Source organism: Glycine max, chromosome 4 (genome assembly GCF_000004515.6).
Source record: "Glycine max cultivar Williams 82 chromosome 4, Glycine_max_v4.0, whole genome shotgun sequence".
In the NCBI taxonomy this organism is placed as follows: Eukaryota; Viridiplantae; Streptophyta; class Magnoliopsida; order Fabales; family Fabaceae; genus Glycine; species Glycine max.
This window is the reverse complement of record NC_016091.4, coordinates 40,129,938-40,202,026: the sequence shown is the minus strand read 5'-3', so window position 1 is coordinate 40,202,026 and position 72,089 is coordinate 40,129,938. Positions and strand designations below refer to the sequence as shown.

Below are 72,089 nucleotides of genomic sequence, written 5' to 3'. Positions count from 1 at the left end.
GACCTGGCTATCGAAAAAACAATCGCCTTACCATTTGTGATTCATGAATACCATAAGGGAGAATCCCTTGAGGTGTAACTTGCTTGATCACATCCTTCAGTTCATCGATGTTACATCCCGATGGAATGTCAAATCTTTTTGAATTTTTTCCTGTGAATGAGTAACCCACAAAGTCGTGTTGGCGTGACATGTTTCACCTCCCGTTATAATATAGCAGGGCATCATGAGTAGGAGTCATAGTGGCTTGAAGTAAGTTTAATATACCATCCGGTGTTCTACCAATGATATATAATAACTCAATCGAGCCAACACACGAGTATTGATCATTACACATTAACATTGTGTTAACATCATCATCATTTTTCAATTGCACAGATTGAAAGCTAAATTGGTTACTTGCATCTGCGAATAACTACCGATAGTAAATTTCATCCAAATATTTATCGTCGGTTAGTTGAAGGGTATTGTGGATTTTGCTTTTTAGCATTTCAAAACTACAATCATTAGGTACTCAAATGGGTATCAGAGTGAAACTTTGGAAATAAACACTAGATTTGTTGTGAGTAATCGATCTATTCAGAAAAATAAAAGCTAATATGGAGTTGACAATGGTTTGACTGCTCATTTCTCCCAAAAATGTCATAGTTTCTTGTAAAATTTGGATTCTAAAATTAGATTGGGCAAGAATGTGTGATTTTTGAGAGTGTTGGTGTGATATATATAGATGTTGTTCATTGAGACTGCTTCTGTTGTCAAGTACAACAATGTTGTGTCATGCTTTAATTTTGCATCAGACATACATTGTTATTATCAAAACTAAAACAACTAAGTAGTCATTTCTATGTCAGTACGTACTTGTAGTATTCATTTTTTTAAACATACGTATGCAATTCACAATGTGTTGTCAAGTTTGAAAACGATTTATGATGCTTCAATGTTACAAAAAAATACATTCGTAATTTGTTATGGACGAATTAATTTATTTCTCAAATCAACATTAACGGCTAATTAACCATAAACGAATGACAAAAATTTGTATCGCATAATTAAAAACGTGTCTATAAGTAAGGCACCAAAATTATAAATTAACCAAATGTTACTGTCAATACATAAATGTACCAAATAAATAAATTATCGAAAAAATTAAAATGACATATATAAGGCAAAAAAAAAACAACTTCAATGATCGTCCGTATGCCGCCTACGCCTCGATCTGTGACCTACAGTTGGCTGACTAATGTAGCTTTTTGTGATGCCCAAACATTCTTCAGCAACAATATAGGCTTCTGTTCCTTTGGTCAGGATCCTCAGGTTCAGTAGCCTTTCCAACTTATTAGCAATTGCTACAAAACCATCCTAGCAAGTGAAAAAAAAACAAACATTGTTAGTAATAAAATACAAAAGAAAGCAACAAACACAAATACAAAAAAAAAAATATTACCACTGCATGTCGAATATGATGCACATCAACTTCTGACTCATTAGGTGCCGCTGTCGCCATCGGTTGCTGATACACATATGGTTTAACAAATGTGTCATATTGCTGAATCGACGAAACTCTAGGAGGATCCCCTGGTTGTGCCGGACTCATGAATGGGGGCAAATTCATGTAGAACCAATCCATGTAATCTGGCGAACAGTGGCCAGGAACTGCACATAATTGCCCTACAGGTGCAATGTACTCACTGAACTGCATCCATCTATCATCAATTTCTTCATCAGAGACCATAGACACAGTAGGATGTGGCAAAATAGTTTGGATGTAGCCAAACTGTTGTACAACCCTCTCTGGCCAGTCTATCCAGACGCTTGTGATACGTCGACATAGGCAGTACCTTGCCAGAGGTCCATTGGCATGCACACGGTCTCCTTTCGTCATAATCCTCGGCAGGAACAACTAAACCAACAGATGGAAAATGTTCCTAGATCCAACACTAAATATATTTTGCAAACATATTATTAAAATACACAACAATATATAATATTCAACTTCAATGAAAAAAAATTCGTAACATCTTAACTAACCTATAATAGAGTGACATATCTTGCAAGCTGCCTCGCCGTGCTCTTTGACGCATCATTTAAATTATCATACATGTGCACAAGTGCAGCAACGCCCCAAGCATAACCCCCACTCTATGTTAAGTCACATAGTGCATCCAATAATACCATGTGCACGTGTGTGACACTCTTGTTAGCAAAGAGTGTGCATCCAAGCAGAGGCAACAAATACGCTCGCGTTGCTACAATCCAGTCACATGCCTAGATCTTCATCTGATACACATCGTGCAGCCACGATAGTCGAACATAAGAGCCATGACACTGAATCTTCTCAACTCTCGCTTCTGCAACGCTGACCTCGAGTAATTCCACCAACATATCAACGACATCGTCGACATGAAGTAGCTCAAAGCTGTGGAGCACCCCTACAACAGGCAGATGTAGCAACAACGCGATGTCATCCAAGGTGATAGTCACCTCTTCGACGGGCAAATGGAAACGACTAGTTTCCTTATGCCAATATTTCACAAAAGTAGACATTAGTCTTCGATCGCCTGTATCTAGGGAACAGATGATCAAAGGACTTAGTCCACTGGCCACCACAAGGCCTTCAATCTCTGGAGTAGCCCTCCCGAACTTAGCCATCTTCCTTCCATGAGAAGATAGCTTCAGCTCAGGACATTCCTGCAAACAATAATATCAATCATGTAAAAAAATTATTAACTAGTAAACTACGTTCTTTATGTTTTTTAAAAATTACATACCTCTCCATTCCACACTCTCAAAACAATGTGATTTTTAAAATATCTAAGAACTGATGTGTCATGGGGTCTACCTAGAAAACCCTCAACATCAATAACAGCTTCTTCAACAAGTGCTTCTGGCTGCTCTTCGTTCAATTCCTTCGCGACTGTAGGAAAGTCCTCGACAACACGCTCTTGTTGTCGTTGTCTTCGGGCTGATGCAGTAGGTCTTCACCGCTGGGGGACATCATCATTGTCACTCACGTCTCTCCTCCCCGAGGCTTTTCCTATTGCTCGGCCTAAAGCCCAACCAAAACCTCTAATTCTAACCATTATATGCACAATAATTATCGTGTTTTTAATATTCAATCATTTTTTAACATGTTTAATTATTTTGAATATTTTGTTAATTCATTTTTTAATAACTAAAAATGTCATAATATTTTGAATTTTTCATTCAACCATTTTTCAGTTTTGGTTTGAACAATGTTACAATATTTTTTTGACTAACTTTTTATAATCTTTTACATTTTTATTTAAATCATTTTTACATGAAAAATATATTTTTAAATTTTGTTTTCAACAATTGTTTTAAACTTAATTTAAATTATTTTCAATGGTTGTTTAAAAAAATTTAAAAGTAATAAAATCAAATTTATTTCAATAATGTTTAAAGCAACTAACAAAATTAAAATTATTTTAAAAGTATTAAAAGTCAATTTTTTTAAGTAATAAAACTACCAAAATTAATATATTTTAATCTTTTGTATAATAATAATTAAAATATTTGTTTCAATGTTTTTGTATAATAATAATTATTTATAATTTTCAATTGAATTATTTTTATAACTAACAAATTTTAATAATTTAAATATAGTCTTATTTTAGAAATCTTATCTAATCTAATCTTAATCTTAATTTGGGAAATCTAATATAATCTTACTCTTAATATGGAAAATTAATCTAATCTAATCTAATGTAATCTTATATTATCATACATAATTAAATAAACAAAACTAGCCAAATTATATAAAAATGAAGACTAACATATAAATCAGAAAAATTATCAACAAGACTAACCAAATATATCCATACATAATACAATTTCAATACATGATTAAATTTCACAAATGATTACAATACACTAAAAAATAATTACACTAATTTTTTTTTAACAAAATCACTAAAAATAAAATAAATTTAAAAAATAACTACAATTTTTTTTACCAAACATAACACTATTTAGAAAAACTTAAAACAAATTTTTAAAAAAATCATACGGATCAGTCATCTGTATGGTTCTTACGAATTGACAATCCGTACGAACCATACGAATCACGAATCCGTATGGCCAAAACAATAATTAAATTTTAATAAAATACAATTTTTTTACCATACATAACAACATTTAATTTTTTTTAAAATAACTCACAAGAATTTTTTAAAAAATTGCAACAAAAAAAAATAATTTTAAACATAATTTCTAGATTATTATTTTTAATTAATAATTTTTTTTAAAAAAATCCCACACCATATGATTCATACGTCAATCCATATGAACCATACGGATCAGATCCGTATGGCAATACAAATTTTTAAAATAACTCACAAGAATTTTTTTAAAAAATTTAAACATAATTTCCAATTTATTATTTTTAATTTAAAAAAAATACCATACGGATTCACAATCCGTATGAATCGTACGGATCATTGATCCATATGAAAATTTTTTAAAAAAATTTCAGTTTTTTTATTTTGAATTAATAAAAAAAATTAAAAAAATACCATACGGATCAGTGTGGCCACAACACAAAATAAACTTTTAAAAAAACATTAACAAAAATTTACCAACAATAAAAACAATAATTATTTTTAATAATAACTAAATTTTAATTTACCAAAAATAAAAGGAAAAAAAATTTAAAATAATTTTAAAAAGTAAATAAAACCAACAGATTGGTAATCCGTATGAGTTTTTTTTAGCAACAGAACATTTTTTCCGGCAAAGCTTAAAAAAAACCAACATCAACACCAACAACAGCAAACACCAAAAACCAATTACATACAACAATACAATCATGCAACAACATCATAATAGCAAATAATCGTTCAACACTTCAACAAAAACAACTTGAGAGGGAAGAGACCACTTACCTCGAAGAAGATTACCCAACGAAGGAGAAGAAGAACTGCTACGAAAACCAACAAACACCAACAACAACAACCATGAGCATAGAGGAAGACAAAGGATAAGTGGAAGAGGAAGAACCACGAACATGAACGGTGACAGGAAGAAGAAGTGTCGTAGGAAGAGGAAAACGAACAAGAAGCATCGTAGGAAGAGAAAGAGGAAGACGAAGCGCCATAGGAAGAGGAACAGGAAGACGAAGCGCCGTAGGAAGAGGAAGAAGAATGATGCGCGCTATACATACGAAACTGTAGTTGTATTTATATTATTAGGGAGAAGGGCTTTTTTGCCATTTCACCCTAGGTGTTGCGTGCCCGAGCAAAAATGCTGGGTGCACCAAGTAACACTCCCTTGTTCATGAGTATGGATAAAGAAAAACATTTCATCTATACTATCTTTACATTTTCAAAAATTTAAACACTTACAGGTGAAAGATCTAAGCAGTGTCATACCTACAACCCCGAATTCAGTGGGAATAAATTATACAAATTGAAATTAGGGAGTTCAAATATATAAATAGAGAAGAAGTAAAATACAAAAATATAAAATTTTACTTAAAAAAAATTGTAAAGAAAAAATGTACTTGTGAATTGTTAAAATTGAGGGGGTAAGTGCACCCCTGACCTTAATGGAGTTCCGCCAATGGATCTTCGAAGACAAAATTTAAATACAAAATTTTACCTCAATAATTTATATTAATTTTAATGCAAATATTTATTACTTGAATTATTCAAGTAAAATTCTAATTTTGATTAGACAACTGCATTAAAAGTACTTAGAAAAGTATCTAAATTTTGTCCAATTCTTTTTTTCTTTTGGGGTGGGGTGGGGAGGATACTTGGAAGCTTATCACAACTTCCATATTCTATTTAACTAATTGAGTTAGGCCTTTTCTTAATTTTACATTGAGAATAACCCCTTCATCAAAGCATAAGTTTCGTGGTTGATAATTTCAAAGTGGCTCTAACATAAAATCTATAAACAATTGCTCCTTCAAAACAAAAATACACAAGATATTTTATTTTCCATTGCTCACTAAGAAGTTAATTCTTTGATCCTCATAGTTATGTTTGGCAAGTTAGACACTCCACTTGTGTGTCCAAGTCTTTTGGTTCCCCCCTTTGACGGGGTAAAGCAAAATATTCTTTTAGGCATAGATAGGCAGATTAATGGGCGGCATCATGCACAAGTATGAATGTGTGGTTTTCAACTTCCAGAAACGTGTGCTATTGAGAAGTGTTAAAATAAGACTAATACTCTCATCTAAGATTTCACTTTGCCACACATTGTTGTATAAAAGAGGAGCAACATCAACCTTAAAGTCAATATTTGTGTGTTGACATTTTGTATGTATGTGAAAAATGAAAATGTTTGTTTCCATCTCTTTTCAAAAGTCGTTTATTGGAAATTACGTAGCATTTGGTCTTCGACTTTGAAAAGAAAACAAAGGGAAAAAAAAAGAAAGTGAATACACACGTTTGATTGACATATTTTAAATCAGAACAAGGTGTTGGTGTCATAAGCGGATCTCATCTCATTTGCTAGGTCAAGGTAAAAAAAAAAATTATTAAATCATTGCTACTTAATGGTACAACAGTCTGGTGGGGCTAAGTGTTGAGTGTGATCCAATCGTGTGCATTATCGTATATAACAACTTATAATTGGATGACATATCAAACATTATTGATACTAGTGTATACACCATTTACTCTATAAATTATGGGAAACTTTAATAAGTATTTTTGAATCATTAATTAATAAATTTAGAATATATTTTTAATGAAAAAGTGTTAGTAACATAATTTAATTGTATCGTTTTAAGAATTTAATAAGAATGTATTAGTAGTATAATTTTTTATTTATTTTCAATTATGGATTGTTAAGAACGAAATAAGTAATTTTTTATTTTTGTAATAATTATTTTAAAATTTATATCTAGGATGATTTTTAATAGGTTTATAATAGTAATATATCAAAATTGAACTCAGTTTTTAATATGATCATATATTTTTATTACAAACATTTTATCGGTTGATTTCTTCTTTATTATTTTTTGAATATTTATTATAGTGTCCCTATTTCTCATTGCTTAACGAGTTGATTATTTTAAGATATGGTTGTTTAATTTATTTTTTTACCATTGAAAGAGATTTAAGTGTCATCTTGGGTTACTTAAAATTAAGTTATTTGGTTGTTTTTATAAGTAATGATTGCTTATGATTAAAAAATATTTTCTTGCCTCAATTAAAATAATTGAACTAAATTTTAATTGAAACAAAAGTAGGTGTAGATAAAAAAGTATAAAAGTGTGAGTCATTTAAGAGTTGCTTAAAATTATATTATTGAAGCAAAATATGTATGAAATGCTTAAATATGATGTACCATTGTGAAAGACAATTGATAGAAGATAATGAACTCAAAATGAGTTGCTAAAATTACATTCATTAGAGATGTTCTTATAACATCTTTATTATATTTTATTTTAACATTTATCAAAGTTATTATCATATAATTGTATACAATTAATTGAATAAATGTTTTAATAAACAATTAATGACATACACATACATATAATGGGGATAAGATTAATTGATATTAGGTATTTTTTGTACTTACATCATTTAACATTCATTAAATTAAAATTTCTTATGAAATAGATTAAGTTTATAAAATTTTATGCAAACAAAAACTAATTGCTACTTCATTACATCAATTCATTTTAATATACATTATGCTATTTTTTTGTGTGTATGATGGTAGTAATAGGGTTCAAATATAAGTCCTTCTGCAAACTATCCGAATTCCTACTAGTAAATCGACCCTAGTGCGTTAATATGTTATTTTAAATATAAGTAAATGTTGATTGCTAAATAACATATAGACAAATTTGATATGTTCAAGAACAAAAATAATATCAAATAGTTCAACGAATAGTTTGATTGAATTTGTATTCTACAAAAGATTAAGTGTCTTATTTGCCTTTCTAGGCTATTTTTTTTTTTTTAAAGAATGGTAAGTTGTGTTTTGAAAAGCATTTTTTTTAAATTTGGTGAACTAAAAAATATAAATTTTTATTTAGTGGGCGAAAAAAAAAACTTCCTAATTTAAGAATTAAAAATATAATTAAGTCAACATTAAAATATAAATGCATCTATAAGAATTCCGACATTAAAGTCAATATATGCACAATACTATTAAGTGCTTCGGATTCGTATTGTAATTTATCTACTGTTAGAACTTTGAAGGTTTTAAATGTGTTTTTATTTAAGACCCGATTGATTAGGTTCCGATCAGCTTGTTGACTTACTTTATCACACTAATCTCAAATCCTCTAAAATGGAGTTAAAAAGTAAATAAATAAAACTGCCTGTAATAATTGAGAACGTGCTGAATTTCTAAGCACGCGATTTCACTTATCCAGTTGATTAAATTCAACTTCATTTATTCACAAAAAAAAATAAAAATAAAAGTCCACTTCATTCCAGAAATCTGTTTGATATATAGAGAGGCTGCAGAGCTTCCGGTTTGGTAATAAAGTTTGGTATGGCACACAGCGGTTTAGAGATTTTTAATTGGGGATTTTTGGAGGTTTTTTAAATGAAAAAATTATTTATTGTCGTTTTTTCTCTATTGGAGCGTAGAGGAAGAATTTATTAAAAATAAGATTTATATTTTTTATAAGAAACTATTTCTTACCAATAAAAATAATATTTATCTAACTGTTTTTTCTTTAATGTGACTGTGTTTAATTATTTAATAATTTAAAAAATATAAAAGTATGAGTTTTTTGAAGTTTCTTAGAATTTAAGTAAAATTGTGTATATATTTGTTATAAATGACATGATACGGTGAGAATCATAAAAAATACTATAAAAATCATAAAAAAAAATAACTTAAGAAATCCATTTAAAAAATTCTCTTTCGAAATGCTCTTACATGCTTTGAGGTTAACCATTCAAATTTTACTTCCCTTAACCAATTGTAAACTTACCCTAGCTTATGTTGACGTAGGTAACTAACTTTTAGTTTTCTTGTTTTAAGAAAATAAAATAGAGGCAAAAGCTAATGTAAAAGGAGAACATATATAAAGTATTGACTATAGTGCATTAAGAGAACTAAATAATGAATAAAAAATAATTTTATATATATAAAATTTCAATATTGAATATTATTCATATATTTTACTGTGATTTTACCAAATTTTTTACCCAAATAATATAATCCAAAAATTATTTACACAAATGATACAAATTATTATTTATTAATATTTTTTATTTAGCGTCAACCAAGCTAATGCTAAATACATGTTTAATGATTAAATTCACTAGCACTGCAAAATATAAGAAAATTTGTAACCATTTCAATTATTGTTAAATCTTTCACGATATAATTGTATTTCATTGTAAATTTTGTAATTATAATATACTATTCATTTTTGTACTTATATTTTACAATCATAACAAAAAAATTGAAATAAAAATTAACAAAGTATTTATGAATGAAAAAAATACTTGTGATTTTAAAAGTATTTTTTAAATAAAATAAGCAGTTTTTTTCTTCTATAATCTAATGTAGTTATTTTGCGTCAACATAGCTTACGCTAAATTGGGTAATAATATGCTTGTGAATGTAGTCATTAAACATGCATTTAGTGTCAGCTTGGCTGATACTAAATAGAAAACGTAAAAAAATAAAAGGAAAGTGAAAAATCGGTTTGGGGGAACCAATTTCTCACCTTGAATAGTGATTTATATCATGTATGTAAATATTTTTTGGGTTGTATTATTTGAGTAATTTTTTATTTTATTTGTATTTTTTGGGTGAAAAATTCAACATATATAAAGTATTGATAATAGTACATTAAGAGAACTAAATAATGAATACAAAATATTTTTATATATAAAATTTCAATGTTGAATATTATTCATATGTTTTACTGTGATTTTTACCAAACTTTTTATTTATTAGTTTTTAATCAGTACTTTTAAAACTATTGTTAATTAATATAACACATGCAAAGTATAAGAGGTATGCAAAGTATAAGAGGTAGAACTTTACTCGTCATTATAGTACTATCCAATTTAAGTAGTATTATCTTTTTTTTAGTAGAAGATAATTGTGGTCTCAGAAGCAATGAAAAATACTTATAAAATATAAATAATTTGATTTGATAAACACTTAAGTTACATGCAACTCAGGTATGGAAAGAAGACAGTTTGTGCTAGACATCGAAGATTTCACAAACTTTATCACTCATATCAACAATTGAAAAAAGCTTTTAATGGGGAACAAGAGAATGAAATTGTACTAAACCCCTTAATTGAAAATGAAGTTTATGAGCGGGTGGAGAACATTCGTACTATCTTTGGGAAGACTCAAAAGAAAGATGCAAGTTAGAAAAACATATGGAAGAAGAGGTCGATATTCTTTAATCTTCTATATTGGTCGGTTCTAGATGTTAAACATTGTATAAACATAATGCATGTGAAGAATAATGTATGTGATAGTTTAATTGACATGCTTCTTAACATTAAAGGCAAGACAAAGGATGGTTTGAAGACTCTTCAAGATTTGGTTGAGATGGATATATGTTAGAAGATGCATCAAAGGTCAGATGGTCAGTGAACATATTTGCCCCCAACATATCATACATTTTCAAGAAATGGGAAACCAATTTTTTGTCAGTATCTGTAAAATGAGAAAGTGCTATAGGGATAATCTTCAAATATTAGGAGCCTCCTATTGGTGAAGGATCACAAATTAATTGGCTTGAAATCTCATGATTGTGATGTCTTGATGTAACAACTCTTGGTTGTGGCAATACGAGGCATCTTGCTTTATAAAGCAAGGGTTGTCATAACTCATCCATGCTTTTTCTTCAATTCTATATGTAGCAAAGCCATTGACCCTTACAAGTTAAGGAGATTAGATTGTGTGGCCCCATTTATTTATAGTGGATGTACCAAGTTAAATGATATATAAAGGTCTTAAAAGGATATACCAAGAATCAATATCATCTAGAAGCATCCATTGTTGAAAGGTATATTGTAGAAGAAACTATTGAGTTTTATTCAAAGTACATGGGAAAGACGAAACCTATTGGACTTCCTAAGTCTCATCATGAAGATAGATGCAGAGGTAAGGGTACAGAAGGTTTAGATGTTGTCATCATGGGTTGCGAGAAACTAAATCAAGCATATTTGTACATATTGCATAACACCCAAGAGGTTGTCCCATACATAGAAGAAGCTCACAATTTTTTTTGAAGATTAGTCACCCAAAAATGACCAAGAAACAAGTGTTGCAAGAACACAATAAGAGTTTCTTAAACTAGTTTAAAGATAAAATATTTGGTGAAGACAATGGTTCTAAAATATTGAGAAAGTTATCGCATTGGCCAAAACAAAATGTCCTCACTTGGAAGGGATATGATATAAACAAGTACTCCTTCTACATGAAGTCACATGATGACAAGAGTAAAATGCAAAATGGTGGGATTAGTCTTGACACTAATTTTGAACACTTTTGTAGTGCATTTGATAACATCCCCATTTTGACGTCCATGCCTTATTTTGGAGTCATTGAAAACATTTGGGAGCTTGATTATAGTTTGTTCATAGTGCTTGTTTTTAAGTGAAATGGGTTAATGAGAATACCGGTGTGGGAGTTGATGATATAGGATTTACTTTGATAGACCTTAATAGGATTGCTTATGTAGATGAGCCTTTCATCATGGCAAAACAGGAAAAACAAGCAAAACATGTGTTTTATTGTCCAAGATCCGTGTAGCTCAAGATGATTAGTGATTCTACAAGGAAGAGCAAGTAGTATTATTCATCAAAATGATGATTTGAAATTTGATATTTGTGAGACTTCTTTCTCTACACGCACACCTTCCATAATTTAATCATCACGATGAATGCTTATGAGAGAACATTCCTACCTAATTGTGTTATATATAAGTAATGTTTATGTTAATGTATAATGTAATCATTTTTTCAATATTTTAATTTCATATTTACAATTCAATAACTTTATAAACTTGTAATTGACGTTAACTTGTTTTTTTTTTGTTTTTGTTTGCACAACCAAATGGGTACACCACCAAGTGCCCTTTTTCTGAGTCATCAACTCCTTCAGGGTCTACATTAGGAGGACTAGACAATCCACACGTCTTAGAACCTGATTGCTAGACACTTGAATCAGCTAAGGCCAATGGCTAATGTGTGGTGTGATGGGCCAAGAGAATGTTGGTATTTTAGAAAATATAAAGAAAAATTCCTACCACTAAGAAAGCTCTGGGAAAATATAAAGAAAAATTCCACACCTGTGTGGGTATGATGGGCCAAGAGAAGGTTGGTATTTTGTATCCCAACTGGAAAGTCGTGTTGGATGATATAAATGATCTTATTTGGGAGGACATTATGGTATTCTACTATACCTTTTTGGCTAAGTTTTTAATTTGTTGTAGGATTCCATACAAGAGCAAATGGCACACGAAAGCTTTGTTCCCCATAGACGTCAAGACATACTAACTATTGTCATTGGATGATCAGAGCACCTAGGTCATGTTCATGCTACGGGAGTTAGTGTGACCAGTAGCCACTACTTTGGATATGGATCACGTGGCTGCAATTTTTTTTACATCAATCAACCCAATACAATTGACTGAATTGATAGGGAGCCTTAAAGAGAAGTGGAAGAGAGAAGCGATCGAGGAGAACAAACATAGAGAGGAAAGACTTCTAGAGAACATGGTGTGCTCATGTGAGCACAAAGGGGAATTGTGTTGGTATTGCAACTAATCCCTCAATGTAGGAGCCTAACACTGATATGATGAATTGGTGGGGTTGTACGCTGATGATAAGCATTCTACTCGCCTAGTGGCCTTCGAAAAGGTATATAAGGGAGTGTCAATCATACACCATGTACGTTTGACCAATGATTTAGTTAAGGTTGGTCTTGAAGAAGTTCAAGATGCCAATGCTGACATCCTTCTTCCCACTTCAAAGGTTCAGTTAGTGAGACAGGTTGTCGGTTTCTTCATTGCAAGGCTGAGACATCTTATGAACCCTGTTTTACATGAGGTATTTACTTAAGCTATGTGTATTTATATTAAGAAATTCTTATATTTAATAAATTGTTTACTAACATTAAGTTTTGTTTATTAACTACATATGATTCACTTAAATGTCCAAAGAAAATGGTTGAACCTATTCATAGGTCGAATCCCATTGATGATCTCTTAGTTGATTTGGTTAAGGTTTTATATGACCTTTACCTGAAGCCTGTTCAGGTGGAATGGTATGGAATTGCATTTGGGGTTCACAATGATGATTTCCTTTTTTTCATAGAGTTCAATGATGTAAATGAAATAATCTCTGACAATCAATTTTTGAACATCACCATTTTATAGCTATGAACCAAGTAAGTAAATTGTATTTCAAGGTTCATTAATTAATCACTTGTAATATGATTAAAATTTTATATTTGTGTAAACATAAATAGGTTTATGAATGAGTTGAGTATATAGACTTGGGCCATGGTTTTGTGTATGGATTCCTTGAGCTTCAATCCATATACAATGCAAAGAATAGGCGTGATGAATGCCAAATTTACATTGAGACATGGTTGAACCAATCAAAAAGAGAGATCTACTTAGGAGCTTACTTGAATTAGTAAGTAAAATTTAACAAATGCATTTAAATAATGTTTGCATTCTAACTAATTGTTCTCTCCAATGCAAACAACATTGGTAGCTTCTTGTTATCTGTCTTGTGAACATTGTTGTTGTATGGTTCTGTTCCTTGTGTAAGAAGCCCGACAATCACATCAAAGTCCAAGTTAACAAGTTAAGTTTCCATTTGTATAGAATTTATTGTATTCCTATTTTGGGTACATGAATCTTTTGTTCTTACAATATACATGCATATTTCTTTTAAGCAGTGCTTTGAAGAACTTGCATGACAATCCTTTGCAAAGTATATCAAATGAATTTGTACCTCACTAGATTGAAGTAAAGGTAAGTAGTTTAACCAATACACTTTAATCTAAATGATGAGATATTGCAATATTGTAATTATAGGATAGGACTAATGTTCATATTGAATATAGAGTCACATTCAAAGCAAAGGCTCTGAGTGCAGATATTACGTGATGCATTGGATGTGGAATATAGTCATAGGGAGTTTTAACAATGTCTGGATGAGAGCATACAAGTTAATTTACTTTAATAAATTTCATTTATTGGACTTTTAATTATTTAATGACGTTAGTTTGTGTTTAATAATATACTAGCATACTTTGACATGCTTTATTAGACTTTTTGATTATTTAGTGTGATTAACTTATGTTTATTGTTGTAGTGGTTTATTGATGGAACAAAATTGGAATACAAGAAGATTACAAATATTCGCAAGGAATAGGCAGGAAACTTTTTAAAAGTTAGAAATCAAGCATTGAACAAAATTTCATAATGTCTAGGATATAGAACTTATATTTAGGATAACTTTTAGGTGTGGTATATGTTGTAAACCTAACAATTATATGTTAAATTTCCTTGTTTGATTTACCTACTTTGATATTATGCATCATTTATTAGTATTTGTTGTTATTACTTAATTTTTTATTTTTTATTGTGTAATCATTTGAATATAAATATATATGTTAGAAAATGTCATGGTCTAGTTTAATGTTGCTTGAAATTGCAGGTTGAGTTTGTTATAAAACAAAATGGACATTATAAAAAAAATTGTAAACTACATCAATTCCTAAAACCGATGTTGAAAATGTGCTTTCTACAACGATTTTTACTGAAAATTGACGTGAAAAGTACATTTCAACATCAATTTTTAGGAAAGCAATGTGGATAACATGAGATGTAAGCATCTTGAACGTGTTGTCTACAACTGTTTAGTCTAAAACTGATTTATATGTCGAGATCCTACAACGGCTTGAAAATCATTGTTGAAAGCAGTGAACTTTCAACGACACTCGATTCAACAACAGTTGCAAATCATCGTTGAAAAGCTTACAAAATCGTCATTGAAAGCCTTTTTTGTAGCAGTAAATTTAACCAATGATTTCATGTTCGAGTTCTAGATATACAATTGCATTAAATATTTAGAGTCGAATTTGTCCAATGGAGCATTTTTAATTACTCTAAAAGATTTGTATGCTTTTATTCCCTCATTTATTTTGTTTATTCAAAATTACTCCTAAATATAAAATAAATGAGAGACTAAAAATGGAAAGACATGAATTAATTTTGAGCCATAAAAATAAATGAGGACTAAAAATAGATTAAAAAAATAGAAAGGACTAAAAATGTTGACAAAAAATTAATGGATGACTAAAAGTTGTCAAAAAAATTATTTAAGGACTAAAAATTATACTCTAAAAAAGTTGAGGGATTAAAAACTTTATTAACCCTATAAAAATGTTATCTTGTATTTTTTTTCCAAAAGTTTGAATAGGAAACAATAAAAATGACGAAGAGAATGAAAATAAAAAAATGTTTTATCAAATTTAATCAACGGACTCTCTCTAATCGCTTTTCCACCTAATTTTTGTTCTAGGATAACAAGCTAGTTAGGAATCCTTTATTTTTTTTCAACCTAATCGCTCTTTTGATTTTGGAAAAAATATCTTAATAGTCTTTAACTTCCTTTCATTACAAAAGAAATGCTAGGAACACACTACACACTCTTTTATTATTGTAAATTTATTGAAAAACATAAAAGCTTTCAAGTCTCACATTATATTTAATGTCCCTTTCTCTTAATTTTATACTTTTCAATAAATTTCAACCAATAAAAAAACCTATTAAAAAATGCTAGAAAATGTGTCCTTAGCCCTCTTATTTTAATAAAGTTAGTTTTCAAGAACTAATTACATAGTCCAAATAGAGGCGCTCAAACAAGAAGTTCAAATGTAGATTCAAAAAGGCAGTTGTGACAATTTGACGCAAAAGATCAAGCAAAGATAATTGGTGTCGTTAGATGTAAGAAGTTAAGTAAATGTTTTAAACATACCAAAATTATATAATTCGATCGTTAATATTAGAAGTCTATAAATCAGACCTTTGACAACCATTTTTCGTTGGGTTAAATCACTACCACTAAAATCATCAAACACCATTAACGTCGCACTCAAGAAAATGGTTATCAGTTCGAAGGTCACAATGTATGTATTCACACCATTCTTAATGAAATTTACTTTCGCTTACTTTTTTGCATTTCCCTAAATCCTAATTTTCTTTTCAATCTCCATTTCTTCTTTAAAGTATACTTTTTTCCAATCTCAGTCTCTTATTACTATAGAAATTATTATTAAATTTACTATCAAAATTTCTATTGAAATAATTCTTATAAAAACTATCAAAATGGATATTACTATTAAAATTATAATAACTATTTTTGTCAATAATTGTAACGCCTTAAAATTTCGATAACTGAAAATCGATGTTTAATGCATTTATTATGTTATTTGATTATTTGATTGATTTGGATGAATTGAGGTGTTGTGTGAATGAGTTATATGTGATTGCTTGATGTAGATGTTAGGTTATATGGATTTTGATTAACCTATGTTGAAATTATGAGATTTTAAGTTTTACCCAAACCTGTTTCGGTAAAACCACAGTCCCAGACTCGTTAACCGTTTGATCGCCTTCATACTTGAACTCTAGATACCCAGCTCAAGTCTGCACGTTTTAACCGTTGTGATTTTCCGAACAGTTCCCTTAGGGAGGCAAGCATGCTAAGTGCAATTCCCAACCCGAGAGGGAAATTCGCTTAGTGAGACCAGCGTCCTAAGCACAATTCTAACCCAAGGACATGACTCACTCAACGCGAGAGGTCGCGCTCAACGCCAAAAGTGAAGTTTTGCTTAGCAAGACGAGCCCACTAAGCGTTATCTGCAGATTATAAATACATTTTTCAGCGTGAAAAAACTGATTTTTTCTCGCTCTCTCTCAACCCACGCCCAAAATCCTAATACCTTGTCCTCCACGACCCACGACCATTGGTGGCCACCATGAGTTGTCGTTGCTTGCCGCCAGACCACCGCACTGAGAGGAACTCTTTAATCGGTGCGGCATCTTCAAAGGTAACAAAACTCTCAGCCCTTATTTTGTGGTTTCTTCGAGGTAACCATAATTCCTTTGTATTCTCCTAGTTGGATTGAGCTTCTTTTAGTATCTCTTGTGATTTAGGTGTCGTAATATGATGTTTTACGCTTCCTTTGAAAAACCCTTGAAAATGAGACATAAAAGTTACATTTTTATAAAATTGATGTTGTTTTCATAAGCTTCGCTGAACCTTGGTCACGTTGGTGTGATTGAAATTTCAATATGACATCTCTGTGATGTAGACCCCGAAACACCCTTAGCCCCTTTTAATTTGACAGGATATTTGACCCCGAATGTTAATATTAACCTTGTTTTTGAAATTTATAGTAAATTGTCTTCGATTTGGTATATAGAACTCTGCATTTGGAATGATGAACGTGAACGTGAGAGTCCTCCAAGCGATGTAGAGAGGAGATGATGGATGGATATCAATAGGTGAGGGGAGTTTATTATTTGGTTTACAACTTTTAATACCATAGTTGGGGTCAGGGAATCCAATTATGAGAATGTGTGTTTGCCCCTGTGCATACTGATTTAAAAGAAACTATGTTTTTGATTAATGAGATGCGATATATTTGTTATTGATGAATTATATTGTTGTTTTATTAGACTTATGTTGTCTGGAGACCTGGGGAATGTGAATCCCAGACATGAAATTACATGTATATATGTGGAATGAAATTATTGATGATGTAAATGTTTATGATAATATTGATATGAGGTGATGAGATGATGTTAATGTTGATGATAATATTGATATAAGATAATGTTGATGTTGATGATGATGTTAATGTTGATGATAATGTTCATACGAGATGATGTTGATGTTGACGAGGACATTGAGATGAGATGATGTTGATGTTGATAATGACATCAAGATAAGATGATGTTGTGTATGTACATGGGGGTGCAGTGACTATGACGGATATCCCTAGTGGGGGAAATAGAGTGGTTAAAGAGTTTTAAGTATCTTTGGTGGGAGATGACTTAAAATCTTTAATTATCTACGGTCAGTGCATTGATGGTGCCCATGTTTCATACTTCATATTACATGAAAATAGTATAACTTTGTCAATAATTACTTGTAGTTTTTCATAAGGGAAAATACTAGTACTTGGGGGCATGTCACTCGATTTGGAATTCCCTTGTTACCTAGGCTGATCACCATGGGGGGGGGGGGAGTTTCATGTGCATGACAGGGTGACCTCAATACTTGCTGTTTAATGAACCTTACGCAAATTACTATATATATTTTTTATCAGGCGCAAATTACAATATTTGTTTGTTTAACAGTGAGGAGATTCAAATACTAAATTAAATTAAAAATAACAATAAAACGAGGCCTAGCTATATCACTCGTACGCTTATATAATAGTAGTATCATAATTCATATCATCAGCGACAAATATTACTATACATTGATATCATTTTTTAGTAAAAATTTGGTTTTGGCATGTAGTTTTTGAGAGTTGCAAAGAGACCTGCCTCAATTTCTTAGAATTTGGATTTTTTTCATAACTCAATTTTATAAAATTAAATTGTTAGGCGGAGATTATCCTTTACTAATATACTTTATTTTGTTTATATCATTAATTAATATAAAATCTCTAACATATTACTTATGCTTTTTTTAGAATCGAGAATGTGTTAACACACCTCTTAATCTTTCTATTTTTTCTTAAAATTGAGTGGATGAGACCAGAGACAGAAAATGAATCCCCACTAGGTTGGTGCCCCAAAGCAAACAACAACCAACAACACCCCTCCACCAAAATAATAAAACCATAGCAAAAATGAGAAACATAACAAAGTTGGGGGAATTAGGTCAAAACCTAACAAGAGAATCAACGAAACTTATACTATTAGAAAGTAATCTTTTAACATTAGTTATTAAGGACTTTTAACATCGGTTATTAATCGATGTTAAAACTATCAATGTTAAAGATATCAACGTTAATATCGATTTTTCTAAAATTCAATGTTGTTTTTCATCACCAACATAGGGTTTTAGAAAAACCGATGTTGTAAGTAAACAAAAAAATTTCACAAATGTGTTCAGGATGTTCCAATTCCCACTAAATATATTACCAACACTTATAAACAAAAATTTATAGATCGATAATAGTATAGTATAATGTACTTTAATTATAAACAAATCAAAAATAAAACAAAGTTAGAAGTTACATCTGGAAACTTATTTGAGTTTCAACTTGCAAATTTTGTGATTGTGCAAAAGTTCTCCATCCATTTCCAATTTTTGTAGTCTTTCTCCAATGATTATAAACAATCCCACACTCCGTAATCCCTTCCAAATTTAGATGGGTGTATTCTACAGCTTTCATAAATGAGTACATGGTGTATATATATATGATTCTAAAATTTAGGATAAGCTTTTAAAATTTGATAGACAAAGGAGTGCTTAATTACTCACAAAACTACTACAAGTCACTTTGTACTCATTCTTTAGTGACTGAGTTAGGAACTTGGTGGTACAAGGAGTGTCATTTAGGATGAGCTTTTGGTTCAGAGATACTTTTAAAGATGGTGAGAAAGAAAACACTCTATCCAAAATGGGTCATGGTCACATGATAATTTCCAGTGAGTCCAAAGAAATGTCTGAGTTTTGTCCATCAAGCCAATAGAATTGGGTTCACCAGATCTTGATTGTATGTAACATAGTGCATGTTACCATTACTGTCTAACAAATGTCAAGTATGCTCTAGTTCATCCTTCCATCTTATAGAAAAGGACCTACTGACTTCACCATAAAACTACATTTAACAAGAAAACTAATATAAGCAAATGTGTTATATCATGTCAGGTTTATTTGAGAATAGTCTTGAAATTTCTAACATGATCCATAATATCATCTGTATTGAACATTTCCTCTGATTTTTTGTTAATCTTCATCATTGTCTTAGCTATTTCCTTCTAGTTTTGTTGATCTTCATTTATTGTTTCTAAACTCCATTTACAATATTAAAGTTACTATTAAAAATAAATATGCATGCCTACCTACAAGTAGTAAACCAAGACATATGAGTTTGGTCGAGTACATGCCACAGAGTTGAAAGACACAATAGTGCATATACCCATTTTTGAAAACCAAGAATGATATTTCTATTTTGAAAAAAAAATGGGGGCCTAAGGCTATGACAAAATTCTCACACCAGCACAAAGTCTCATTAACAAATATTTTCATGTTAGTAATACACATAAAGTCCCATTATCAGTATTTGTATATCTAGAAAATAACACATGTTTTCAGCAACATATACAAAAACAAACATTTTCATGTTAGTAATATGAATGTTAATAAGAAGCAATCACTACTAAAAAATACATTTTAACATCGTTAAATTTAAGTCGATCCATAAAAAACGAGGTAGAAAAACAAGCGGTGGTCTTTTTGAAATTAAATCCAACTTTTTAAAAGCAGTTATGTAGAAAACATCGTTGATAAAAGATATTTGCAGTTATAAAGACGTTTTTTTAATGATGACCGTCTTTGATTTCAAATTAAATAATAAATTAAATATTTATTTTCCGGGCCTCCCTCCGTCCATTGCGCTTCTCGTTTTAGGGAAAACCAAAAGTTCCAAACCCTCTGCCCCTCTGTCTCCTCCGTCCATTCACTTCTCGCTTTTTCGGGCCTCCCTCCCTCCATTGCTCTTCACTCTCACTCCAACCCTCCATGGAAGACCCCTCAGATTCCCACCACCCCCACCACCACCATCACCACAAACACCCCTAAACTAAGCGCCACCTCAATCTCCTACACCAAATCCACCACCAAACCCTCATTTATTTCTCTCTTCTTCACCCCATGCACCACCACCCCACCAACCTGCATCCTCAAAGACATCTCCCTCACTGCCCTCTCCTCCCAAATCTTGGTCGTGGTGGGCCCCAGTGGCGCTAGAAAATCCACCCTCCTTGACATCCTCGCCACCCGCACCCTCCCCTACCACGACACTTTCCTCCTCAACTTCGCTCCCCTCCCACGAAAGGGTTAGGTTTCGGGAGAAAAAACAATCCACTCAGAGGTAACTCTTCTCTTCTTTCTGTTCCCCTTTCAATTTCGCCTCTTTTTTAATTCGATTTGTATCTGCAGTTTTCAGTTTTTGATTTTCTAGTTTCAATAAAGGAGCGTTTTAATTATTCATTGAGTTTAAGTTTAAAATTGATCCTAAAGGTTGAAATTGGACCTAGCGTCATGTATTCCGATTTCTTATTTGTTTCATTCATAGAGAAGGGATCTCTGGGTTACCTTTTTCTTAGTTAAATATGCAATTTGAGTTGTTGTTGATTTTGCAGAGCTAGAAGAATTCAACGATGCCTCGCTATGATGATAAATACGACAATACCCGCCTCTATGTGGGGCACTTATCTTCGAGGACTCATTCCCGGGATCTGGAGCGTGCCTTCAGCAGATATGGAAGGTAATTCCCCCTTTTGTTATCATTCCATCGAAGAGCATGGTCTTAGTTATTTGCTATGTGCAATTACAACATTTTCTAAAAGTTTTAATTTGCATGCAACTCCTAATTGTTTATTCTTTTTTGTATCTTTTCGTTGTATGTTCTATTATATGTTTAGTGAATGATTTTTTTACTACTTTGATATATTGATATGGATTTTCTGCTTTGGTTTCTTGGAGTAAAACTTGACTGCGTGTTTGGTGAGGACTTGGATTTGGATGAAATAACATTTCTATTAGAGGTATATATAATTTTGTGCAATTCTCATTCTGTACATTTCTATTAGAAAAGTAAAACTTGACTCTGAATTTTATGTTGGATAGGATACATTCACAAGGTGCTTCAAGTCAAATCCTCCAGAACCTTGGAACTGGAATGTTTAATTACCTTTGAGGTTCCTGACCCTACCTCAATCCTCACTGTTTTGTCTACCACCCAACCTGTATCTACTACTAATGTCACTAGCCATACTAAGTCTTCACCATCCACTTCTCCAGATTTGTCCAACCCGCAACCAACCACTTCATCCACTATTCCTGATACTCAGTCTCTCACTACCAATATTGACCAGCTTCAAACTACTGTGTTGTAGTAGTCATTCCTCTCTGCACAAAGATTCATTATGCAGCTCATACAAACATGTAAGTTTTATTCTGCTTAATGGTTGAAACCATGTGTCCTTGTTCCCACCAAAAGTTTGCAACTAACCAGAATGTTAAATGTTTGCATCTCTTTGTTGAAACTATGTGATTCTCCTGGCATGACCATAAACAGTTTTGCTTGAAAAGGTAAACATTCTTCCTCAGCTAATTTTTTTGCATCATATATCCCAAAAGCTTAAACATTAATTAATTTGTAGAAACTTTTTTATATATATTTTTTAAAATGAAACAATATCTATAAATTACTTAATGAAAAATTCATTTTAACTTATAATTGTTTTTTCTTATTTTTAATTTTTTAGATGTACTTATAGAAAAGCTTATCCAAAGAAATATCACTCGTGTTTATACAGAAAATAAATTCTTGTTTATTTCTAAGATATTTATTCAAGTGTTTTAAAAGGTAACGAATCTAAATCACGTCACGAGACTTTATTATTGTGTTAACTTTAAGAAAAATTGCATAGCTACAATAGTTTAACATTTTCATCATGATTTAAAGGATATTAAGATATTGATAATGACAATTGGCGAGCATGTATTTGTTACCAAAAAGTAAACTTGTTTAGCATTTGTCTTGTCTAAATTGCTAAGAGCACCCTATCTATAACTTAAAAAATAAAATTGACATATATAGGAAATTTTTTCTCATGAGACATATATATAAAGTTACACCTTGATTATATTTTTCAAAAAATAATGTTTTAACTTATTAAAATATTTTTAAAGAAAAATAAGTTGATATATATTAACACATAATTATTGTGTTACCAATTGGATTTCAAGTTTTTTTAGATTAAAGCTGGATTAGTATTGATGATGAAAATTTAAATAAGATACATTATTGGCTATGATTTGGTCCAGCTGAAACGGGACCTCCTCAATCCAGCAAACATCTTGAAAAGTAAAAACTAAAGATGCTAGATAGTATTTGCAATGCTTGCTGCAGTGTTATGGTTAGGAAACATATCATTTACTGTGATTGATAATGAAAAGCATGTGTTCTTGATGTAGAAGATAAGGGTAAGTAATTTCCAGAGCCTCTACTGATGTGTGCACATGGTCTAGTTGTTCTTAGGTGTTAAGTGGACTGATACATGATAGAAATTTAGAATTTAAAGAACTGTGAAATTCTCTATGTCTTGACTATGATTGTGTACTTATGTTGGCTTAATAAGTTGATATTTCACAAGTGATATATAGTTTTTTGAGTCTACCGTGATAGGACAAAATCTGGGTTGTAGCTCAGCTTACTCCATACTCCTAACATGATGTGTGTCTGTGGACTTTAATTGTTTTATATTTTATATCAACTTGTTTCATTGAAATATAAAGTATCGATGGGTCAGCACATTAGACTTTATAATGGTACATACAGAGTGCAGTTGACAAATATTTAGTCATTTTCAGTTTCTATTAGAATATCATGTTATGTGCGATCTATTACTTGTCCTCAAAAGCTATTGTTTGTAATAATTGATCTTGTCTTAATGTCCCTTTTCCTGATTGACAGGATCATATTTGTTCAATTTTGACTAATTTTTACAGAAAGGGATTGATGAAAATTGGGCTGCTGCATTAGAACATAATCCTGAAGCTTTTGCTAGAGTGGTATGTATAATTTTGACTAATTTCATTATGATGTCCAAGTTCTTATGGAATGTTTCAGGTCATGTATGTTGATATGGAGGTTAATGGCGTCCCATTAAAGGTTAGTGCTTTCTCACGATAAGTGCATTTTTTTTAGTTTAGGTTCTAAGTATAAAGAATATAACTTGCTTTCTTTTAGCTTTGTTGCTTCCATCTATGACTGGTTATGAAATGGAACATGCACAAATTCCATTCTCACTTTTTTTCAGGCTTTTGTTGATAGTGGAGCTCAGTCTACCGTTATATCAAAAAGTTGTGCTGAGCGTCTTGGGTATGATAAATTTGTTAGACTGGAATTGGCTTTCAAGACATTTATAATACCATATAACGATTAAATTTATTAGGTGGCTCATTTGCTCGCCTATGAATTTACTCGTACATGTCCAGATAGATATGCGGTTGAGGAAGTAAAATGCATCTTAATAGCTTGTTTATCAATGTTATGATCTTTATGTAAATTATACACATTTGAATCAGATGAATATTTTCCACTGATATTCATAGGTATTTGTACATTGCTTAAGTAAAGCCTATGTAAAAAATTCAATTAATTCAGATTTATTTCCTTCTTTCAACTTTTTCTTTCAACATACATAAACCAGGTAGTTCAGGTAAAGGAATGAAAATAAAAAAAGAGTGCAGGAATGTAAGGAATACTATATATAATCATATATGTGTCTACACACTGCATGCATAAGAGCCTGAAGTATGATTTTGGACTTTGGGGAAGACTAGTGTTGCTAAAATATAGCAGAGACAAATTAAAATTTTTCTATGAGCCATATGGTTTTATGCATTTTTAGTCTTAACAGAGGGCTGCATCTTCTTGTACAAAGCTTGGCTTTCATATTTTCTTATCTAAATTTTTTAGTTCCTATCAAATTCCTTCCTTTTAGAAGCCACATGACTTCATTTTGAAAATCTTGTCAAGAGATATGGAAATCCAAATATTATATTGAACTTGATAAAGGTAGGCATTTCCACATATGTAAGGAACCATCGAACAAGCTTGGTTTCTTTGTCTTGTATATATACTAAAATATTTTCTACTTATATATATTTTTTTGTTTCTTTAAGACATGTGAGAAGCTATCCTCGAGAAACTATTCTGCTTATGCGGTGAAGCTGACTGACATCTTCTATTGTCCAGTGACATCAAATTAATGTGAGGCTAGATGGATTTTCGCATTATTCTGACACCGAGAGTAAGTAGCATAACACATTTTGCCTCAATGTTATTTATTTATTTTTTTGTCATGGACTTTTACTCAAAAGCTTATATGTGATGATACTGTTACATACCATTGATCATGTTATGCTTTCAAACTAAGGATTTTACTTGCTTTTATTCCCACTCATATAATGTTCTAAAAAATTTTCTACCTACTTATAGAGCTTGCATTTCCCAACTGCACAAGAAGAACCCTCTCAGCTAGGTACATACGTTTTGAACATGTTTTAGAATTTAGACACCTTGTGTTTCAAGTTATTCTGCAATACCTTATTTAAAAATGATTTTTTTTTGGCTTCTTATAGGTTTGTTCCATGTATCCAAATTGATTGGTTGTGACATCGAAGATCTCAAGTTGATACTATCAACTCGCAAAATGAAAGTTGGTAATGATTATATTGTCTAAAAGTTGACGCTATCACAGGTAAAATGACCTCTTTGTTAAGTTTACATTGGTCTGAAATCATGGATGGAAAAATTTTAACTTTCTAGTTACTAGAAATATTGGGACAATGAAGGTGTATTGCATTCCTCCGTGTGCATATGCCAATTTGTTATTTGATGAAAAGGAAATGAAAAGAAGATTGTTGACGATGAACATCATCTTTAGTTTATGGTTTGTCATCAGAGTTTCATTATTTGTTCTAATATGCTGTTTGGTTTTCTAACATAATTGGATTTAATTATTTTTTTTTACTAATTTAATTATGTTCAACTTATGTTCCTCTGAAAGCTAAATATCTGCCTATGCACGTGGTTGATTTTAGGAATATATTCAAGATGGCATTGACTGGGCTAAAGTTGAATTTGAAGACAACAAAGTGATACACTATGCTAAACAAAGAAGAAGATTCGAACAAAATGGAAATAGTGAAGATAAGTTTTGTGATGCCTTGTTATTTCCTTTGTAGCTATATTTATAGTTTTCCTCACGTCAATGAGTTTGTGATAAAAGAATTCTAATAGTAACTAATCTGGTAATGCCTAACAGATTTGTGGATAGTGCTATCAAAAAGATAAGCAGAATCTAGAAGCTGTCTGTTGCCACAATTCTTCAGATGAATTCCTTGAGGTAAGTGGGCCTGTTAATGGTTCCTTTAGGCCTGTTAGTGATATTGCTAGTTGTTGTGTTATTATCTGTAAAAGTACTATCACGTGGTTCCCCCTGGCTCCTTTTCTGTATAATCTCTAGTGTGCTTGTTAATTGAATGATTTCAATGGGAAAATGTTAGTTACTCAGTTAAGCCCTGGTAGGATATGCAGTGCTTATATACTCAATGAAATTTTTGTCATGTCTTCTAGGTAGATATTATGTTGTGCAAAAGAATCACAAGTTTGGATTTTCAAAGGGAAATATATGATTACTTTTCATACATTGGTTTTAATAAGCATTATTTATTTTGAAGCTTGATTGAAAATTCCTGTAAGTCTAATTGATGACTTTTTGGTAAACTTGTGACGAATGGGTAATGTAGCTGTTAGATGTAGCATATGTCATACATGCATGCATCACATGTTTATATTAGATTTAGCACATGTAGAATTAGTCTTTCAGTATTTTATGTTTTTGATTAATTACCTTTATAACTGCATAATTAGATTTAGCACATGCAGCTTATAAGCACCGAAAAAATATGTAGAAATACTGATGGAATTCAATGTAGGTTACTCAACATTTAACATCGGTGTTGAGGTAAGCACCGATGTAGAAATATGCAATTTCTAAGACGATGCTTACCTCAGCACCGTCTTAGAAAGTACATATTTCTACGTCGGTCCTTACCTCAGCACTGATGTTAAAACATACATTTTCTACATCGTTTATGAAGGAAAGAATGACTTAGAAGATGTAATTTCTACATCGGTGGTCTGGATAGCACTGATTTAAAAAATGCGACCTTCCACAACGGGCGTGACGTTTGCAACGATGTAGATAACACACTTTCTAAGTCATTTATGACGTCAGCAACGTCTTCAATAAATATTTTTCAAAGATGGTGCTTGGTTTAGGACCGATGTAGAAAAATTTGTATTTCTACATTGGTCGATATTGGACTGGTGTCAAAATGTTACACTTACAACGACATCATATTCTACATTGGTTGACCACCGATGTAGAATGCCACTTTCGACCGATGTAAAAAGCGCACTTTGTAGTAGTGAATACACACATTAACAATAATTTTCATGTTAGTAATGCACCGTACATTTAGATAATAGAAGGAACCAGTCCTAGCTTCTTGCCTACCATCACCATCAAAACCAAACATAGAAACAAGCATTTATAGAAGACTAACCTTTCTTGACCTAAAACAAGAATGAGAGTGAGTAGAGCTATGAGTGAGAGCAAGAACGAGAGCGCGAGAGTGCAACGCGACAGGCATGCAGTGATGCAGTGAGCAACACAATGGTGGCATAGTGGTCACGTCGCACCGCGAGGAGTTGAGTGACAGTGAAAGAGCGAGAGTGAGAGTCACAGAGGGAGAATGGGAGTTGTAGTGCAGTGAGGAGGAGAGTGAAAGTCAGAGAATGCGAGAATGAGACAAAAAATGTTTCGGCGCCAGAACCCTTTTTTTATAAAAAAAATCTAACAACATCGATTTTTTTAAAAATTGATGTTAACAAACTCATGTTATTTACGAATAGATCATCGCATTTTTGTTAACATCAATTTTTAAAAAAACTGATGTTAACGTAGCGATGTTAAAACTATTTTTTCTAGTAGTGCTATAGTTAGGAAGATTTTTTCTATTTATAAGGAACTTCTCCTTGGCAAAAGAGGGGATGAAGTTCGACCAAAAACTAGTATTCCTAGATGAAATACTAAAATTAGCAAGTTTGTCTACACAAGAATTAGCTCTAAAAATATAGGAGCAAAAGAAAACTGTATCTTTACAAAAAAACAAACAATTTTCCCATCTACATCTAACCTGCCAAAGGACAACAAAAGAATTATTGAAAGCATGAAACATCAAGGTAGAGTCACACTCAAGCCAAATGTGATTCCACCCTTCTCCTTAGCCATTTCAAGAGCATTAATAACCGCAAAAATGTCAGCAAAAAAAGCTAGTTGAATCCCAACATGAGAAAAGAAGTCAACATGCCACTGAGATGATCACGAAAAATACCTCTAGCAATAGCGTGACCAGGTGAGCTCCCTGCCAAGCCATCAGAGTTGCATTTTATAATGCCAAATACGGGAGGAATCTAAGTCACTTGCTTCATAATTTGACTCTTTGAATGGAGAACATCAATAGCAAAATATTTTAGAATAGCAAACTCTTGGATAGAGTGAGCAAATCCGTCCTTGGTATGCGAATCAATAAGGAAAGTTTACATATCAGAATATTTGCTGGTGATTCAATAACGATCTAATAACTGATGGTTTAACAAGTCTAATAACAATTGTTAAAATAAATTGATATTATGTTAGAATTTGGGTATGACCAAACCTAAATTTTAATATAGATAACATATTTATTTATTTCTTGTTTTCTAGACAATTTTTCTTACAAATATAATGTTGTTTAAGACATGGTTTGACATTAAATATAAACATTTCTTCTTACAAAAATTCAAATCTTAGTTCCTAAAGTTATAAAAGATTAATCCATTTTATTAAAGTCAGTATTCCGCAGTCCGCACTGATTTCAATATTTGTATATCTTATAATTAACAATTGCTGTAAAGTCGATCCAAGAATATTACGGCAGGCTAGCACGTGTGTGTCGTTCTTGTGACCCAGCAACCATTGATGGGTCTTTGTTCAACCCGTGTTTTGTTGGCAAATTTGAATTTCCTTAACTAACCTCTTTGAAAAGGGATAATGACAGTGACAAATTCACTTATAAAAAGCAACTGGTTATTGGTCTTGGACCACATCTTCTTATGGGAGAAGATCAAAGATTCCCTAGCCATGTTGGAAAGAAAACAATGTGTAACTTGAAGCTTAGAGATACTTCAACTTTAGTTGTTATTTTGGAATTTGAGTCCTTTAAAGTGGAATTTACTTAAAAACGAAAAGTGAGAAATTTTAATATTTAGTTAAATTATTTTTTTGGTGAATAGTTAAATTAATATTATAATAAATTATATATAATTTTAAATATTGATTTAAAGACAGTTTTAATTAGTTTAACTATAAATTTGTCTAAGAAGTTGTTAAAATATGAATAGGATCAGCTTTTAAAAAGATGGCCAATTTTTCACAACAAAATTTAGATTTAATTAACTTGTAAACTTTTCATTTATGTCAGTTTCAGTTCAGGTTATATACGGTCCGATGTTGTATACAATTAAAAATAAAAAGTGAAAAACAAATGAAAATGAAAATATATTTGCTGAATTGATTGCTCCTTTCAATCGTTTTTTTATCACAAATTTTTAATTTGTTAATAATTTATAAAAAATAATATAAATTAGTACCCTGAATTGAGGGACGCAACCAGAAATTCGGTTTGAAGAAGGTAAAAAAATTAATAAAAAATATTTAAAATTTTCACATACATAAAATATACAAAAAAAGTTATATATATAAATTTATATTATTTATGAAATATATATATATATATATATAAAGAGACCTATGAGAAAATTAAATATAAACTGTATTAATAAAATATTTTGCATTATTATTTATGAACATCTTAACATCACAAACAATATACTAATATTTATGATTTTTCTTTATTTATTTTCTTTTTATTATATTATGTTACTTTCAGGATCAACGAATGCAGAAATATAGATATCATTTTTTTTAATAATTTTTAAAATTTTAGGATTCAAAAAATCATTTTTAAAGTAATTCAAATACACTTAAAAATAAATGGAGGACCATGATCCCTCTAGGTCCCCCTCCCTCTCTCTTAAGTTATATTTCATCCTTTAAAATTGATAAAATTGTGTTTATTAGAAACACTGAATTCAAATTTTAACTTAATTTCACAAAATTGATTTTTACAAAAAAAGAATCTCTAAATTTTATAAATTCTATTTAACTCATATCTTTAGAATTGAGGTGGGGTTATTTCCACTAATTCGCTCGTACCTATCACAATAAAAATAGAGAAGATTGCAATATATATATATATATATATATATATATATATGAGATTGCAAATTAAGGTAAGTTAAGGGTCAGTTAAACTTAACAGCTAGAGTTTCATTTTATTTTATTTCAAAATTATGTGTTACTCACTTTCTTACATTTCCTTTTTCCACCTCTTTTTTCCCCATTACTTTATATTTCCTTTTTCTAACTTTCTTTATTACTTTACATTTCCTCTTTTCACCATTATGTTATCTTCTTCTCAGCACTTTCCTTTGGGGACAGATAAAAACTTAAAAAGGGGATAAAAGTAGATCTCCAAACCCCACCTCCAACAAATATTTTGTTTCGAAAAAACTACATAAAACTTTATTTCTTATATAAACAAAAATAACTTATTAATTTAACTTATATATATATATATATATATATTAAATTTGAGTCCTCAAACTCTTAGACGTCTAGGATATTTTTTTTTAGTTTACTCTCATTCTTATTGTGACACATGACTTCTTTTATATTAAGTATATCATTTTTAATTTTCTTTCTTATGAAAAAATATGTGATATATTTTATACCATCATTCAATCACAATCCATTGTTATAAACAAGGTTTATTGACTTTCACAATAACTAAATTTTTAAAATACTAATTCAAGTAATATTTTTTCAAATATTAGCTTCTATTTTTTTCCCTTAACTACTTATTAGATCCTACTTAATCTTTTCTATATAAATTAAGATTTTATTATATTTTTTTCTCTTCTTCCACTAAAGTAGTATTTTTTAATACTTTTTTTATACATAAAATAGGTTTCTCTTTTCTTTATATAAGATATTGATAATGATATATAATGAGTTTATTTTTTTATTTAAATATTTTCTTATTATACACTATTTATTTAACCATTATGCTATTTACAATATTTATTTTATTATTCTAGCTTATACTTCAAGATATTGATATTGTTAGATGATAAGTTTATTTTATTTGTTATTATTTTTTAATATTTCAATATTAAAATATTTATTTTAACCATTATACTAATCAACTTAATGAAAGTGTGATTCCTAGCTATTTAAAAGTATGTTATTTTACTTATTGTAAATTTGATGAAATATTTTAGGATATAGCATAAAATAGTAAAAAGCACCATAAGTAAAAAATATAATGATTGAAAGTAAAAAATATAATTAAAATAATTTTTCTTTAAATAAAAAGTTGCAACGGTTCAAAATTAATTAAAAACTAAAATTATAAATCATCCCAGATATATTTTTATCAATAAAATAAAATAAAAATTTATATAAAAATATTACATATGTGAATTATGTCCTTTATATTTTCCAGCTACTTTAACAAATAATTTATCTAACACTTATGACTCAATAAGTTAATTTTATAGCTTTCAACTTTCAAGTGATTTTGTCAAACACACCCTAATCACACCCTAATCAGAAGAGTTATATCTTTTTAATTTTAATATTTCCAATTCTTTTAGCATTTTAACTATTGGTTTCTATTTTATTTATTTAAAATGTTTAAGAGTAAAATTGATAAGATTATGTTGTTGAAGATTCTATTCTTTTTTTAAAAGCAAAGGTAACAGACACACTAGCACGTAGTGAACATGATCCTAACTATATTGGCACCACCAACAATAATATGATTAGGAGCTACACACCGAAGAGATTCATTAACCAGAAAAGAGAAAAGATTATACAAAACTATGGGCGGCCAAAAACCAAACCCATAAGCAAGACAACTATTTGAACTTATAGTTAGAGAGACAATTTCTATTCCTATATAACTCAGTTGCAACAAAATGTTGAGGAGAATCCCACCACCAAACTTCTGTAATAAAGTGAGAATGAGAACAGTCATCGGGGGTTGATTTTTTTTTTTTTAGTTTAATTATTTAAATATTCAACTTCAAATAAATAAATAATGATTTTTATAAAATTATTTATTAGTTTTACACATAAAATTAAAATTAATTTTTATTTCAAATGATAAAGAAAGAAGCACTTGTATTTATAACTAGTATTTTTTTTTTTTATTTCTAAGTTTTGGAAGACTTTTTGATTTTACAAGCACATTAACAATTAAGCAGGACTCATAACAACAATCTCTCAATAAAAAAAGAAACGAACTTATTAAATATAATAATAACTAAAAAACATCAAATTTTATAAAACTATATATAATTGATGAAAAATTATAGCTAGAGATATCATTCTTATCATATCTGTTAATTATTAGTATATATATATTATTAATTAGTATATTGTTTTTATTAAAAATATTTTAAATAAAAATGTTAATTATTATATAACGTCTACCCACAAATCCATCATTCAAGCCAACAAAATCCCACCACCAAATCTATATGGGTGTATATGTGTATATTAAGTTGGAGGGTAATTTTTACCTTTTCGTTAACTTTTGAAATTAATTAGAACCAAATTTAAATTTTAATATAGTATCATAATCTACTATAGTGATTATTGTTGACATATTGGACCATTCATTATCATATTATTTACAAATATCTAGCTTACAAATTTTATGTTCCAGATATTCAAATTTAAATGTTGAAAATCTATGAAAACTAATGGTAAAATCAAAATAATATACATAAGTGGAGACAATTTATCTTTTAGACTAAGTTTTGAAGCTGAATAAAATGAAAACCAACACTTCTAAGATTGGCTAGGAATTATTTATACACATTTGTCAAGATATTTTAACTAATTTTAAATTTTTTTATTAATTAAAAAATTAGTTTGAAATAACATTTTTTAAAATACTAACTAGTTTCTATCTTCTAAATTTTTATATTTATTTTCTTTTTGTGTTTGAACATCTATTAGATTTTCTTTTTAATCTTTTCAATTTAAGGTAAAATTTTATTACTTTTACTTCTTTTTTTTACATATGATAAGATTTTTTTCATTTTTTTTATTTTTATTATATTTTTATATCAAGACCTTTTTATTATATGATATTGATAGTGATATATACTAAATTTTATGTAGTTTTTATCTGGATATTTTATAAATAAAATGCTACAAGTGTTTAAAATCAACCTAAAACTAAAATTATAAATACTATAAAATATATTTTTATCATGAAAATCAAATTAAAATTTTGTATAAAAGCATTATATAAATATGTTTATTTATGTAATTTTATATTCTTTAGTTATTTCAACAAATAATTTTATTAAATACTTTTGATTTAATATGATAATTTTTCAGTTTTATTGTAAGGGAAACCCTGGTCTTGCTGGTTATGGTGGCTTCTTTGTTGATTGTGATTTAAAGTTTACAAAATGCTTTTGTTGCAGAAGTCATGGCAGCAATTTTTGCTATAGAGAAAGCTGTGGAAAACTCTTGGAGACATCTTTGGCTGGAAACATGCTCCTTCTTCAAGCTTTTAAGTCCCCGAACATGGTTCCCTGATCCTTGAATTTTATTGTATATACTTTTTTCATTTTTAAAATTACTCACATTTACCGCAAAGGGAATGCTCGCGCGGATAGAATAGCCTCTTTTAATTAGCACCTATTGTTTTGGTTGTTTTTGGTCGGACTCTTCACCTGATTTTCTTTTGTCAGAGTAGCTCTATAGGTCAATAAAATACCGATACTGACACAGACACCGAACACGATATGAACATAAACACGTGAACACCTGTAATGTCCAAAATATAAAACCTAGTACGGGTATCGTATCGATGTCAGACATTGACATAGACGCGTGTCGGACACCAAACACACTACTAAAAAAACAGCTTTCTACATCGCCCAATTAACATCGGTTATAGCTAAAACTGATGTTAACGAAAGCGCGGTGACATTTTTGTAAATAAGTAGACTTAGTTAACATCGATTTTGGAAAAACCGATGTTAGTATGCCGTTGTTAACATCGGTTTTGTAAAAATCGATGTTATCGAGTCGATGTTAACATCGGTTTTATTATAACCGATGTTACGTAGTTGATGTTAACATCGGTTATTTTTAAAAAACCGATGTTGTTATCATTATAAATTAAACTTCTGCTTGATAAAATGACTGAAAAAGGCTTTAAATACACTCTCAGTATAATGTCTTTTGAGAGTCAATGTATCACCATGAAGTGAGAGTCATATTGTTGATAAAAGGCTTTAAATACACTGTGGCTAATTTCTGTATGGTTTTTTTAGGGCTATCATTTACTACTGCTAATTGGCGTTGCTGTGGAAGCACTTTGATTATATCTTTGAAGCCTCAAAGTCAGGTATTTATATCTTTGATTCGAAAACTAATTTGAAATTGTTGTTGTATGCATTACTGGTATATTTGTAACTTATGTTATGCCTGTCTACATGACCTTTCTTTCATTGGACTGATATCTTTGAAGTATTTACTGTGATTTAAACTCTCGAACTTGTTCATTGTTTGTGTTGAATGTTTTTGTAATTTTATCTGTGCCCTTCTCTATATATATGTTGTGACTGCCACTGCCCTTCTCTCTCTCTTGTATTATCTTTTTTTTATCAGCAAAATTATAATTTGTATTAATAACTGTGAGTACCAGAGGTACTAAATATACAAGGTAGAAACCAGCAGACTAGCAAAACCATAGGTCCTACGAATCAGGTGCCAATCTAAATAGAATACAATAACCCTGCACTGCTACCCTAATCAAAAAATGATGTTGATAAATTACTAGACCAATAGTTGTAGGGCTGGGCAAAGCCTTTCTCCAGCTGTCTTGTCCGCAAATTCCCTTTTTTTTTGCTTAGCAAAATTAGATATTATATATATTGAAAACTACCAGTGGTACTAAGATTGCATTGGTAGATATAAATGTGCATTTGGTTGTTGTTTTATAACAGAACCACTTACAACAAGCTAATTGATACATAGATTCTGAATCCTCTACAACCTATTTACTAAACACTTCCTTTAGGTTGGAGGACCACTAATTAAAATGTGTTCCAAAGTCTGTCTCCATATTTCTAAATGGGCAGCCTCCTCCTCTACATCTCCACAAAATGGGCACTGTACCTCATTTATCACAACTTGCCGCCTTCTAAGATTCATCCTAATTGGAAGTCTGTCCCTAATTAGCCTCCAAGCAAAAACCAGTGATTTACTTGGTATTTTGAGCTTCGAAATGTCCACAAAGTCCAAACTCTGATTAGCTCCCATATCAAGTCATATCCGCTTTTTGTTGAGTAGTATCCAGTTTGATCATGCTTCCAGCTCCATCTATCCTCCCTATTTGGCTGAATCTGCTGCTGTGATAGGTCTCCAAGGAAATTATCTGCCATTTGAATTTCACTATCAAAAAGAGTCCTTCTCCAAGATAGCTTTCACTCCCATCCGCCGTTGGTGTTATTCCCCATATTCATAATGATTTGTTTCTGTTGATCAGAAATTCGGTACAGCCTTGGATATTTGTCCATTAATGGTATAACATTATGTGTCCAAGGGTCCTCCCAAAATCTTAACTTCTCCCCACCTCCCACCTTCCAATTTCTTTCCGTTTTGACTACCTGGTTCTGCTGTTGCTGCTGACTTGATAGTAGATCCCTCCACCAAATAGAGTCTTGGCTTCCTCTAATGCCTTCCTCCAATGCCCTCCAGCCTCCATACTTTGATATGAGTATTTTTGCCCAAGGTTCCTCTTGCTTGTGAAATAAGTCCCAGCACCATTTGGCCAGCAAAGTTGACTTAAAGGTCTTAAGGTCTTTAATACCGAGACCCCCTTTATCTTTTGGTTGGCATACTTCCTTCCAGCTCACCCAAGCAATTTTCCTCTACTCCATACCTCCTCCCCATAAGAATTGTCTCCTCCGCAAATTCCCTTTAGTTGGGATTGTATCTTTGTATCTTTACTGAGACTATGAACTCTGCAGATTATTAACCCCTTCCATTCGCTGCAAGAGTTCCAATATGCTTCCAGCTTTTATCTTAGCTCTATCAGTTCCATTTTCTGACAACTCCTGCAGTGCTGCTTCTGCACCATGTTCTTTCGCTAGTTTTAATTGCAGTGGATCTCCGGTGCATAGTGACCACAAGACAGCAGCATCATTCTCTCAATTGCGTGGAGAGCCGGTTCGTATAACCTCAACAAGAATATGAATTGGCTTGGTTCTTCAACACAAGTGTCTGTTGTCCTGTATGCACAAGACAGCAGCAGCAGCATCCTGTATGCACAAGTGTCTGCTGTGTCTTGGGGCATGTTCTTCAACACACACACACATACACACACAGACACACACAGAAACACACACACACACACACACCCACACACACCACACACACACACACAGAAACAACACACACAGACCCTCATTAGCCATGTCAGTCCTTCAGCCACTAAGTCAAAGAGTAATGGAGCCAAAGGGTCTCCTTGTCTCAACCCTCATGATACACAAGACCTCATATACACACCACACCATTACCCATAAAAGAACCCTTAACCAGATTTGAAATTAGTTACATAAACAACTGTTGATGTCTATATTTGTCTGTAATTGAATTTACCTTTTGTATGTTCTTGTATGTGATCAGTGTAATTTGCTATATAAACAACTGTTGTTCATGTGAGTGAACCTTAGATTCCCGTTTGAGACTGAATGCAATGATCTTGCGGACAGTTTGCATTAGCCATTGTATTTAGTCTTGAATTGTCCGTTTGGACAGTTTGGGGAGACTGGTATTTTTATGTTAGATTCATTCGTGAAGGTTATTATTATTTTCATTAATTTGATAAATTTCGGTTCAATGCATTTCAAGTTGTTCTCTGAGTGCATACTTGATTATCGGGAAATTCATTTGACCGATGTAATGTCGTGTACTTGGAGACCAATGCGAAATGCTGCCGAAATTTAGTCAAATTTTTCAAAATAATGCTAACCATGACGTTTGAAGCTAACATAAAAGACAGTCTTCCTAAATGGGATAGGGCCACACCTATAAATAAAAAAGTGAGATTTTCATGCATGGATTTGCTTAGATGGATCGAAGTTGGATGAATGAAAGTCGCATGAGCCAGAATATGAGGATGGCGTCGAGCAGTTCTTGCAATTTGCTTCAGAAAGAGGTCGACCGAATGAAGAAGGAAAATATTATTGTCCTTGCATCAACTGTTTGAATGGAAGACGACAACTACTGATGACATACGGGACCATCTATTGTGTGATGGGATGAAGAAGAATTACACGACGTGGATATGGCATGGTGAAGTGACAGACATGCAGAGTGGGTCCCAATCTGAACCGTTTGATGTAGAAATGGGAGATCGCTTGGAGGACATGATTCGTGACCTTGGACAAGAGTCTTTCCAGCAAGCACACGCCCCTGTGTATGAAGGATTGCAGAGTGATTCAAAGAAGCCTTTGTATACGGGTGCAAGAATTCCTTAACCCTGTTGTCTGCGTGTTAAGTCTGGTTAATGTGAAGGCCAGGTATGGGTGGAGTGACAAAAGTTTCACCTCACTGCTTGAGGTAGTGCACAATCTGCTTCCAGAGGACAACACGTTGCCTAAAAGTTACTATAAGGCGAAAAGATATTGTGTCCGATGGGTATGGAGTATCAGAAGATTCATGCTTGCCCCAATGATTGCATACTGTACAGGCATGAATTCCAAGAAATGTCCAAATGCCCTATCTGTGGGACTTCACGGTACAAAGTGAAGGATGAAGAGGAAAGCAGTTTGATGAAAACTCAACAAGGGCCCCCAGCGAAGGTTTTGTGGTATCTTCCAATCATTCCAAGGTTTAAGCGTCTTTTTGCTAACGAGGACGACGCAAAAGACCTTACATGGCATGCAAATGGAAGGATTTCTGATGGAATGGTCCGTCATCCGACTGATTGCTCCAGTGGAAGAAGATTGATGGTTTGTATCCGGATTTGGGAAAGAGCCAAGAAATCTTAGACTTGGACTAGCCAGTGATGGAATGAATCCATATGGCACCTTAAGCACTCAACACAGTTCATGGCCAGTTCTGCTAGTAATTTACAATTTGCCTCCTTGGTTGTGCATGAAGCGAAAATACATGATGTTGTCTATGATGATATCGGGCCCAAGACAGCCAGGAAATGACATTGATGTTTATCTAAGTCCGTTGGTTGAAGATCTGAGAAAGTTGTGGGACGAGGGGTTGTAGTGTTTGATGCGTTTCGCAAGGAGACGTTTGAAATGCGTGCAATGCTTTTTTGTACCATTAATGACTTTCCAGCATATGGAATCTCAGCGGTTACAGTGTTAAGGGTCATCATGCATGCCCCATCTGTGAAGAAAACACAAGCTACATACAACTAAAACATGGGAGAAAAACAGTCTACAGTAGGCATCGCCGCTTTCTAACACCCAATCATCCTTATAGACGACTGAGAAAGGCCAGTTCTGCTAGTAATTGTTATAAGTCGCAAGACAACCAGGAAATGACATTGATGTTTATCTAAGTCCGTTGGTTGAAGATCTGAGAAAGTTGTGGGAGAGGGGGTTGTAGTGTTTGATGCGTTTCGCAAGGAGACGTTTGAAATGCGTGCAATGCTTTTTTGTACCATTAATGACTTTCCAGCATATGGAATCTCAGCGGTTACAGTGTTAAGGGTCATCATGCATGCCCCATCTGTGAAGAAAATACAAGTTACATACAACTTAAACATGGGAGAAAAACAGTCTACAGTAGGCATCGCGCTTTCTAACACCCAATCATCCTTACAGACGACTGAGAAAAGCTTTTAATGGAAGTCAAGAGCATGATATTACGCCGATACCGTTGACTGGTGAGCAGGTATATCAGCGGGTTAACACCTGAATACTGTATTTGGGAAGACCCAAAAGAAGGATAAAAGTCAGAGTTGCATATGGAAGAAGAGGTCCATTTTCTTTGATCTTCCGTACTGGTGTGATCTTGACGTTAGACATTGTATTGATGTTATGCATGTGGAGAAAAATGTTTGTGACAGTGTGATTGGGACGCTCCTTAACATTCAAGGCAAGACGAAGGATGGCTTGAATACCCGTCAAGATCTAGCTGATATGGGTATAGATCACAGTTGCATCCAAGGTCTGATGGGAAGAAAATTTACTTGCCCCCAGCCTGCCATACTTTGTCCAAGAAGGAGAAGATAAGTTTTTGTCAGTGTCTTCGTCGGGTGAAGGTTCCACAAGGATACTCTTCAAATATTAAGAGCCTTGTGCAGTTGAAGGAGCTTAAGCTTGTAGGGTTAAAGTCTCACGATTGTCACGTGCTCATGCAACAATTGTTAGCCGTGGCTATACGAGACATCTTGCCAAACAAAGTCAGGTTAACGATAACTCGCCTGTGCTTTTTCTTCCATCTATATGTAGCAAAGTCATTGATCCAGTAATGTTTGATGAGTTGGAAAATGAGGCCGCAATTATACTGTGCCAGTTGGAGATGTATTTTCCCCCTGCTTTCTTTGACATCATGATTCACTTGATTGTGCATCTGGTCAGAGAAATCAAATGTGTGGTCCTGTTTATCTACGGTGGATGTACCCGGTTGAGCGATACATGAAGATCTTAAAAGGGTATACAAAGAATCTATATCGTCCAGAAGCATCTATTGTTGAGAGGTACATTGCAGAAGAAGCCATTGAATTTTGTTCAGAATACTTAGAGAAGGCTAAACCTGTTGGGCTTCCTGAGTCTCGGCATGATGACAGAGTGGGTGGTAAGGGTTCAAGAGGACTGCAGGTGATCACTCCAAGTGTAGAAGATTTGTTACAAGCTCACTTGTATGTCTTGAACAACAGTAATGAAGTTTTGCCATACATAGTTAAGCATGAAGCTTTAGTCAAACAGAATAATCCGAAAATGTCAAAGAATTGGGTGTTGAAAAAGCATAACAAGACTTTCTGTGATTGGTTTAAAGATACAATCTTTGCAGATGAGAATGCTTCAGAAACATTAAGAAAGCTAGCAGATGGGCCTAAAAGAAATGTTATAACCTGGCAAGGATACGACATAAACAGGTATTCATTTTACACAAAAGCACAAGATGACAAAAGTACAATGCAGAACAGCGGGGTCACCCTAAGGGCTGAATCTCAACACTTTGCAAGTGTCAATGACGCCAATCCCTGTGTAGCTTCCATCCCTTACTTTGGGTTCATTGATGAAATTTGGGAGCTTAATTATGTGAAATTTACAGTATGTGTTTTCAAATGTAAATGGGTTGACAGCAACACCGGTGTGCGCACCAATGATATAGGATTTACCCTGGTAGATCTAAAGAAACTTGGTTACCACAATGACCCTTTCATCATGGCAGAACAAGCTAGACAAGTATTTTACGTGCAAGACCCTTGTGATGAAAGGTGGTGCGTGGTTCTGCAGGGCAAAACAGTTGGTGTTAATGTAGAAGATGATGATTCATACATGGACACCTATGTTAGTCCTTTGACCGCTAAATCACTGGTAAGTTGTCGGAGAAGAAGAAGCTGACGACGTTCATGCTAATCGAAATGATCATGATGAAGGAGAATTGATTAACATCGTCTAATTAATTTTCTGCAGAGACAGAGGTCACCAAACCTAGTAAGTGACAACTACATTTTTCTCTGATTGAGGCATCGGTTTTTTGTTTCAATTTGCCTCCTTAGGACTTCATCCAGCTCATGTTTGTCACCAGTTTCATCATCCACCACCCTTTTCTTCTCTGGCTTCTCACGTTCATTGTTGTTAAACCCATATTTATGCTCTCTTCCCTTCATGTCTTGTTTTATCACAACTTTAGCTGAATCTCCCATCTTCAGCATAGTTGAATCTCCTGTCTATTCTCCAATGACACACTTTGATGGCCTGTATCTCTTTTCTTCGTATGTTCTAGTGCTTCAGCTTCACAATGCATAAAGCAATCAGAATTTTCCAGTGATCACCAAAGGCTTCTGCATCAGCATTGACACTCTCCACCCTCTTTGGTTTATGCTTCTGTGTTTTCTTCCGTGCCTCCTCCTTATAATTCTCAGATTTATTGAGGTCCCACTAGAAGATCACACCAATCTGTGCTTCTTCCTCGTCTATCAGGTCAATATCTTTCCTTTCAACTTTTGTTTTGTAAATTACAGTGTAGTTTACAAAAGCAAAGGTGAAACGAAAGATATTGACTGGTAGAGGAGGAACAGCACGGATTGGTGCTGATCCTTCTAGTGGGACCTCCAATAAATCTGAGAATTATAAGGAGGAAGCACGGAAGAAAACACAAAGCATAAACCAAAGAGGGTGGAGAGTGTCAACGCTGATGCAGAAGCCTTTGGTGATGACTGGAAAATTCTGATTGCTCTATGCATTGTGAAGCTGAAGCAGTAGAACATACGAAGAAAAGAGATACAGGCCATCAAAGTGTGTCATTGGAAATAAGACAGGAGATTCAACTATGCTGAAGATGGGAGATTCAGCTAAAGTTGTGATAAAACAAGACATGAAGGGAAGAAGGCATAAATATGGGTTTAACAACAATGAACGTGAGAAGGCACAGAAGAAAAGGTGGTGGATGATGAAACTGCCGACAAACATCAGCTGGATGAAGTCCTATGAAGATCCTCCTCATTCTCAAAGAGGGGAACGAGCAACAATTTGAAGGTTGTACATTCAGGAACTAAAGAATTCAAAATAGCTAGTAATAAGAGGGATTTGTTTTTGGGATTTTCTGAGCACCAAGAGCGGCTACGCAAGAAGTTTGCACTTGAGGAGGGAAGGATATTTGCAGCTAATGAACAAGTTTCTTAACTATTTGTCCTTAAGATTTTACTGTTTCTTTTTGCTAATATGTAAATATAAATGGTATAAGGGTATGGCGTAAAAACATGGTCTATATTTACTTCTAAGATTGTTAGGGGTAAAAATGACCATGTCCCTATGGCATAACCTTATATTATTTATATTTACATATAAGAAAAAAAACAGTAAAATCTGAAGACAAATAGTTAAGAAAGTTGTTCATTAGCTGCAAATATCCTTCCCTCCTCAAGTGCAAGCTTCTTGCGTAGCCGCTCTTGGTGCTCAGAAAATCCCAAAAACAAATCCCTCTTATTACTAGCTATTTTGAATTCTTTAGTTCCTGAATGTACAACCTTCAAATTGTTGCTCGTTCCCCTCTTTCTTTTCTGCAAAAAAGAAAATCAAATGCTGTAAAACATGGATGAAGTCCTAAGAAAATCAATATCAAAGAAAACATGGATGAAATCACAATTAAAAAGCACAACTACCTATCTTTCAGAGTCCTTTGGTTAATTTGTCTTGTCTCCTTATGTGGTGGGGTTTTGTTTAATAATTTATACTTTTGCCTTCCAAAAAAAACTTATGACTGATCCTCTTTTCATTAATCCAATTTTGTATGTTATTGTATAAAAGATCATGGGTTCTCCACCTGCCTCCACTACTCCTCCTCCTCCTCCTTCTTCTCCTCCTTCTCCTCCTCCTCCTCCTACTTCGGAGCATCGGCTTCGACGTCTGCCGTGAAGCGGACACGCAAAGCCTCACGCTACGATCGTTGTCCACTAGACCACCTGGTGTTGAGAGACCAGTGGTGCATGTTGATCCTGCTACAGGGAAGGCCGACGGTCCCCACAAGAAGAAATTAAGAACATATTTGGGGATTGTGGCACGTGATAAGGTGGACATCACCTACGAGAACTGGAAGGAGGTCCCTACTGCTCAGAAGGACCTGATTTGGGAGGATATTCAGGTATTTCTCTTTTCTTATTTGATTGTGTGTAATTAATAGCCAAAAAATTTCATTATTGTAACAAATAAACTTTGTTTCATGTTGTCAGGCGGAATTTGATATCCCAGAGGCTTCTGACAGTAGGACGAAAAGGAAGTTACTACAGACCGTGGGGGAGAGATGGAGGCAGTTTAAATCAGACCTCACGAGGAAATGGGCCCTTGCAGCCGATCAGGACGGTGTCGAGGACACTGTCTGTGACAAATACGGCATCAGCAAGGAAAAGTGGGCCCAGTTTTGCCAGACTCGCAGAGACCCTTCTTGGGAGGTATGTTCCTTTGCCATTTAAGTTGTTTTTCATATTAAACATGATGTTGTTATACTTCATTCTACCCATTTCAAACATTATTGTTTAATTTTTCAGGATGTGCGCATAAGGCACAGGCCATCCAGAAGCAGAATACTGCCCCCACGTTTTGTCTCGTGGGGGTTATGATTATTTGGAGCAGAAGCTCCTGGCTGAGAAGACCAAGAAGAAGATGCAGGAAGCTGCACAGTCAGGAAGCGTTGATGGCGTCATCGACCCTCCATCCCCGGTCAGACGCCACGTGAAGTGGAAGATGGCCCGCACGAAGAAGACAGGGAGATGACGACTGAGGCCGCAAAGGAAATCGCTGAGAAGATTGTAAGTCATTTTCAACTAACCATTACAATTATGTTTGAATATTTTGAGAATGCCATGTACCACTGTGTGTTTTCTGTGCAGGATTCGTTTGAGGAGCAGGCCACACAGGGATCGTTCGTCCCCCATGGACGTCAGGATGTTCTGGCCGCTGCTATTGGACGTCCAGAGCACCCTGGACGTGTCTGTGCTGCTGGAGTCGGTGTCACCATCAAGCAATACTTTGGATCGGCTCCACGGACGTCCGACAGCGCTTCCTCCCTGCCTCCTGACGAATTACACAGTTGACTCAGCAGATCAGGGACCAGCTAGAGGAGTCCATCACAGAGAAAGTGACGAGGCAGGTCATGGCATCCTTCAGCCAGCTTCAGTCACAGATGCAATCTCAGGGCATCCTCCTGAGCCTCTGGTTGGTCCTGGTCCCTCCGGTCCTCGGTGAGCACAAAGGGGAGTTGTGTTGATCCTCAGGAAACGATCCTGAGCGGGTGACTCTGACAGGTGCGGCTTGTACATAGAAGCAGATCCTGCCCCCTGGTTGCCGTGGGAGAGTTTATGAGGATCCACTGTTGTTCATAACACTCCTTTGTTGCCTGGCCAAGTAAAGGTGAGTGTGGATGAGGTTAAAGATGCAGATGCTCCAGTTCCTGTACCCACTGATGAGGTTTCCTTAGTGGGCAGACACTTCACACCTTCCTTGCTTGGCGACACATCTGTCAAGTCTTTATCACACCAGGTACTTATTGTCCTTACTATATGTTTCTTCTTTTTAAATTAATTCATTAAGCGGCCTCAAATTTGGCTATTTAACTTTGTTTCATGAACAGGTACTGTGTCTCTGCCAAAACCACATCCGAAGCCGATCCGGAGGTCGATGATCCGCTTTATCTGATGACATTGACCATCCCAGAGCTTTTCTTGAGGCCTTATCAGGTTAGATGGGATGCACCGTGTTCGGGTCGTTAATCCAGATTTCCCCCTGTACATAAAGCACGAAGACCTCTCCGAAATCGCACACGGTGGTCAATGTCTCAGCATATCAGTGTTACAGTTGTGGATTCTGTAAGTCTTTATATAAAAGGCTTTTATTTACCTAAGTTATGGCTTTCAATTCTAAATATTTAACTTTGACTTAACATAAACAGGCATCTCACTGAAACATGTATGCGAGCGGGGAATTCTGATATCTATGGATTCCTCGAGCCTCAGTCCATTCAGAGGTCTGGGCAATCGCAATTTGAATCTGAAAGTTACATAAAGAGTTGGATGCAGAGTTCACAATGCGATGTGTATCTTGGAGCCTACCTAAATGGGTAAGTCACAAAATAACTAAATTTAATTAATGTTTACTAATGTACTAACCCATTTTAGGTTCCACTGCAGCGGACAATGGCAGATGGTGGTCATCCTGCCCAAGGAACACTTAGTTGCCTGGTACCTTAAGGGGATTATTAATAGGTTAGTGTTCTTTTCAATACATTTGCATTGTAATACCTCAACGTACAACACCAGTTTTTAATTGTTACTTATATGGAACAGTGCTATCAAGGGTCTTGATGATGCTCCACAACCTAAATCAAAGGCTCCTGCTAGGTGGATTGTCGTCAAGGTATGTCATTTACATAAAACTTCCACTTAAATATATTTCTTTATGTGTCTGTACACTAGTTGTTTAATTAATATCCAAATTTCATTATGTATTTAGTGTAATAGACAAAAAGGAACTACTGAGTGCGGCTACTATGTCATGCACTGGATGTCCACCATCATTTTAGGAACTTTTAGAAATAATTGGGAAGCGGTAAGTTTATTTAAAAAAAATTGATTTATTTATAATTTGTATTACATTATTAACTTAATATGATTTATTTAATCATGTAGTATTTTAACGACCCTAGACCATTGGAGCCTGAGAGATTAAAAGCATTGCGGATCCAATGGGCACAGTTTTATCTCCGAGTTAGAAATCAGACCTAGGATTTAGGGACATTTTTTAACATTTTTTACATTTTCTATGTAACATGAACATTGAATTCATTTGTTGATTGTTCTTTATAATATATAAATCAATTATTTGATGTTTATTATCATTAAAACTGCTTGAAAGCAGAATAAAATGTTTATTTACTGTGAATTGGGCCTCCTGAAATTGCATTTGACAGGTACAATTTTGGGTTTACTGTAAAAACAGAAAGTATATATAAAAAAAATATTTGAAAACAACATCGGTTATTAACAAAAACCGATGTTAATATCATAACCAACATCGGTTATAATAGAAAACTGATGTTAACGTTTGTATATTAACATCGATTTTTTGTGTATAACCGATGTCAGCGTTTGTATTTTAACATCGGTAATCTGTAGATAACCAATGTCAACTAGTCTACATTAACATCGGTTAATTATAAATAACCGATGTGAATATTTGAATATTAACATCGGTTATTTATAATTAACCGATGTTATACACAAAGAACTACACCAAATAAGTGTATGCATCATCAACGTTGACATCAGTTTTCTAAAAAAAACCGATGTTAAGGGCATATATTAACATCGGTTTTTCTAGAAAACCGATGTTAAACTAACATATTAACATCGGTTTTACTGGAAAACCGATGTCAACGTTCATCATGCGTACACTTTTTTTTATTGTTGTTCATTGTATTTAATATCGGTTATTTAGAGAACCGATGTTGTCATATGTATGTTAACATCGGTTCTCCAAAACCGATGTTAACATTCATACATTTAACATCGTCACTTTCAACATCGATTTTAGAATTGATGTAAAATGTTCTAAATAACCGATGTTGAAAATATATTTTTTAATAGTGACACGTCAAGGGGCTGAAATATCCGTGCTTCATAGCTATAGGTAGAGACAAGAACTTCCGTTTTACAGGTTTTTCTAGCTTCTGATTGGGTTTGATTTTGTCACAAGTGTTTTTACCTTTCGTGTTGTTTATATATTTATTTCAGGTTTATTGGGTATAGGATTAGTTGAATTCGGGTGCCAAGATAATTAGGATGTGTGGTGATATCTTTTAAAACCTGATCCTTTTGCTAATAAAAAAAGAAGATAATTTCATCTACTGATTTTTTTTTAATTTTGAGCTAACTTTTTAATTAATTTTACCACAAATATAACTTATAGAATTAAACACAAAATAATGTTCACATCAAATCCTTAATTAAAATCCTTTGACTTGTGTTTTCTTTAACCCCACGCACGGGCGCCATGCATTTGTCCTCATCTCGTAGTCGTGGTTGCAGCATTAATTTGTCTCTCTCCCCATATTTGTTGTCGCTTTGTTTCTTTCATTTTCTTTCTCTATCTAGAAGTTCTGTGAGACTGTGACTAGTTCTTGATGCCGAGATTATCTAGTAAATTTCAGATTAATTAATACTGAACTCATTAAAGGAGAATACATATACAGAATTAATTAAGTTTTTTGTCTTTAACTTTGTCTAAAATTAATCCATATTTTTTCATTTTTATTTCATATTTTACAAAAAGTATATTAAATAATATAATGCAAAAATTTAATATCTAATAGTATCAATTAATCTTATTCCAATTGACAATATCACATTTTTTTATATCCTATCATAATAATGTTTGAATTCATCAAAACTAGGATCGAAAGACATTAAATGTCTTCAGACTCAATACCACTAGTTGGGATGCAAATAGTCTATCCTAACGTATTAAAATTCAACTTTTGACCATTCCCTAAATAATATTGTATTCAAATATAAGTTGCAAAATTTTTTTTAGCATATACCTAAAGTTATAATATGAGAGATAAAAAATAATAATAGCTATATAAAGAAAGAAAAAAATAGTATAACAATAATATTGTAAATAAGTTAAAAGCATGTCAAATATTAACAAAAGCTAAAACTAAAAAGGCTTTTACAGATACATGAAGGAATGACCAAATTAATAACTTAAATGGAGCCTACAAATTGCAAGATAACTAAAATCTCTTGTTAGTAGGTGAGACTATATATATATATATATATATATATATATATATATATATATATATATATATATATATATATATATATATATATATATATATATATTAATTTTTTAAAAAAATCAATTTATTCAAAACCTTAATAATTTTATTTTTGAATTTTTCTAATGTCAGTATTATATATAATGTAAATAAAAGAAACTATACCATTATTTTAAAATATGTTTACTTTTTATTAATTTTTTTATCAGAATAATAACTACATTAGAAAGTAATGTGTAATACATAATTAAATAATAATAATGTAATTAATTTTTAGATTTTAAAGACTTATTTACAAATTAACAATTTTGAGTCTCAAAAAGAACAACCAAGTTTGGGTCAGAAATGCATCAATTAAAATTATATTTGAATAAAAGATTAAATATATAATCTAAAGTCTTTGTTGGTGCTTCATTAATTAACATTAACCTCAATTATCCTTTGTAAATCGTATCCAAGTTTTCTAACAATTTCTTAAAAGCGTTTATTACCGCCAACCAAGAAAACGGCGATGTCATTTTCTGACATTTTCGTGTGCCTTTAACCATGTCTAGTGCCTTTGATTCATCACACACAACTTGTTCAACTAATTAAACATCATGATCAGAAAGAAAAGAATTGTATATAAGTACTATTTATTCTTAGATTGCTCAATATGATTGAATATAAGCTATTTTTATGCGTCATTAACAGTATTATTATTACTAGAGCTATAATTTTTTGAACATCCCATTAAAAATAAAATTATTTGAACATCTGATGATGCATGTATAACAAAAGCACAATCTTTCGTTCATTGGGCAAATTGTAAAAGATAAATGAATTTTATTGTAGATCTTCTTTACATAAAATCAAATTGATTGTGAGTGATCCATTTTTAGTGTATCGACAAGTTTGACATTGACAATCAAGAGTGTAACACAACTCAAATTTTTTTTACCTGAGTTTGGGACCAACTATATATGAAATCATAGGTGGAGTTTATATCGGATATATATATTCATGTACACTTCTTAATTAATTAACTAAGTCAAATCCTTACTTATACATCTTGTACTAACTTTTAAACTCTACTTCCTCTGGTCTCTATTGTAAGTAAAAAAAATTAATTTACATTTATTAAGAAATTAATTAATTTCGTTAAATTGTATTAATCTCAAAGAAAACATAAGTCTTTTATTCCTTAATTACTCTTCAGTGGAACTTAAGCATAAAAAAATATTTAACCCTATTAAATGAAGAATACTTTGAAAATAATCTCATTAAATAAGATAAAATTAATTAAATTTTATTTATATTTTAAAAAAAGACAAATAATTTTTGTTGCTTATGGTAAATTTTATCTAATCATTTATGTGTGAATAAATACTTGCTTGTTCAAGTGTTATAAATGGGTTCAGCAAAGAAGTTGTCTTTGCGTGGTAGCAATGTAGTCAAACCCGTGCGAGCCAATCTTCGTCGAACAGGTCAGCAATGGCGGCTCGACCGCCCCTTTGCCACCAAATCCAAAATGCCGTGACTTCGCTTCTTGTGTCTCCCATTTCCTTTGCTTTGCTTATTGTGACTCTCAAATTAATATTCATCCATATACAATCAGAAATTTTATTTATAAGATATTTTACAAATTTATACAATAATTTAACTGTATACAATATTTTAAAAACCAAAGAGAAAAAATAAGTAATATCATAAAGAGAAATAAAAAAGTACAAGTTATTTTATAGTAATATCCATCTTAGTTCCTAAAAGTGAAACAATAATAAATTGATACCTAAAAAAATAAAAAATTTAAATTTAAATCCCAAATATATAAAAAGTACAAAAAAATTAATCCTTGAACTTTATATGAATTATAATGTAAAGTAAGATATTTTGTGATATTTTTTTTTTCTGAAAATAAGATATTTTCATAGTCATAAATTATAAAACTAATTCTCATGACTTAAATATTACAGAGATAAGTTTTTTTCTTTCAATAAAATCTTACCAGATAATGAAATCTCTTTCAACTTATTTAAAGAATCTCGATGCTGGACTTTATTGGGTTGTGACATTCTATTTAATTCTTGTATAATGGAATATCTATTCAACACATTCTTTCTTATTCGGTAAATTTCATGTTTAAATATTAATATCTTTTAGTGAATCTCATTAAAAAACAATTAACCTTATATATAAATGAGAGAGTAATAAAAAAAATATGTTAAAATGTGAAACTAGAACTCCTTAGTCTACAAATAGCTAGCCCGGATTAGAAACACATACCTGATTTGACTGACATTCACATTCGGGGACAAACCACATCAACCATACTTTTATTAATTAATAAACAGCATCAATCGTTCGTTCATTCTTCACTTATACATATTGAAATAAAATAAAATAAACCCCTCAGCATGATATCACAAGAAGCAAAATATGGAAAATAAAGACACGAGCCGCAGTGTTGTTCAGACTTCAGAGTTCAATTGTTTTTTTGTCCACCACCACCCGGCACTGGTAGACCATTCCAACAAAAACACACTCACACACATACCAATGGCTTCACAGTTTTGAGCCCTTCAAGGATTCACTCATATTTTATTCCATCAAGTACATGAGTTTTGTTCAAAGAAGAAAAATAAACACATACCACAAGAGAAGAAGGACCATCATCATTAATGTCAGAGCAGGAAACCGATTTATGGGGCTTCCTGTTTGTCTGTTTCTTGATCCTTTTCTCAGGTACTAACTCAAAACTCTGTTCCCTTTTCCCAAAAAAGGAAAAGTTTTTGCCTCAAACTCCTTTTGGGGTTAATAATAATAATAATTGCTTTATTGATGATGATGAATGAACCTTGTAATTGTTTTGCATAGTATACCTTAAATTAGAATCATTATATATATTTTTTTTAAGTTATTAAGCACCAATCTATTTGGTGGGGTGTTGTTAGATTCTCTATTTATTTTATGTTTATTCTGGTTTCCTAGGTCGATTATTGATGCTGTTTTTCTGTTAGTTGTCTTTCACGTTTACCGAAGTTGTGGTGATTGTACTTTGTACAGGTAAATTAGTTGTTGGGGATTCGTTGGAAACTGACGCGCGAGTTTTGCTAAAGCTGAAATCATATTTGCAAACCCAAACTCTTGCAAATAAAGGAGGGTACATAAGCTGGAACAAGAACAGTTCAAATCCTTGTGATTGGTCAGGAATCTCTTGTGACCTCTTCAACGGAACAACAAAGAGGGTTGTGAAAGTAGACATCTCTTACAGTGACATATATGGTAACATATTCGAAAATTTCTCTCAACTCACTGAACTCACACACCTTGACATCTCTTGGAACTCTCTCTCTGGGGTGATTCCTGAGGACTTGAGGAGGAGCCACCAGCTTGTGTATCTTAATCTCTCCCATAATACTCTTATGGGAGAGTTGAACTTGAAGGGTTTGACACAGTTGCAAACAGTGGACCTTTCTGTTAATAGATTTGTTGGGGGACTTGGGTTGAGTTTCCCTGCCATTTGTGATAGTTTGGTGACTTTGAATGCTTCAGACAATCACTTGAGTGGTGGGATTGATGGCTTCTTTGATCAATGCTTGAGGTTGCAATACTTGGATTTGAGCACCAACCATCTGAATGGGACCCTATGGACTGGATTATACAGGCTGAGAGAGTTTTCAATCTCAGAGAATTTTCTCACTGGGGTTGTTCCTTCCAAGGCTTTTCCAATTAATTGTAGCCTTGAAAATCTTGACCTTTCGGTCAATGAGTTTGATGGTAAGCCCCCAAAGGAGGTTGCTAACTGCAAGAATTTAGAGGTTCTCAACCTTTCTAGTAACAATTTCACTGGTGATGTTCCCAGTGAAATTGGTTCCATTTCTGGTCTCAAGGCATTGTTCTTGGGGAACAACACTTTCTCAAGGGATATCCCAGAGACCCTTTTGAACCTAACCAATTTGTTCATCTTGGACTTGAGCAGAAACAAATTTGGTGGGGAGGTGCAGGAGATTTTTGGGAAATTCAAGCAACTTAAGTTTCTTGTGCTGCACTCAAATTCCTACACTAGAGGGTTGAACACATCAGGCATTTTTACATTGACAAACCTTAGCCGTTTGGACATAAGCTTCAATAACTTTTCAGGTCCATTACCTGTTGAAATCTCACAAATGTCTGGACTTACCTTCTTAACCTTAACCTACAACCAGTTCTCTGGACCTATTCCATCTGAATTGGGAAAGTTGACTCGCCTTATGGCACTTGATCTTGCCTTCAACAATTTCACTGGACCAATCCCTCCAAGCCTTGGAAACTTGAGTTCTCTCCTATGGCTAACCCTTTCAGATAATTCGTTATCTGAAGAAATCCCACCAGAGCTGGGAAACTGCTCAAGCATGTTATGGCTGAACCTTGCAAACAACAAACTCTCGGGAAAATTTCCTTCTGAGCTAACGAGAATTGGAAGGAACGCAAGGGCCACATTTGAATCAAATAATAGAAACCTTGGGGGAGTTGTTGCTGGCAATAGTGAGTGCTTAGCAATGAAGAGATGGATACCTGCTGATTACCCTCCATTCAGCTTTGTGTATACCATCCTAACAAGGAAGAATTGTAGGGCCCTTTGGGATAGGTTGCTCAAAGGATATAGTATTTTCCCCATGTGTTCATCTCATCCCTCTTCTAGACCATCACACATAACAGGGTATGTTCAGCTAAGTGGGAACCAATTGAGTGGTGAAATTCCTTCAGAAATTGGGACAATGGTGAACTTCAGCATGTTGCATTTTGGGGATAACAAGTTTACTGGGAAATTCCCTCCTGAGATGGTAGATTTGCCACTTGTAGTCTTGAACATAACCAGAAACAATTTTTCTAGTGAACTTCCAAGTGATATTGGCAACATGAAGTGTCTACAGGATCTGGATTTATCTTGGAACAATTTCTCCGGAGCATTTCCCGTAAGTTTGGCGCACTTGGATGAGCTTAGCATGTTCAACATCTCATATAATCCTCTCATATCTGGTACAGTCCCACCAGCTGGACACTTACTCACTTTTGACAATGATTCATATTTGGGTGACCCCCTTTTGAACCTATTCTTTAACGTCCCTGATGATAGAAATAGGACACCCAATGTCTTGAAAAATCCCACAAAATGGTCTTTGTTTTTGGCTCTAGCACTGGCTATCATGGTCTTTGGACTTCTTTTCCTTGTAATATGTTTCTTGGTGAAAAGTCCAAAGGTGGAACCAGGATACCTCATGAAGAATACAAGGAAGCAAGAACATGATTCAGGCAGCACCGGATCCTCAGCATGGTATTTCGACACTGTCAAGATATTCCACCTGAACAAGACAGTTTTCACACATGCTGACATCTTAAAAGCAACCTCCAACTTCACAGAGGAGAGAGTCATAGGAAGGGGTGGCTATGGAACAGTGTATAGAGGGATGTTTCCAGATGGGAGAGAAGTGGCAGTGAAGAAGCTCCAGAAGGAAGGAACCGAGGGTGAAAAAGAATTCAGAGCCGAAATGAAGGTTCTGAGTGGTCATGGATTTAACTGGCCTCATCCAAACCTTGTCACACTCTATGGTTGGTGCCTCTATGGTTCACAGAAGATACTTGTCTATGAGTACATAGGAGGTGGAAGCTTGGAGGAACTTGTGACCAATACAAAAAGGTTGACATGGAAAAGGCGCCTAGAAGTGGCAATCGATGTGGCTAGAGCACTAGTCTATTTGCACCATGAGTGCTACCCTTCTATTGTTCATAGAGATGTGAAGGCTAGTAATGTGTTGCTAGACAAAGATGGCAAGGCCAAGGTCACAGACTTTGGACTTGCTAGAATTGTTAATGTTGGAGATAGTCATGTGAGCACTATAGTGGCTGGCACAGTGGGGTATGTTGCACCAGAATATGGACAAACATGGCAAGCCACAACAAAAGGGGATGTGTATAGTTTTGGGGTGTTGGTCATGGAGCTAGCAACAGCAAGAAGAGCAGTGGATGGAGGGGAAGAGTGTTTGGTGGAATGGACCCGGCGTGTTATGATGATGGATTCTGGAAGACAAGGTTGGAGTCAATCTGTGCCAGTTTTGCTGAAGGGATGTGGGGTAGTTGAAGGTGGAAAGGAGATGGGTGAATTGCTCCAAGTTGGAGTGAAGTGCACACATGATGCACCACAGACTAGGCCTAACATGAAGGAGGTTCTAGCTATGCTCATTAGGATATACAATCCCATTTGGGACTCAAATTATGGACACATTGTGTAGTCTTTTTGTGATTCAAGATAAAAAAAGAAAATGTGCATATAGTGTACGTTCCAATACAGTTTTACACAGAAACACACATGTCTTACACAGTTGATTCTTCTCATGTAAAGAAACTCACCATTCATGTTGATGAAGTTTGTTCAATTTCATTTTGTATCCATGAGATTTTATCTTTGTGGATATACTTTTGTTTAACGCCTTCTGATGAATAATAATGGCAGGGTAAAATATTTCTTTCTTCAATCCATCAAGAAGATTTCTAATTCTTTGAACAAAGGTAACTTAAATCATTATTGAGGATCCCAGAACTGAGACAACAGACAAGAAGAGTTAAATTTATTTACACTTGCCTACATAATCACATGAAACGTCACTAAAGTGCAAATATGCTTTTATTAGGGATATTGGAAAACTAATGTGACATCACAATCACATGTACATTGAATGAAATGTTGTACATTGTCATTAATCAAAGCAAGTGTGACATGTGAATTTTATTTTATTTTTTCCAATTCTCATTCATAACACAGTCAATTTGAAATGACTGTTAATATGTAAGGTTAGTAGAAAGGTGTTGAGTTTCCCATGCCTTTTAGACTGACACCCCACCTACTCTCATGAGCGTTCTTAACTTCTTAATGTGTTGAATGATTTATTTGTTGATTAATAGTATTAATTAATTGGCTTAATGGTAATTTTGTTCATCTTATTTTTTATAATTTGTAAGTTTGGTCTCTTTATTTTAAAATAAAGACATTTAATGTTTCTATTTTTTAGAATATGCAGATTTAGTCATTCTAATTTAAAATAGAGATATTTAATCCTTAATTTTTTAAAATCCATGATTTTGATTCTTCCATCAAATTCGAAATATTGATCGGTTAAAAGATTAACACAATGTGGCTCAAATTTAGTGATGTGATATGAGATTATTTGTTTAATTAACCTCATATTTAACATTAATCTTCTAACAATCAACTCTTTCGGTTTGGTGTAATGACCAAAATCATAGCTTTTATAAAATTAAAGGATTAAATGTCTCCATTTTAAAATAAGGAGACCAAAATTATAAAATTTAAAAAGCATAAGAATTAAATGTCTTTATTTTAAAATAGAGAGATCAAAATTGCATATTTAAAAAGTAAGGAACCAAAATTACATTTAAGTCTAACTAATTATGTTGGATAAATTTTGTAAATGATTAATATATCAATTAAAAGATTATTAATTTAATCATAACAATGGTCTAGCTTGGAGGTGTAGCTAGACTTTTGTATTAAATGACTCGTGATAGATTGTAGGAATATTAAAATGGGTTGGATCCGTCAAGGCAACCCATTTATGGCGTATTTCTTTACACCTTTAGAGACCTATTTTAGAAAATTCAACCTACCAACTTCTATAGCTAGGTACAAATTTAATGGGGGAAGACTAACCCCTTTCCTCATTTTTCAACTTCTAATAATATTATATATTGAAAGTAAAAATCACAAAAAATAAAATCGACTCCACTAGGAACGACTTTAAGAATCTATTAAAGTGGGATTGAAAAAATTAATAATAAAAATTAAATTATAATACCTTTTTTGTATAAGCTAAAAATTTATTAATAAAAAAATGCTTAAATTAAATATAAGGTATGCTCAATTCAAGACACCAATACATAATAATATATAAGGCTAATACACTTTTAGTCTTTTATGTTTTAGATTATATTCACTTTAGTCCTTTTTGTTTTAAAAAGTTTAATTTAGTCCATTATGCTTTTAAAGTGAGTCAAAGTGGTCCCTCCAAAACAATAATCATTTTTTGTTATTTTGGGAAACGATTTTGAACCTTATTGTGAGTAATTTGAAACGTGAAATTTGTCTCATTAGATTCATGTTCATGAAACTATAGAACCTATTGATGATTGACTAAAAAAAGTGATAAACATAGTGAAAATTGCATGAAAAACAAATCTAACAAGCAACAGAAAATTGAAAATTTTAATATTAAATTCTTTTTCAATTACTTAGGAGACTAATTTTACACGTGATTTCCACCATGTTTGACCCCTTTTGATTCGAATATCATTTGAATTTTTTAATCTTCATGTAGTGAATTTAAGGAGATAAATTTCGCGTTTCAAATTAGTTAAAAAAGGTTCAAACTCATCTCAAATCGAAAATGATTATTGTTTCAAAAGGATCATTTTGGTTCACTTCAAAAACATTAAGGACTACATTGAAATTTTTAAAACATTAATGACCAAACTGAATATAATCTAAAAGGATGAAAAATGTATTTTAGCCAATACAAATGACCTGTCACAACCCACTCTTGGATCATGACCGGCACACAAACTATAATTTCCTTAGCCTGACTAGCCTAAAAGTTTCCAAATCACAATTAAAAGACCACCCAAAAGGGTTGCCAAAAATCCGACAAAGTTTTCCCTAAAAATAGGACAAATCCTATATTGAATAACCTATGAAAACATATCATATATCCATACAAATATATATATATATATATATATATATATATATATATCCAGATCCAATAATTAGATATCAAGGCAACGGGTCACAACATAGGCCATTGACTTAATATCCAAAATATCAATTAATAATGATGTTGATCATACATACTAAGCATCAAAGTGTCTCAAAATATCAAAATTACACCATAAACATATCTATAAGATAGGATCATCTATATTTCAAAATAAAGGAATTTTCTCTACACTTATTCCTACCATTATCCCTATAGCCGCATTATACTGGAGTCACAATAAAATACTCTCCATCAAATGCAATGGAGGTCTACCAAAAAGATAAACAAATTATTGGGTAAGTTGGCAAATCCCAAAAGGTCAGCTACTCAACCACCTGTGTATCTAAGAGGGGGAAAATGAAAGAAAGGGTAAGTCACAAAGACTTAGTAAGAGTATAAAATACAAAATAGATAGCAAAGAGAGCATAAACATAGCATGAGTCTTTATATCCAAAAAGAATTTAAATGACATTAAATAAAAGTGAAATAAATACAACTCACTTTTAGAAACTATTGAATACTCCCTTGAAACTTTTAGAACTACATATAAACTTGCATTCAAGAATAACAACTTTGTAAAAACTTTCACTCTACTATGTGCACACAGGCCATATTATCTCTTTGTTGTGGCGAATGGTAATTATGGAACTATGACATTTAGCTCGTAGGCTACATTATTTCTTCGTTGCAGCAAACGGAAAAAATACATATATACTATGAGTGTTTGACTCATAACCTACATTATCTTTTCATTGTTGCAAACAGAAAACATATATACTATGAATATTCGACTTATAAGCTACATTATCTCTTCGTTGTAGCGAACATTAATCAATCATAAACTCACAATAAATAAATAAAAACTAATCCAATATGCACTTTTAAATACCTTATCAAAACTATTAAAAATCTCATAATAAATTCCAATCAAGTGAAAATAAACATTTTACTTCATTCTCAAGTACTCCTAGAATTCAAAGATCACAAAAGAGTATATTTTGGAGTTTACTAGTTTCTCCTAAAAGAATTTTAAAAAGTGTCACTAAGTAGAGTAGCTACTCACAACCAAAAAGAATGCAATCAATGTCTTCTAATGTCGTAGGGAGGATCAACCACCATATTTTCCACAAGATTTAAGAATTTAAAATAAAAAGAACAAGAGAATAGGCAAAATTCTCAAATTTAACATACATAGGGTTTTGAGGAAACCACAATAGTTCTGAATACTTAGTTTCTAACCCCTCTCACAATCCATAACTAATCTATGCTATAAAATACTCATCTAACCCAATGGCTTGTAAATTTACCTTAAAGAGATCAAATAAAGAATTTTAAGGAGATGAGTGTTATTCCCTTTTACTCCAACCCCCTTACTTTAGAGTGCTACAAGAATGCAATAAACTTAATGAATTTTGGAACAATGGAAGATAAAGAGTGGAAGCATGAGAGAAGAAAAATGGGGACGAAGAGGGAGGGCTCAAGAAATGGGGGTGGGTTCTTGAAAGAAAGGAAGAGAGGTGGCGGGGGGGGGGGGGGGGGGGGGGTTGTTATATGTGTGTGTGTGTATGTGAAAAATGAAATCGTGTGTTTCATGACCTCTACTAATGAAATTAACCAATACAAATTACCTAAAAAAAATATATGAGCTTCAATAAAAATAAAGAACCACCCAAACATTAACCTATGATTATAAATGGTAAAACTCTATTTAACACGGTTAGATATCTTGGATTTGAACTTAAGATATTAAGTTAAAATAACGTCATGCCAATTTTTTTATGTGCTCAATGATTTCACTATCTTTATAATTAAACAAAAGTAACATTTTGATTGGTATAAATTTACATGTAAATATTTTTTACATACAATTATTTAATTACATAAATTAAAATTATTATTTTTATTAAATTTAATTTGAATATATATATATATATATATATATATATATATATATATATATATATATATATATGTATGTATGTATGTATACACACACACACACACACACACACACACATATGTTAAAAATGAAATGGTGCGTTTCATTCTTCCACCTTGAAAGAAAATTCATCATTGAATTTGATCTATGACTAACCTTGAGTCGCAAACAAGTTAGGGTACTTGTCACGCATAACAATTTTTGGCTCCCAAGTCATCTCTTCTCCAGCTGGCCCTCTCCAAGCCACTTTCACTAACACAACATCCTTATAACGTAAACACTTCACACGTTTGTCCACTATAGTTGCTGGTTGTTCTGTATAACTGAGATTCTCATCAACTTGCACTGACTGGAGTTGAATAATGTGGGAGGGATCATGAACATACATTCAAAGCATCGACACATGGAAAACTAGGTGAACACTTGATAGATCTGGTGGGAGGGATAAACAATAAGCCATTTGCCCCACCCTCTCTAGAATCTCAAAAGGACTAATAAACCTGGAACTAAGCTTACCCTTCCAGTCAAAACATAAGATATCTTTCATGGGAGACACATGCAAAAATACATGTTCTCCTACTCCAAACTCTAAAGGTCAATCTCTCTGATCTGAATAAGACTTATGTTTACTCTAAGCAGTCAACAAGTTATCTCAGATTATCTGGACCTTCTCAACAACTTCTTGAATTAGATTTGGGCCTACCAACCAAGGCTCTCCAACTTCAAACCACCCAATCAAAGATCAACAATGCCTCCCAAACAAGTATTGATCCCAACTACCTCCAAAATCAAACATGCAAGCACGCAACATATCTTCTAGGATTTATATTGTTCTCTCGGATTAACCATATAGACAATGGCAAAAAGATCTCAAATCCAATCTAGTCCCTAAGGCCTGTTGAAAAGATCTCCAAAATTGAGTTGTGAACCTTGATCTAATATTATAGACAATGGCACTCCAGGCAAAGATAGTATTCTCTCAAAATAAAGCTTGGCATATTAAGTTGTTGAGTAGGTAGCTTTCATAGGCAAAAAGTGTGTTGACTTAGTCAATCAATCTACAATCACCCAAGCCAAATCATAACCCTTTGAGGTTTTAGGTAACCTCGTCACAAAATCCATAGTAATCCTTTCTCATTTCCATTCGGGTATATCAATTCTCTTAAATAAGCCTGCATGCTTTTGATACTCTACTTTAACTTGCTGATGTACTAGACATTTAGATACAAATTTAGCAACATCTTTTTTCATCCCTTCCCACCAAAAGAGCCCCTTCAAGTCTTGATACATTTTAGTAGAACTTGGATGAATGGGGGTAAAAGGAAAGATGAACTTCCTCTATAATCTTCTTCTTTAAGCCTCCTACATTAGGAACACATAGGTGAGTGCCAAACTGCAACATACCTTCAGAATCGACTACAAAATCAAAAACCTTTCCTGCTTGAGTCTCTTCCACAATCTTCCTTAAATGAGGGTCTTCACCTTGAGTGACTTTAATGGTATACACTAAAGTGGAACGAACATGAACATGAGCTAGAAGTGATTCGGCGCCTGTGACCTCAAACCTTACTCCACTAGCTACAAGATCTTGGAACTCCTTCACTACAGGTCTCCTAACTTCAATAATGTGAGATAGGCTACCCATAGACTTTATACTCAAAACATCAACAATTACATTTGTTTTACCTGGATGGTACACGATCGTGCAATCATAGTCTTTTAAGAGCTCCATCTACCTCCTTTGCCTCAAATTTGAGTCTTTCTGCTAAAATATGTACTTAAGACTCTTATGATCAGTGTAAATCTCACAAGTCTCACCATATAGGTAATGCTTCCAAATCTTAAGAGCAAAGATCACTGCTTCCATCTCTAAATCATGTGCAAGATAGTTTTGCTCATGCCTCTGAGTTGTCTAGAAGCATAAGTAATCACCCTTCCATGTTTCATCAAAACACACCTCAATCCAACTTTAGATGTATCACAATAAACCACATAACCACCACCACTCAAAGGTAAGGCTAAGATAGAAGAAAATGTGAAACAATCCTTTAGTTGTTGGAAACTTTGTTCACATGCATCATCCTATTGGAACATAACTTGATTCTGCATTAATCTGGTTAGAGGAGTTGTAAGTTTGAAAAAATCTTTAATGAACCGACGGTAGTATCCTGCAAGTCCAAGAAAGCTATGAATTTTTTACATCGATGTAGGCTTAGGCCAACCCTGAATCGCTTCCACTTTCTTTATATTTATGCTTATCCCATCTTTAGATACTGCATGACCAAAAAAGGTCGCACTATTTGTAACACCCTGAAATATTACTAATTATAAATCGATGTTTAATTGTATTTATCGTGTTATTTGACTATATGGTTGACTTGAATGAGTTGAGGTATGACTTGAATTAGTCATGTGTGAATTTCTTGACGTGGATGTTGAGTTATGTGGAGTTTTGTTGAGCTAAGTTAAAATTATGAGATTTCAAATTTTATCCAAACCTATTTCAGTAAAATCACGATCCTGGATTCGTTGACCGTTGGATTCTCTTCAAATTTTGACGAGGTTCCTAAGACAATTCTACACAGTCTGACCGTTGGGATTTTGAAAATAACAACTTTTGATGCCTCTCTAAGCGCGAAGGGTGCGCTAAGCGCAATTCCAACCCGAGAAGGAATTGCGTTGAGCGAGAATTGGCCTGTTGAGCGAGACTTAGTGCAGAGGGAGTTGCGCTAAGTGAAAATTGTCGTGCTAAGTGTTAAAAATGGACTTTCGCTAAGCGAGACGAGCTCGCTAAGCGAGATCTACAGATTATAAATATGTTCTTCAGCGTGAAAAACACAATTTTCACTCTCTCCTCCTCTACAAAACGCCACCCAAACCCTAACACCTCTTTCTCCACCACCCACGAGCATCGGTGGCCGCCGCAAGCCACCTTTTCTTGTCGCCGAACCCCCACACCAAGAGGAACACTTTAATCGGAGTGGAATCCTCAAAATCCTCCTCAAGGATTCGGTGGAGAAAATTCCCCTAATCCTCAATTTCATAGCTTCTTTGAGGTAATCTTGACTTTTAAGCCTTTCTCCTAGTTAGTTTGAGTTCTTCTTAGTATCTCTTGTGTGTTGGGTACTATAATAGGGTGTTTTTACATTTCCTTTGTAAAACCCTTGAAAATGAGACATTGTAAAAGTTATCTTTTTATAACATTGATGTTATATTCATGACCTTCACTGAACCTCGGTCACATTGGCGTGATCGAAATTTTAAAATGATATCTCCTTTTAGTAGAATCTAAAACACCCCTCATCCCTTTATGTTTTGACAGGGTTATTTGACCCTGAATGTTGTCAATAACCTTGTTTCTGAAATCTATACTAAATTTCCTTTAATTTGGTATATAGAACCTTGTATTTGGACTGATGAACGTGAACGAAAGAGGTCTCTAAGTGACACAAAGAGAAACTGACGTAGAGCTCACGATAGGTAAGAGGAGTTTATTATCATTTACAGTTTTTAATAGCATAGTTGGGGTCAGGGAACCTAACTATGGGGACGTATGTTTGTCCCTGTTGCATGCTGGTTTTCAAGAAAACAATGTTTTTGACTAATGAGATGCGATATATCTATTATTAATGAATAACATTATTGTTTCTATTAGACTTTTGTGGTCTGAAGACCTGGGGAGTGTGAACCTCAAGCATGAACTATACATGCATGTATATGCGGAATGCGACTTACTAATGATACTATTATTGAGGATATTAATTGATGTGAGATGATGTTTTCATTGATGATTATGTTGATATGAGTTGATATTGTTATTGATGATTATGTTAATATGATATGATGTTGATGTTGTTGATAATGTCATTGAAATGAGATGAGACAATGTTGATATAGATAATGATATTGAAGTGAGATGTTGATGATGTTGAAAATGTCATTGTGATGATGTATGTTGTGTATGTACATGGGAGGTGCAGTGACCTTGTTTGATATCCTGGTGGGGGAAATAGAGTGGTTAAAGAGTTTTAAGCATCTTTGGAGGGGGATGACTTAGAATCTTTAATTATCCACGGTCAGTGCATTGATGGTGCCTATGTTTCATACATTGTGTGTTGTGTATGGACATAGGGGGTGCAGTGACCTTGTTGGATATCCCTAGTGGGGGAAATAAAGTGGTTAAAGAGTTTTAAGCATATCTAGAGGGGGATGACTTAGAATCTTTAATTATCCACGGTCAGTGCATTGATGGTGCCCATGTTTCATACATTGTATGTTGTGTATGTACATGGGTCGGTGACCTTGTTGGATATCTCTGGTAGGAGAAATAGAGTGGTTAAAGAGTTTTAAGTATCTCTGGAGGGGGATGGCTTAGAATCTTTAATTATCCACGATCAGTGTATTGATGGTGTCTATGTTTCATACGTTGTATGTTGTGTATGTACATGGGGGGTGCAGTGACCTTGTTGGATATCTCTGGTGGGGGAAATAGAGTGGTTAAAGAGTTTTAAGCATCTCTGGAGGGGGATGACTTAGAATCTTTAATTATCCACGATCAGTGCATTGATGGTGCTCATGTTTCATACTTCATATGACATGGAAATAGTATAAACTTTGTCAGTAAGTACTTGTAGTTTCTCATGAGGATGAATACTTGTACTTAGGGGCATGTCACTCGGTTTGGAACTCCCTTGAGACTCAGGCTGATCACCCGTAGGGGGGAGGGGGGGAGGAGTTGCCTGTGGACCACAGGGTGACCTCGACACTTACTGCCTAGTTTTCCTAAGTGAGAGTGTCATGTGGACATGCTTATTGGACAAGTGGCCTCAAAAATTTTAAGAAGGGGGGGGGGGTTGAATTAAGATTTCGTTGACTATTCCTAATTGAAAATTTCCCTTTCTTAGATATTCCCTAGATTCAATTATTTCTTTAATTATAAGTTACTCGAATAATAAATAAGGAGAAGTAACTTTAAAGAAATATAAACACAACAGAAAGTAAAAGAGATTAAGGAAAGAGAGAATGTAAAACCGGATTTATATTGGTTTGGCCACAACCCATGCCTACGTCCAGTCCCCAAGCAACCCGCTTGAGATTTCCACTATCCTTGTAAAATCCTTTACAAGCAATGAACCATAAAGGACTTCCTTCCTTTGTGTTCAGTGATTACAACCAAGAAGTTATTCTCACTTCTTGCAATGAACCCCAAGGAACATTGGTCCCTTGTGTCTAGTGATAACAACCAAGAAGTTATACCCACTTCTTACAATGAACCCAAAAGACATTGGTCTATTGTGTCCAGTGATCAACCAAGAAGCAAATCCTGCTTCTTGCAATGAACCCAAGGAGCGTTGGTCCCTTGTGTTCGGTGTTTGCAACCAAGAAGACCTTCTCTTGAAAACAGTCACCAAGAGTAGGTTTCTTGAAAAGTTTTTGTAAGAATCAAGGAGAGGAAGAAAATAGAATAGCACAAGTTTTTGCCCAATGAACTTTTCTTGACAAAGTAAGTGTTGAACAAAAATTTTTAGAAAGATGTTGAGAATTAGTGTTTTTCACTCTTTTGAAATTCGTGCCATGGTCACATATTTGTAGTCATTTGATGGCTCTTGAAGAACCATGTTAAAAATTTTTACTCTTGGCAAAAACTAATCACTTTAAAAGTTGTGAATCTTTGGCAATTTCTTCAAAACCAGTCACTGGTAAAAGTTGTGACTCTTGGCAAATTTTCAAAACCAGTCACTTTAAAAGTTGTGACTCTTGGCAATTTTTCAAAACCAGTCACTGGTAACCAATTACCATAATGGTGTAATCGATTACACAGTTTATTTTATTAAAAGTTGTGACTCTTCATGTTGAGGTTTGAAATCCAACATTCAAAAACCACTGGTAATCGATTACACTATTTTGAAAATATTTTGTCACAAGTTGTGACTCTTGAGATTTGAAATTCAACGTTCAAAAACATTGGTAATCGATTACTACTTTGTAAAACAGTTATAAAACTATTTTGGGCTTCTGGTAATCGATTACTGCCTTATGGTAATCGATTACCAGATAGTAAAAAACTTTGGTAAAAGATTTTTCTTTGGACAAATTGTGCTATTCAATCTTTTCTTTGAAAAATTATTTTTATACTTATCTTGATGCTTTTCTTGAGGTTCTTGCATATCTTGAGTCTTTTCTTGAATCTTCACTTGAATCTTCTTGATTTCTTTAATCTTGTTTGAATGCATCTTTTTAAAATCTTTGGCATCATCAAAATAATCTTGGAAGCTTTGCTTCTACAACGCTTAGACTATTTCCTTGGGGATGGTACCACATTACGTTTGAGAGTTGAGGTCAGGTGCATGCATCATACTGAGCATGATTGATTGGAACTATGGACTATTGATGACTATTTGTTGAGTGTGTGTTGGACTAGTGAATGTTCGTATAAGCTTATGATATTTGTTAATTTCTTCTTACTAATTATGTTTATTTGATCTTTGTATTAATTTCTTTTATAATAAACTCACCCCTTGTAATTTTTGTACCATGTGGTTGGTACCTGCGATGATCGCGAACCTTTGTTCGTGGGAGCAGAATGACAGTAATAGAGTACGAGAAGTGAGATTCTTTTGTGGAGTCACCGAGCCGACGTGATGACGTTGGGATTATTTTGGGAGGAAGTTGTGTTTTGTTAATCAACTCCTCCATAGCGGGTTCCATAATTCTTTTTGTTGAATTGAGGATGTAAATCACAAATTTAATTATATGTATGAACAAATTTACTTTCCATTATGTGAATGATGTGTATTGAGTTACTATACCTATATATATATATATATATATATATATATATATATATATATATATATATATATATATGTATGTATATGTATGTATATATATGTATGTATGTATGTATTCACTTAAGTATTGGTGCGTTGTTTGGTGAATGTATATCGAGAAAAAAATTACTTTCATTTTTCATAAGCAAATTAACGGAGTTTTCATTTAAAAATTGAAATTCTCACGATTTAGAGTGGTGATATTGTAGTGACGAGGCGGGTCTTTACACTATCCAACCAGAATTCACATTTGGAGAATTTTGCATACAACTTATGCTCCTTCAAGGTTTGCAAGGCTAACCTCAAGTGTTGCTCATGCTCCTTTTTACTCTTAGAATACACCAAAATATCATCAATGAAAACTATCACAAAATGGTCTAAGAACGACTTGAAGACTCGATTCATCAAGTCTATAATATTTGCAGGGGCATTGGTTAATCCAAAAGACATAACCAAAAATTCATAATGTCCATATCGAGTACGGAAAGCTATCTTAAGAATGTCCTCCACCTTTATCTTTAACTGATGGTATCCAGCTCTCAAATCAATCTTTGAGAAGCATTGAGATCCTTGAAGTTGATCAAACAAGTCATCGATGCGAGGTAGATGATATTTATTTTCATTGTTACCTTGTTTAATTGTCGATGGTCAACACATAAATGAAGTGAACCATATTTCTTCTTGACAAACAACATAGGTGCACCCCAAGGGGAACAACTAGGACGAATGAAACCTTTGTTGAGAAGATCTCTCAATTTCTCCTTCAACTCCTTAAGTTCAACTGGAGCCATCTGATATTGAGGTATAGATATGGGTTGAGTTTCTAGAAGCAAATCAATGCCAAACTCTACCTCTTTATCTAGCAGTATACCAAGTAACTCTTTAGGGAAAACATCAGGGTATTCACATACCACTAGGACTTGCTCCAACTTTTCTATTGTCACACTGACATATTTTATCATTGCAAGGTACTCTTGGCAACCCTTCCTCAACAACTTGTGAGCTTTTACCGCTGAAATCAAGTTACTTGATCACCAACTTTGATCACCCTAAAACACAAAGGTTGGTTCCTCCGACATATCAAACTTCACCACTTTATTGTGGCAATCTAAAGTAGTATGGCAAGAAGCCAACTAATCCATACCCAGATGACATCAAAGTCTACCATATCCAACTCTATAAGATCTACCATCAATAATTTTCCCTCAAACAAAATCTCACAAGATTTGTACATTGAATTTTCTAATAGAGGGACATAGCGAAGCCACTATTAGAGGCTCACCAGAGGTAATGGATCTCTCCCTAAAGCACTTGCAAAGAATGGAGATACAAAGGAATGTGTAGTTCTAGAGTCAAACAAAACACGTGCATCTCGAGAGTCTATCGAAAGTATACCTTTCACAACAACATTGGATGCCCAGGCATCTTAACGAGTCAAGGTGAACACACGAGCCTCTCCTCCACTTGTATGTCCCTATCCTCTACCTCCCGATCCTCTACCACCTTGATGTGATCTATTTAGTACACGTGATTCATAACCACTAGACTGTCCCATCTAGACCATAGGTGTTTCCACTCCGCTAGAAGACGATTGAAAAGATGACATAGGACAACTTCTAGCAAAGTGCCCAACTTGCCCACATTGATAACAACTTGTTGATCCTTGCCTATGCCTTTCCACATGTAACACAAGTAATAAGGGTCCAATCAAAAGTCGTATGATGTTATGAAACACCTCGGCTATGAGCTGTGTTAGTTGGTTGGCTAGCTTGAGTGACCTGTGGATGTCAACCTCCATGTTGACCTTGATGATGTTGATTTGTATCATCTCTAAGACCTTCACCACCATGGCCCTGATGGCCACCACAAGATGTCTCCGAGTGAAACCTCTTGTGTAAGTCACAAGAATTTTCACCCCTATCTCTATTTCCTCGCTCAACAGTCAAAGCCCTATTTAGGGCTTGATCACAAGTTGTGTCACCATGTCCTACAATTGCCCTAAACAACTAATTCTTCAAACCTTCCAAGAACCTCTGAACTTGTAACTTCTCAGTAGCCACCAAGTGTGGTGCATACCTAGAAAGTTGCATGAATTAGATATTATATTCCATCATTAACATATGATCTATTTGCACAAGTGTCTCAAACTCTCATGCTCTGTGGTCTCTAACACTCTAAGGAAAAAAGTGAGCTAAGAAAAACTCGACAAACTCATCCCACGCTAAATGAAGTGATCATGTTGGTCTTGCAAGGAGCATGGTCCCATGCCATGCCCTCGTTACATCATGAAAACAAAAAGTTGCAAACTGCACCATCCGAGTAGGGGAACAACCTAAACCCCGACATATCCATGATACCATATCTACAAAGGTCTAAGGATCCTCATAAATGTCAAAGCTGCTGAAAGTCGGGGGATTAAGCTTTGTGACTGCACTCAAAGGAACATTTGCCATAGTGGGTTGAACCAGTGGCTGCTCATGATGTGCACCATCTTGACTAGTCTCGAAAACTGGTTGTTGTTGCTCTTCTTGTTGTTGCCTTCATTCCCCAACCACATCAACTAGCAGTTAACTGAGCTAGTGTTGGGCTCCCAGTTATAGCTCTAGGAACCTCAACCTCTAGCATTCCACCACCCTTACCACATCTTCCCCGACCACAACCATGATCACAACCATGTCCATGGACCCTTAGGGATACGTTTTAGGGTTGAGTAGAAGCCTCATCAAAAACTGGCTCACTATCACGCCTATTCCTGGGTGGCGTTTTGACCTAAGACAAGAGTAAGGATCAAAGATTTAATTATGAGGAAGAACTAGAAAGGCAAACTTAGAATCAAATACACTAAGAAAAAAACTCCAGTCTAAAAATGGATTTTCATAGCCTCTTGCATGTAAGGTGTGCCCGGGTTAACAAGTTACAAACAAGATTCTACAACAAACCAAATAATGCAGCTATATTACCTATCAACCTGGCTCTGATACCAACTTTGTCATAACCCACTATTGGATCATGATTGGTCCACAAACTATAATTTCCTTAACCTGGCTAGCCTAAGAGTACCTTACTCCAAATAACAATTAAAAGACCAACCCAAAGGGATTACCGAAAATCTGACAGAGTTTCCCCTAAAAATAGGGCAAATCCCATACTGAATAACTTGTGAAAGCATATCATACATTCATATATATATATATATATATATATATATATATATATATATATCCAGATCTAACAATTAGATATAAAGAGGCCTCAAATCACAACATAGGTCCTTGACATAATATTCAAAATATCAACTAATAGTGATGTTGATCATAGATACTAAGCATCAAAGGAGGCTTACCATAAAGATAAAAAAAATTCATGAGTAAGTCAGCAAATCCCAAGAAGTAAGCTACTCAACCACATGTGTATCCGAGGGGGAAAAATGAAAGAAATGGGTAAGTCACAAAAACTTAGTGAAAGCGTAAAATACAAAGCAGACAGGAAAGAGAGCACAAACATAGCATGAGTTTTTACATCCAAAAACAATTTAAATGACATTAAATAAAAGCGAAATAAATACAACTCCCTTTTAGAAACTATTGTATACTCCCTTGGAAACTTTTAGAACTACACATAAACTTTTATTCAAGAATAACAACTTTGTAAAAACTTTCATTCTGCTATACGCATATAAACCACATTATCTCTTCGTTATGGTGAACGGTAATTATGGAACTACGACATTTAGCTTGTAGGCTGCATTATCTCTTCGTTGATGTAAAAAAAATCTTTAGGAACTATGGATATTCAACCCATAGGCTAAATTCTCTCTTCGTTGCAACAAATAGAAAAAAAAATACATATATACTATGAGTGTTCGACTCGTAGGGTACATTATCTCTTCGTTGTAGCAAACAGAAAACATATAGACTATGAGTATTTGACTCATAGGCTACATTATCTTTCCGTTGTAACGACCAATAATCAATCATAAACTCACAATAAATAAAAACTAATCCAATATCCACTTTTAAATACCATATCAAAACTATTAAGAATTGTTAGACTAAAATTTTTAACCTGTGATGTTACAAACTACAAAACGAAACATAGGTCATTGACAAAATGCGGAAAAACAAAAATCAAAATGTACCTCTAGCCATTGCCGTGAAAGAGCTGTCTTGTTTTGGCTCTTCCAAGCTCTCACTCTTTCTCTATATAGATGATGTATCAGACAAAATTAGAATAGGTGAGCCAGAGACCAAATACATGTGCTATATATAGACATTCTACCATCAAGAATGCATTTAGTAGTCATTACCACTCATTAGTGGTCATTACCACCCATTAGTAGTCATTCAATATTTGGCTTCTTAATTCCAAAATTGATGGAGCATTTTATTTTGCAAAACGTACAGACCAAATTATTACATTCTCCTACTTGGTCCAAACGTTTTGACACAATCATTAAAATAAGTCAATGCTCAAACTTCTTAAGAAATGAATATATAAATCATAGTGATAGTTCCTCTTATAACAAGTGATATCATACATGTATTACAATATGCTCAGTTTCCCAAGCAGTATACTCAAAGTGGTAATAAAACTTAATGAATAAACCCAATGTTTATTCTTGGCCCAAAACATCATTTTTCTCAAATAAATCAATGTGCACTTGAATATGAGAAAATATCATAATATAAAAGTTTCAACTCTAACCTGTATGTATACAATCATAAAATGGAACCAAGTTCCATTCTTTCTACATGATCCTTGAATTTAAACAGTGGCATGCCCTTAGTTAAAGGATCAATGATCCTTAACTTAGTGCTTATATGCTCAATTACCACTTTCTTATCTTTTACTCTTTCCCTAATGGTTAAGTACTTAATGTCGATGTGCTTATTTTGACTTCCACTTTTGTTATTCTTAGCCATAAAGATAACAGTTGAGTTATCGCAGAAAATTCTCAAAGGCTTTGAAATAGTATTAACTATCTTCAGCCCAAAAATGAAACTCTTAAGTCGTACACCATGTGATGTAGCCTCAAAACAAGAGACAAACTCAACTTCCATGGTAGAAGTAGCAGTCAAAGTGTGCTTAACACTCCTCCACGAAATAGCTCCACCAGCCATCATGAAAATGTACCCAGATGTTGATTTGCGAGAATCAACATAACCAGCAAAATTTGAGTTTGAATAATCAATCACATCTAGATTGTTTACCTGTCTATACATAAGCATGTAATCTTTGGTCCCCTGAAGGTACCTCATCACCTTCTTTGCAGCTCTCCAGTGGTCAATACCTGGATTACTCTGATATCTTCCTAACATTCCAACTACAAAAGCAATGTGAGGCCTTGTGCACACTTGAGCATACATGAGGCTTTCAACAACTGAAGCATAAGGAATGTTTTTCATCTGTTTCCTCTCAAAGTCATTCTTTGGGCATTGATTCAAATTAAACCTATCACCTTTCACAATGGGAGCAACACTTGGTGAACAATCTTTCATCCAAAATCTCTCTAAAATTTTGTTATATAGGTTTCATGTGATAAACCTAAAATACCTCGAGGTCTATCTCTATGAATCTTAATGTCAATGACATAAGATGCATCACCCATATCCTTCATGTCAAAATTCTTAGAGAGAAATTGTTTAACCTCATGTAGCAAACCCCGATCATTTGCTGCAAGTAAAATATCATCTACATATAAAACAAGAAAACATATTTTACTCCCACTGACCTTGTGTTATATGCATTGATCCATGGGGTTTTCATCAAAACCAAATGAAGAAATTATCCCATGAAACTTAAGGTACCACTGGCGGGAGACTTGTTTTAAACCATATATAGATTTATTAAGCTTGCAAACCAAATACTCATCACTACTAGAGGAGAAGCCTTCAGGTTGTTTCATATAAACCTCCTCCTCTAAATCACCATTAAGAAAGGTTGTTTTCACATCCATTTGTTGCAACTGAAAGTCAAAATGAGCAACTAATGGCAATATAATACGAAAAGAATCTTTATTAGACACAAAAGAAAAAGTCTTTGTGTAGTCGATTCTTTCTTTTTGAGTAAATCCCTTAGCAACAAAGTCTTGCCTTGTATCTCTCAATGTTGCCTAAAATATCGTTTTTGGTCTTAAATACCCATTTACAACCAATGGCCTTTGCCCCATTAGGCAACTCTACAAGGTTCCAAACTCCATTACTTTGCATGGAATTCATCTCATCCTTCATGGCATCATACCATAAATTTGACTCTTTATAACTCATGGCTTGATCAAAAGTTTCGGGATCATTTTTAGCTCCAATATTATAGTCAGGTTCTTGCAAATATACAATATAATCACTAGGAATAACTGATTTTCTTACTCTAGTAGACCTCCTTAATGTTGCATCAACATTTTCTTGGGGATGATGTTGTTCAACTGGTTGTTAATCATTTTCAGGAATTTGGTGATCAACATGATTTACTGGATTATCAGCAACAGATTGTGGAATGTCAGTCATGTGTTGTTCATCATCCCTTTGAACTTGAGGGGTATGAATTACAACCAATCTTTCACTTGATGTGAAAGGTTGAGACTCTATATAATAAATTTCAGAACCTATGTCCATCAATTGATCACTCTCACTGATCAAGTCATTTTCAAGAAACTTGGCATTTCTTGATTCCACAATCCTAGTAATATGATATGGACAGTAAAACCTATAACCTTTAGACCTTTCAGCATATCCAATGAAATACACACTAATAGTTCTCGGGTCAAGTTTCTTCTCTTGTTGGTTATATATTTTCACCTCAGACGGACAACCCCAAACACGCATATGTTTCAAAGTCGGTTTTCTACCTTTAAAACAACTCAAAAGTTGTCTTTGGGATAGCCTTGGTTGGAACACGATTTAATATATACACTACCGTCTTTAGTGCTTCAGCCCACAAGGATTTAGAAAGATTGGAGTTGCTAAGCATACTCCGTACCATGTCCA

The 72,089-nt window shown here is 33.4% G+C and overlaps 1 protein-coding gene and 1 long non-coding RNA gene across 10 annotated transcripts; both read left to right on the top strand.

The window, feature by feature from the left end:
- Positions 1-20,616: 20,616 nt before the first annotated feature.
- LOC102663548 (uncharacterized) lies at positions 20,617-42,577 on the top strand. Of its 9 annotated transcripts, XR_005891032.1 has the most exons (13): positions 20,617-21,108; positions 21,380-21,504; positions 21,723-21,784; positions 21,867-22,184; positions 22,318-22,331; positions 23,719-23,916; positions 24,065-24,126; positions 24,933-25,060; positions 25,249-25,291; positions 25,392-25,510; positions 25,854-26,158; positions 34,345-34,418; positions 42,523-42,577. It is a non-coding gene; the product is annotated as an uncharacterized lncRNA (long non-coding RNA). The 9 variants fall into 9 exon arrangements; XR_005891037.1 differs by lacking the exons at positions 34,345-34,418; positions 42,523-42,577 and having other exon boundaries at positions 21,867-21,937; positions 22,041-22,184; positions 25,854-28,386; XR_005891036.1 differs by lacking the exons at positions 34,345-34,418; positions 42,523-42,577 and having other exon boundaries at positions 24,933-24,936; positions 25,006-25,060; positions 25,854-28,386.
- Positions 42,578-49,930: 7,353 nt separating this feature from the next.
- Positions 49,931-54,021, top strand: LOC100813425 (probable LRR receptor-like serine/threonine-protein kinase At1g74360). Its single transcript, XM_003522261.5, has 2 exons — positions 49,931-50,272; positions 50,594-54,021. Exons 1-2 carry the CDS (start codon positions 50,209-50,211, stop codon positions 53,797-53,799), a joined length of 3,270 nt encoding a protein of 1,089 aa, XP_003522309.1. The 5' UTR covers positions 49,931-50,208; the 3' UTR covers positions 53,800-54,021.
- The last annotated feature ends 18,068 nt before the right edge of the window (positions 54,022-72,089 follow it).

Coding starts and splice junctions, on each gene's coding strand:
- LOC100813425 (XM_003522261.5), top strand. CDS start 50,209: ATGTCAGAGCAGGAAACCGATTTATGGGGCTTCCTGTTTGTCTGTTTC. Junction 50,273..50,593: donor TTTCTTGATCCTTTTCTCAG/GTACTAACTCAA, acceptor TACTTTGTACAG/GTAAATTAGTTGTTGGGGAT.